At 38.1% G+C, this 72,089-nt stretch overlaps 1 protein-coding gene and 1 pseudogene across 2 annotated transcripts; one reads left to right on the top strand and one right to left on the bottom strand.

Annotated features, from left to right (window-relative positions):
* Nucleotides 1-30,826: 30,826 nt before the first annotated feature.
* Nucleotides 30,827-33,707, bottom strand: LOC107610135 (putative alkaline/neutral invertase B). Of its 2 annotated transcripts, XM_016312216.3 has the most exons (5): nucleotides 33,525-33,707; nucleotides 32,591-33,060; nucleotides 32,087-32,518; nucleotides 31,425-31,983; nucleotides 30,827-31,354 (listed from the first exon to the last, which is right to left on the bottom strand). In XM_016312216.3, the coding sequence occupies exons 2-5, from the start codon at nucleotides 33,017-33,019 to the stop codon at nucleotides 31,059-31,061; spliced, it is 1,716 nt and encodes a 571-aa protein (XP_016167702.2). In that variant the 5' UTR covers nucleotides 33,020-33,060; nucleotides 33,525-33,707; the 3' UTR covers nucleotides 30,827-31,058. The 2 variants fall into 2 exon arrangements, with proteins under 2 accessions (XP_016167702.2, XP_020961618.2); XM_021105959.2 differs by lacking the exon at nucleotides 33,525-33,707 and having other exon boundaries at nucleotides 32,591-33,152.
* An 11,434-nt stretch (nucleotides 33,708-45,141) lies between these two features.
* Nucleotides 45,142-53,116, top strand: LOC148553033 (uncharacterized; annotated as a pseudogene).
* The last annotated feature ends 18,973 nt before the right edge of the window (nucleotides 53,117-72,089 follow it).

The raw sequence follows: 72,089 nt of genomic DNA, 5'->3' as shown, positions 1-72,089 counted from the left end.
AATGACCCAAAGGGTTGATTTTGATGAGAAATGGAGTTTTGAAATGGTTTGGTATGGTTTTGATTGTGTTTTACAAGAAATTGTGGAAATTGTGAAATTGGATAAAAGTTGGTTTTTGGTGAACTTTGTTTGATCATAACTTTTGCCTTGATTTTCAAAACCTGATGAAACTTATCTAGAATTAAAGATCTTTGAAAATCCTTTTAATCGATATAAATTTTGTGAAATTTAAAATTTTGTAGAGGAAGTTATGATCATTCTAAGTTGGTGTTGAAAATCTGAAATTCTGTAGAGTTGCAGAATTTTGTGTTTTCTGGTATGTGCACACGCACAGCCGTGTGCGGACGCACACCTCTGCAAAAATTTCAATCTGTGCGCACGCACATGCAGAGGCAGGCAGTCTGCTTGCGGCGCTAGCACAGCTTGTGCGCGCACACACCAAGGAGAAAATGCAACCTGTGCGTACGCACAGACCTGCGCGCACACACACGTTAGGGAAGCCAGTGTATTGGGAGCGCTAGCACAGGTTGTGTGGGTGAACATGCATTGTAAATTTTGGTACCTGTGCGTACACACACTCCTATGCGTACGCACACGTTTTAAAACTCTCCAGGACGTGCGGACGCACACCCCTATGCAGACGCACACGCCCTGTTCCTCAAATTTTCCTTTGTTTTCAACTATTCTACCTTCCCAACAAGATTGTAAGCTTCTCTCACACCATTTTAGGATTCTTGGGCCTAGTTTTGGACATTTAGAACACTGGGAAAGAATTTAATGGCTTTAGATGATATTATTCGGAAAACTTAGAAAATGGAGGCCTAAGTTTCTGGTGTGCTGAGGATGGTGTGATGGTATGTGATGAATGTTGATGTATGAGATGGGCACTGAGGGATCGTTAAGTTCGTAATTGGAAATGTGAATTGGTGGTGGTTGAGATGAGTCGAGGACTCGAATGTGTGACGAGGAATCACTGATGTATTGAAACTGTTTTCTGAAAAACCACTGTACTATTCTTTTATATTGAGATTATGAGATGCTATGCGCCCGGCAGGGACGGTGGTTGGATCCCGCCTGTCGAGGTAGTGGCGGCGGCATAAGGGCGGTGGTTCGTCCCGCTTGCGTTGAGATGTGAGGTCCGTGGCAAGAGTATCCTGCTCACATCCCTTCAAATCTATAGGGCGTGCAGGCGCAAGTACCTGGACAGTGATCCGAGCACTATATCTCGGGGGTTCCCACATGAGGATTCTAAAGGGCGATGTCTCCATGGAGATGTGTCAGGTTGGCAGTTGAATCGATGATGCGTGAGCATCTTTTCCATCTTTTCCTAGTGGATTTGCATCTAATTTGTTGAGTTTAATAAAGAATTAATTATCTTTTAGCCAATAAGGATGCTACTTTGAGTCTTTTACAATTTTGTTTATTTTAGGTAGCATTCGGCTGGATTTGATGGAGTTTCTGCAGCACAATAATCAAAGGAGATGGTAGCGAGGAGCGACGCGTACGCGTGACTGATGCGTACGCGTGATTTGGAGCTTTCCATGGCGACGCGTGCGTGTGACTGACACGTACGCGTGATTTGAAGATTTGCTCAGCGACGCGTACGCGTGACTGACGCGTGTGCGTGACACGGGAAGAAGACCATCGACGCGTACGCGTGATTGACGCGTACGTGTGACATGCGCCACGTGCAGAAAACGCAGAAAAACACTGGGGGCAATTTTTGGGCTATTTTGACCTAGTTTCCAGCCCAGAAAACACAGATTAGAAGCTGCAGAATGGACAAAACAAGTGGTCCCCACCCATCAACAGAAGACTTGTTAATTAATTCTAATTTAAATTCAAATATTAATTTTAGGAAAGGATATTATTTTTATTTTTAGGAATTAGATTTTAAATTATTAGGATTAGATATAAAAGGAAGAAACTTTTCTTCAACAGGGGGATTCCAACACAACATTATTCCATTCCAATTTACAGAATCCTTATTTTCTCTTTGAACCATGAGCAACTAAACCTCCACTGTTAAGGTTAGGAGCTCTGTCTAATGTATGGATTGATTTTATTGTTTTTCTATTTTAATTCATGTCTTGATTTATATTTAAGAATTGTTTTCATTCTTTATTTTATGAATTTGGGTGGAACGGAAGTGTAACCCTCTTTCTAATTGCGTTCTTGTATAACTTGGAAAAGCTCTTTACTTGAACAACAGCTTGAAAACATATTCTCCTAAATTTCTAATTTATCTGGATTTAATAGGATACGTGACATATAATCCTTTTATATTTGGGTAATTAGGATTTCTGTGGCATATAACTAGAATTGAACTTCACCCCCTAATTGGAATTAATTGACCAAGGAATTGGCTGTTGATGAATTTTAGAGGAGACTAGAAAGGTCTAAGGAATTAGGGTCTAGTCACATATAGTTGCCTTAAATTAGATCTTACATTATTAAAATAAATTAATAAGAAAAGTCAATCAGGAAAATAGACAACTCTGAAGCCTTAACTGTTTTTCCATACTTTATTCCCAACCTATTTACTTGCCTTTCCTTAATATTCGTTATATTGTTTAATGTCTTTGAACTCTCAAACATTAGTTTCTGTTTGCCTAACTAAGTAAATCAAGTAACCATTGTTGCTTAGTCCATCAATCCTCGTGGGATCGACCCTCACTCACCTAAGGTATTACTTGGTACGATCCGGTGCACTTGCCGGTTAGTTTGTGGGTTATAAATTTCCGCACCAACCGACAATGTGATATCACAGCCAGTAGGACAGGCATTCATCATATGCATTTTCTACCTGTTTGTATGCTTTGACTACTTAAAATGGCTTGCCTATCTATATAACATGCCTATTTGCTATTTGAATTATTTGCTTTATATGCTTCTACTTATGATTTACTTGCATTGTAAGTAATTGTGTTTTCTACTGGGATTGAGGAGGTTCGGAAGGCAGTGGTGATGGGATCGCATGGAGGATAGGTTGGTGAAGGCTGTGGGATAGCGGTGTTTGGTTTGAATAGAAATCCCCTGAGATAGATTACCCAGTTTAATTATGTTAAGGTTTATATTATGCTTATTTGTTTTAGTATGTTTTAAGTTTGAATTCTTGTGATGGATATGAATTCTATGATTGCCTTTGGCGTCTCGGGGTCTTATATCCTACATCACTAAGCACTGTTACCATACTGAGAACCTCCAGTTCTCATACCATATTTCTGTTGTGTTTTTCAGATGCAGATCGCAACCCACTGAAAAGAACTGAAGATTGATGGTTTAGAGGTTATAGTAAACTCTCATTGCAAGTATAGTTACTAAACCAAACAATCAACCTTTCTTCCAAACGTTTTGGTTGTCACAAGTAACAAACCCCTAAATAAATTGATAACCGAAGTATTTAAATCTCGAGTCGTCTTCTCGGGGTTTTGAAAATGAGGAGCAAGTAATTTAAATTGCAATTGAAATAAGTAAAAGACTGTAAAGTAAATAAGTAACTGTAAAATAAACTTTTGGCAAGGTATGAGAAATTAGAAGTCCTATCCTAGTTATCCTTATCAATGATGATGAAGATTGAATCTTAATTCCACTCAGTTAGTCTTTACTTAAAGTAAAGAAAAGTCAAATGACTAATTAGTTAGATCCTCAAATCCTAGTTAATCCCTAAGGAAAGATTGGGATTATTGAAGTTCAATTCAATTAGCAAAGATAACAATTATCAATCATGTTTGAGTTTGATAACTCCTTAGTTACTGATTTCTTAACCAAGACCAAAAAGGAAAAAAGTAAATCTACCGGAATAAAAATGTCTTCAGATTGGAAGCAACAGTAATATAAATAAAGGAGAGCAATAATAAACTGAAATACCTCAATTAACATTAATTCAAAAGAGTAATCTGTAACATAGAAGAATTCATAAATTAGATTGAAAAGATAAATAAAAAGGAATGTTGAACCTAATAGAAAGAGATAATCCTGAAAGCGAATAAAATCCTAAATCTAAATCCTAATCCTAAAGAGGGAGGAGAGAACCTCCCTCAAAACTACATCTAAATCATGAATAGTAACTAATTGGAGACTTCCCTCTGAATGGATGCATTCCCCCACTTTATAACCTCTCATCTATGCCTTCTGGACTTGGAATTGGGCCAAAAAGGGCTTCAGAAATCGCTGGGAGCATTTTCTGTAATTTCTGGTGCGTGGCCTCTGTCACGCGGCCGGGTGGGTCATGCGGTCGCGTCAGTCATGCGTCCGCGTCAAGCACGCGGTCGTGTCACTGTTAATTTGTGCTGGCATGCGGCCGCGTCGTCCATGCGATCGCGGCACTGCCTGTTTCTTCAAAAACTCCGTTTTATGCTTTCCTTCCAATTTTGTATGTTTCCTTTCCATCCTTTAAGTCATTCCTGCCTTAGAAGATCTGAAATTACTCAACACACGAATCACGGCATCGAATGGTAATAAAGGGAAATTAAAATAATTACTTTTAAAGCATAGGAAACATGTTCTTCACATACATCATGTAATAAGGAAGGGAAAGTAAAACCATGCAATTAATATGAATAAGTTGGTGAAGGATTGAATAAATCACTCAAATTAGGCACATAATATATCATAAAATATGGGTTTATCAACCTCCCCACACTTAAACAATAGCATGTCCTCATGCTAAATCCAAGATAAAGAGTAAGGTAAGGTTGAAGTGGTGGAATCTCATGCAATGCAATCTATTCTAAATGCAACTACCTAAATGTATCATGCAATTCTAATTATTTTTATTCACTTGTATATAAAGCTCACATGTAGTTGAATTAATTCACATTTCTCAAGGAATCATATATATAGCCAGACCTTAGATAATGATAAAGCACTTTTACAATTGAGATGGGAAAATATTTTATAAACTTGCAAGACGATTAATAATTCAAGCAGAGATATATGTTAATGAGCTATTGAACCCTCACTGGATTTTGTGTTTACTCTCTAGTCACTCAGTGTTTATTGGGTTAATCACTCTATTCTTCTTTTTATCCTTACTTTCTATAACTTTGTTCTTCATCTAACCAATCAACAATTATAGAATATAGGCATACAAAAGTCATGAGGTCTTTAATTAAGGTTGTAATGGGGCCAAGGTAAAGGTAAGGGTATATGTATAAGGCTAAGTGAGCTAATTAAGCGAATCCTTGATTAGTCTAAGATCTCACCTAACATACATAACTTTGTAAAGTAAAGCTTCTTTACCTATTTTCCCATATTTTTCCACTTTTGATGTTACATGCTCATGCATTAGTTTTAATTTTGTCCCATGTGCATTGCTTTATTTTGCATTTGGGGAATTCTTTTGTATCCCCTTTATTCAAATACTGAAAAATAAATATATTTTTTTTAATGCATATGGTAATTCAATTATTTTGATTTCACATGAGCATGCTTCCCAAAAATTTTTATTTTGAATTATTTTATTATTTTCAACTTTCTACCCTTTATTTTTATCATCCATGTTCCCAATAGGTTTTTCACACTTAAACAATTACACAATTTCTATCCTAAGCTAACCAAGGATTCAACTTGGGATTTTTATTTTGTTTTTCTGTTTAAGGCTAGTAATGTGGTTTGTAGAATAAGAGGGGATTTAAAGGCTCATGGGGGCTAACAAGGGTGATGTAAAAGGTAGGCTAATTTGGGATAAGTGAGCTAAAATCAACAATGGCCTCAATCACTCTCTTGGTATGTATTTCTATTCTATAATCGGACATATAGATTAAAACAAAGTAAAGAACACCAGAATAAATAAGAAGGGTGGAACACACATGAATAAAAATTATGGTTTGAATGTAACCATACAATTAAGCTCAAAACTTATAGGCTGTATGTTCTCTAACTCAGAAATCATATATCAGTTATATATGTCATGCAAGTAAAAATCAAGAGTTCCCATTATTCTCAATGTAAAATTTATTTTGAGTGGCTTTAAAGTTTGTGTTTCTCCTTGATGAAATGTTGTTAACTAACTAACATGGAATGCTATATATACAAGGTGTGGGTTTTTCTATTATGTTCAGGTCTCTAGTTTACTTCCTTTTTATATTTTCAAATTAAACTAAGTTATCTTATGCTAAAAAAAAGGGTAAACTATACTAATCAATCCACAATTTCTATAACTAATAAGTTAGAATTGCAACTAAACTAAATAGCTAAAATATGAACTAAGGTGCAACATGCAGAAATAGAGTCAAAATACATGAAAATAGCAGTGTATAAGTGCTGAGAAAAATAAAAATAAAAATAAAAGAGAAAAATACAGAAAAATAGCAAAATAAAATGAAAGAGTCTGTAGTGGTTCACCAAAAAAAAAACGCCTGAGATGGCGACCTCCCCACACTTAAAATGAAGCATCGTCCCTGATGCTCACTCAAGCAGGGTGTGAAGGGGTGTCATCACTGGAAGGGTGGGTAGCTGGAGTCTCTGTGGTAGTGGTCTGAGGGTCCGCCTACTGCAGAGGAGGTGCTAACTGAATAGGGATCTCAAGGTCGGAAACCTGAATCTGATGTGGGGCCTCCTGCTGTGATGCAGCCTGCTCTGTGCCTGCCTGCTCAGCCTCTCTCTGGGGTGGGTATCTACCTTGTGATCATCCGCCTCCTCCTCAGATGGCTCTGATGGTGTGTCAGGCTCGGAGGGGATATCACCATATTGTATCATCAGCTTCAGGTGCTCATAGCGTCACTTGCTGCGATGCTCAGCTCTCTCATATCGGCGCCAGTTGCGGCACTCTATCTGGTCTAGCTGTCGAAACAGGCGGTGCACTAGGTGATAAACCGGCTTTGAGGCAGGTGGAGGTGCAGTAGTGGTAGCAGGGGTAGTTGTGGAGGAAGAAGGGCCGGCAGATGGTGTGGCTGTCTCATCAGTAGGAGTGAGGAATGGAGGTCTGTAGCCCAAAGCCAAAAAGTTCCTGCTGTGAGGGATAATTTTCTTGCATTCTGCAGCAGGTGGCCTCTCATTAGCATCCTCCCAGGGCATGTCAGCTCGACGGCCTAGCTGTGTAATCAGATAGGGGAAGGGGAGAATGCCTCGGACGTGGACCCTGGCCATGTAGTACCGAATGAAGCGTGGCAGGTACAGGTCCTTACCCTCCATCACACACCATAGGAGGGTGATCATAGCGGCAGGTAGCTCCGTCTCGTGAGTACTCGGCATAATAAAGTTGCTGAGGATCTGATGCCATAGCCGAGCCTCATCATTCAAGTATGCCCGCTTGATTCCCTTAGGCATGGTGGTGTTCTGACCCATGACCCATGGGACAGTCAGGTCAAGGGCTATCCTGGCCTTGACTGCATCCCAGTCAAATTTCATGAAGCGCATGTCCTCCTCAGCCTTTTGATATCCATCTGGCTGATCGAATTTAGGCAGAAGCTTCAGAACATCCTCTATAGCCTCTTTAGTAACCAGAATCTGCTTCCCTCTTAGGTTCACTGCATCTAGGAAAGTTTTGAAGTAATTGCAGTAGAATTCCCTTACCCAAGATGCATTAACCTCAGTCAGGTTTCTCTCCAGGAAGAACCAGCCTCTTTGTTTGATATGATCAGAGGTGTATTGCTGGAGTTCTTCTGGGATCTTCAGAGTCCTTTCCAGGTACAGGTTCCTGGAGTTTGCAAACACCGGATACTTCAGCTCGCAGTATCGGTTTGCAAATTTAATGGGATCAGTAGCAGGGAGTAGTTGGTCAGCCTTCTCCTGCGGGGTAAAGTGTTTCTCCCGCCAGGAGTCATCATGCATGAGGTCTAGTATGGACATGGAGACTTCTCCTCTTTTACGTTTGCCAGTGGTTGCCTTTCCTTTTCCTTTTCTTTGGGTGTCAAACATCCTGAAAAACAGAAAACCAGGATATATAAAAAAAACAGGAAAACAAATAGGCAAAAAATCAAAAGAAACACAAAGTGGTAAAGTAGCAATAGAAGAGGAAATTGAGTTAAGTAAATTTGCATTAAGGATTGCATAAGAGTTAGAATACTGAGAAGAAAAATGTCACAATCCAAAATGTACTTCAATTCAAGTCAATTAGAAAAGTATCATCATGCCTTGGTTAGAATGTTAAAAGAAAGTGAAAAACCAGAAGAGATGTTTTGAAAGGTTAGGTTTTGTTAGAATTGAAAAAGAGTTGAGGAAGTTAAAATTAGTGAGTTAGTAAAAAGTGGGTTAAGGTAAGTGGCATAATGATCATATTCCAAGTAACAAGCATTCACAAATTAAAGCAACAGATAACTCAAATTCAAACAAGGAAGTTAAGGATGAATTAAATGAATATAGCAAAGAGTGGAATTGAATCATCCAAGATACAATTTATAAACCAGGAAATGAAAAAGAATAAGGAAGCTTGCCCTGTCATTCAAGAATTGGTTTCGTAAAAGCTGAGTAAAGCAGAGTACAAGTTTGCCAAAACCAAAACAGGAATGAAAATCAAAGCAATTTACAGAAATTCAGGCAGCATCCCGGCTAAAATTGGATGTTCCCGGAAAATAAATAGCAATCAGAATAGCTCATACGAATTAAAATATAGCTGCAATTACATAAAGGGAATAAGAATATGGAAAAGCAGTGTAAAAAGCAGCATGAACAAGAAATTACAGCATATGAACAATATTAACAACACAGCAATAGCAGAATTGCGAAAATTAGAAAACAAGAAACATGAACAGCGCAAGTAAACAGGCCTAAATTCACTAACCACATCCTAAGCTACCTAACAACCTAGAATCCACTACAACATGCATATCTAACTAGCCTAATGATGAACAGAAACAGAAAAATAGGAAATTAACGATGAATAGAAAGAAGGGTGACGATCAGCGGAACCTGGAAGGCGAAGGAAAGAAAGTGGGGCAGAGAGGTGGCTGGTGGATGGCGGTGGTGGCGGCAGATGCGGCGGTTGAAGGTGGCACGGCGGCGGTGGCGGCTGTTCGGAGGTAGGGTTTCGGGTAGGGAATGGGGGGAAAGGGGAAGGAAGGGAAGGGGGCGTAGGTGGCGGATGGGTGGCGCGGCTGGGACGGAGTGGCGGCGGTGGATGGTGGTCACGGAGGGGGACAGTGGCGGTGGAGGGAGAAAGAGGAAGAAAGAAGAAGAAAGAGGGGGAGAATGTGGGAGGGGGTGGTGGTACGGTGAGGTCTGGGGGGTGGTTGGCGGTGCGGCGGCGGCGTAGGGTGGCTGGGTGGTGGTTGGAAGTTGTGGGTGGTGGTTGTGGAGAGAAGAGAGGAAGGAGAGGGGGCTGGGGAGGCACGAATGGGTAGGGTTTCGCGTGGTTGGGGGTTATTAAATTTGAATCCACGCGATCGCGTGGGGCACGCGGTCGTGTGACCGGGGTGAAATGGGGGTCGATGCGATCGCGTGGATGGCGCAATCGCACGGAATGGGTAAATTATGAATGACGCGGTCGCGTGAGGCATGCGACCGCGTCGCTGGAAATTGTGCTAAATGCACAATTCCAGCGTCATTTCAACGCAACTCTCTTTCTCCTCTGGGGTGGTGGTGCAATCCATGCGACGCGATCGCGTCGCTCACGCTGTCGCATAGGATTGGTGTTGTGCAAGTGACGCGAGCGCGTCAGGGATGCGACCGCGTGGGTCGTTTTGTGCGAAACGCACAATGGCCGCACGATTCCAGCCTAACTCTCTGGATGTTAGGGATTTACGCCGATCTCCAGATCACGCGGCCGCGTGAATGACGCGGACGCGTGGGTAGTGTTTTTCTCAAGTGACGCGATCGCATGAGTGATGCGGTCGCGTCGCGCACCCTTTTTTTTTATATGCAGGTATGCAAGTATGCAATATGCAATGCAAATGAATAATATTCAGGTTCAATTTGAAAAAGGAAAAAAATAAAAAAAATAACACGAAATAAAGTTGAAAAAGAAACGACCATACCATGGTGGGTTGTCTCCCACCTAGCACTTTTAGTTAAAGTCCTTAAGTTGGACATTGGATGAGCTTCCTGTTATGGTGGCTTGTGTTTAAATTCATCCAGAAATCTCCACCAATGTTTGGAATGCCAATAGCCTCCGGGGGTCCCAAACTAGGCATGTGAAGCTTCTGAGCAGCTTCAAACATATTCTCAGGCTCCCGGGGTGACGAATGTCAGAATAAATTCCAGGATCCCAAACCTTGCTTTTAAATCTGCCTTCGTCTTGATCTATATTTTTTCATCTGGGCGATTTAGAAAGTAGATTTTCACCAAGGTGACCAAACGTTTTCCGAGATCCATTCGATAGATCATGATGCCAATCCGCAAACTTCAAGTTGAAGCGTGGAACCTTATTGAACCTTGTGCACCAGCTCTGAGCACGAGCCATTTCCCTCTTACTCTTAAAGCCGCAGAGAGCTCTAAGCTGGCCATCTGTTTCAAGCAAACCATATTCAAGTGGAAAAGTAAAGATAAAGGTTAAGGATTGTACCCCCTTGAAGCTTATATTAGGTGGTAATGGCCTTGGGATAGGTGTTTCTAGTGGTTCTGTGAGTTCTACTCCCTTGTGCTCTTCTGTGAATTTCTTCACTTCCTTGCAGACTTCTTCAATTGCATCCATGTCCTGATCAAAGCCTTCTATGTCTTCCTCGTCACTTAAGTCATAAACGGGAGGTTGAGAGAAATCTACCTCCGCATCGTCTTCGTATTCACTTGGGGAAGATTCTTCGATCTCAGAGAATTCACTTGCTGGTGTAAGTTCACTACTGGGAGAACTTGACTTGAGATCATCATCATCAAGGAAACTTGCTTCTTGGATTATTCCGTCCAGTTCTTCATAAAAGACTTGCCTTGGGGGATGTGTACTATCCTCCTTAGCATTAATTGTAATGTCCTTGACAGAATTCTCCACAACTCTGGATTCCCATGGAGGCTCAATGTCTCCTAGGTCTTCAACCAAATCTTCTTCTTATGTAGTGACAGCTTCCTCTACTTGTTCCAGTACAAAGTCATGCTCTTTTTTGTCCACTGGAGTTTCTAGTATCTCCTTCATGTTACGCTCATCATTAGATTGTCCACACGGAGTTGTGGGAGGTCCTTGAATGTTCGAACGTTTAGAAGATAATTGACTTATTGCTTGCTCTAGTTGATAAAGGGTTGTTTGAAGTTGATCTACTGTTTCCTTGAGGCGAACCTCTGATTCTCGGGGTGCTGGATTTGGACGTGGTACATTGGGAAGTGGTGGTGTTTGGAATCGGGGTAAATAAGGATCGTATGGTGGTGAATGGTGAAAAGAAGCTTGTGAGTGTGGTGGTTTGAAGTTATGTTGAGAGGATGGCCTATAAGCACAGGGTGGGACTTGTTGGTAACTACACGGTTGTCCACCATGTCTATTTGCTTGGTATGCATTGTAGAATGGTCTTTGTCCATGATATCTTGAAGGGTGTTGTTGCCTAAAGGGTTGATCAGATCCTCTTGGCTCCATCCATCTTTGGTTGCTCTGACCTTGATGCATGTTCCTATTATAACTTTCACTCATTTCAACAATATTAGAACCAAACTCGAAGCGAGAGGGGTGAGAATTCATAGTAGCTAATGGAAATAAAAAGGGAAAATAAAGACAAATAAGTAAAAGAAAAATATTCACAATAACCAATAATAAGGCACACAATTGCAGTTCCCCGGCAACAGCGCCATTTTGAAAAGAACTGAAGATTGATGGTTTAGAGGTTATAGTAAACTCTCGTTGCAAGTATAGTTACTAAACCAAGCAATCAACCTTTCTTACAAACGTTTTGGTTGTCACAAGTAACAAACCCCTAAATAAATTGATAACCGAAGTATTTAAACCTTGGGTCGTATTCTCAAGGAACTGCAGGGAAGTATGTTCTTATTATCGGTTATGGAGATTGTAAATCGGGGTTTTGAAGATGATGAGCAAGTAATTTAAATTGCAATTGAAATAAGTAAAAGACTGTAAAGTAAATAAGTAACTGTAAAATAAACTTTTGGCAAGGTATGAGAAATTAGAAGTCCTATCCTAGTTATCCTTATCAATGATGATGAAGATTGAATCTTAATTCCACTAAGTTAGTCTTTACTTAAAGTAAAGAAAAGTCAAGTGACTAATTAGTTAGATCCTCAAATCCTAGTTAATCCCTAAGGAAAGATTGGGATTATTGAAGTTCAATTCAATTAGCAAAGATAACAATTATCAATCATGTTTGAGTTTGATAACTTCTGAGTTACTGATTTCTTAACCAAGACCAAAAAGGGAAAAAGTAAATCTACCGGAATAAAAATGTCTTCAGATTGGAAGCAACAGTAATATAAATAAAGGAGAGCAATAATAAACTGAAATACCTCAATTAACATTAATTCAAAAGAGTAATCTGTAACATAGAAGAATTCATAAATTAGATTGAAAAGATAAATAAAAAGGAATGTTGAACCTGATAGAAAGAGATAATCCTGAAAGCGAATAAAATCCTAAATCTAAATCCTAATCCTAAAGAGAGAGGAGAGAACCTCCCTCAAAACTACATCTAAATCATGAATAGTAACTAATTGGAGACTTCCCTCTGAATGGATGCATTCCCCCACTTCATAACCTCTCATCTGTGCCTTCTGGACTTGGAATTGGGCCAAAAAGGGCTTCAGAAATTGCTGGGAGTGTTTTCTGTAATTTCTGGTGCGTGGCCTCTGTCACGCGGCCGCGTGGGTCACGCGGTCGCGTCACTTGGAGTTTTCCTTGTCGCATGGTCGCGTCAGTCATCCGTCCGCGTCATATGCGTTTCACTTAAGGCGCGCGATCGCGTCAAGCACGCGGTCGCGTCGCTGTTAATTCGCGCTGGCATGCGGCCACGTCGTCCATGCGATCGCGTCGCTTCCTATTTCTTCAAAAACTCCGTTTTATGCTTTCCTTCCAATTTTGTATGTTTCCTTTCCATCCTTTAAGTTATTCCTGCCTTAGAAGATCTGAAATTACTCAACACACGAATCACGGCATCGAATGGTAATAAAAGGAAATTAAAATAATTACTATTAAAGCATAGGAAACATGTTCTTCACATACATCATGTAATAAGGAAGGGAAAGTAAAACCATGCAATTAATATGAATAAGTGGGTGAAGGATTGAATAAATCACTCAAATTAGGCACAGAATATATCATAAAATATGGGTTTATCACCCACCTAGGTGAGTTGTCTGGTTGGTGACAGGAGCGGAGGATTCGGACATCTTTTTTAGTCTTTTGGTTTATTTTATATATGTCTCTCACTCTTGTATTTTGGTTTTGCCTAGAGGCTTGTATTTGAGAGGACAAAATTGTATAAGCTGTTTTTACTGTCTGATTCTTTTTGGTCTGTATATGGCTAGCCGGCTTAAACTCCGCGAGCGGTGGCTAGTTTCTTATGATATTATATACTTATCTTTTGTTGTATCCCATCTGTTTTTTGTGCTTTAAGTTAGTAGCTTCGTTAGTACGCTTGCGCTTTTCAAATCCTGTTTTGAGCTATATTCTTCATCGGGCTTCTAGATTATATTAATCCTTTCTATATATTATATGTATGAGCTTAGAACTGTCGTAATCTCTGATTAACCTTTGCTTTATGACGCGAGGTAAAGGTTAGGCTAATTAGGGTGTTACATTTTTCATCTAACAATCAACAATTATTCAATACATGCATACATTCATCATGAGAACTTATTCATAGATTGTAATGGGGCTAGGGTAAAGGTAGGGATGCATATGGTCAAGTGAGCTTAAAATTTGAATCTTTGATTAACCTAAGCTCTCACCAAACATATATAATAACCTATACAATTCTAATACATACCTAGCTACCCATGATTCCCACTTTTTCACATACTCATGCATTCTCTTTAATTCACATTCCATATGCATCGTTATTGTTACTTTAATTTGGGACATTTTTGTGCCCTTTTTATTGCATTTCTTTTTTCTATATATATTTTTTGTTTCTTTTATTTTTCTATTTCTTTTTCTACATTTTTTTCACATTTTTTTCAATAAGGTACATACAAACATATCAATGCATATGGTTTTATATATTTAATGCATAAGCACGTACCCAATCCCATAATTTTCAACAAAAATACAAAATACACTTTTACCCCAACCAATGTTCCAAGTTTCTCCACACTTGAATGATACACACTCACTAGCCTAAGCTAATCAAAGATCCAAATTAAGGGACATTTATTGTTTTTCACTTAAGGGTAGTGATGTGCTAAAATTAAGAACAAAAGGGATTAAATAGGCTCCAAATTGGCTAACAATGATTGATGAAAGCTAGGCTATTTGGGTAAGTGAGCTAAATGAAATGATGGCCTCAATCATATAAGTGCATGTATACATGGAATAATGGACATAAAGAATCAAACAAATCAAGGATTACAGTCATAGAAAGGGAACAATGCACACAAGAATGGAAATAAGTGGTTATAAGATGTAACCACACAATTAGGCTCAAAACTCACATGCTTGTGTTCTTAGCTCAAAAGCCATGTTCCAAAATAAATTCCTTCAAGCAAGTTCAACACAAAATTTTTTTTCAAATTGGTAGGGTGACCTAAAAATGGTTTCTTGGAAAATCAATTATCACCCTAACTAAGTAGTCCTAATAAGAAAGAAGTGGTGAAATATGTACAGATTCTAACTATCATGCAACCTATCATGCAATGCAACAACTAATCTAACATTGGTGTTGAAAAAGAAAGTGGTTACCCACAGAGGTTGGTCATCGACCAAACCTCCCCATACTTGAAGATTGCACCATTCTCGGTGCATGCAAAGAAGAGCAAGGTGGACAGGTTGCTACAACTGATGAGCTTCCTCAAAGGATTGTGCGGGTGGACTTGTTTGTTGCCCCATTTAGAAGCTTTTCCTTTTCCTCTTTTGGTGGCCAACCTAAAAGGAAAGAAAAAGAAAGAAAATTAGGCCTACAACAAAGATATCAAAGCAATAGAACATAGGCGGGGGCTAATGCCAAATATGAGTAAGGTTCTCACTACATGGTAGCTACGCACGTAAGTGAGAGAGCAATATAGGCAAAGGGCATATCAACTAATACTTGATGCAAGAGGAAAGTCAAAGTATAAGTGAATATCATGAAGAGCGTGTTAAGCATCAAGTTCAAACAAGAAAGAGTGGATCATGAAAGACAATAAAAGTTTATATCAATGCACAAAGGATACAAGAGTCATCAAAGATTAAGCATTGACTTAGAAATTTCATCACCCAACAATATCAAACAAGTCAAGAAGCACCAAGATTAACCAAGAAATTCTCAACAATTGAGTAAGAAAATTCAACATCATTATTAAAATAAGAAACTTAGAAAAGAAAATAAGAACAAGCTATAAAAACAAAATTACAATGCAATGAATAAAAGTATGTAAATGCAATAAACAAAAGAAAATGAAAGATGAGAAAAAATAAAAAAGTGAATTTTTTTCTTTTTTTATCTATTTATTATTATTATTATTATTATTATTATTATTATTATTATTATTATTATTATTATTATTATTATTATTATTATTATTATTATTATTATTATTATTGAAGAGAGGAAAAAGAAGAAAGTAAGAAAGAAAGAAGAGAGAAGAAGAAAGGTAGAGAGAGAAGAAGAAAAGAAAAAGGAAGAAGAAAGAAAAAGAATGGAGAAGAACAGGGCGCGAGGCGACGCATAAGTGTCGCCCATGCTTATGCGGTGCAGCAGGGACAAGCGACGCGTAAGCGTTGCCCATGCTTTCGCGTGGAATGCAGAAAGTGCGACCGACGCGTAAGCGTCACCCACGCTTACGCGTGGGTCTTCGCATAAAACCAGCTCAATTCTAGCACAACTCTCTGGTTTTTGTACCATGAGGCTCAAAATGCCAAACGACGCATAAGCGTTGCCCATGCTTAAGCGTAGGGTGACCCCTTATTTTTTAAAGAAGCCTAAAATAGAATTTAACACTCTCCTAACCTATAAACATTCTAAATCACCCAAAATTTAAATTTAACAACAGATTTTTTGGTTTTTGAAAAATGTTCAAATACAAAACAAACAAAATTTACACTTCAAGTAAAACACTACTCAACAACAACTATTCTAATCAAAACATGAATTTAACAAAAAACCTATCAATAAAAGCAAAATGTGTAAGAGTATAGAAAATATGAAAAACTACCTACAATGGCAACTCAATTCATTCATTGATTATATATACAAAAGAATGGAAAGAATTTACCATGGTGGGGTGTCTCCCACCTAGCACTTTTATTTTAAGTCCTTAAGTTGGACCATTGATGGGGTCCTTGCTAGGGTGGCTTATGTTTGAACTCTTCCTTGAATCCCCTTGACGAACGGATTTTCGCTAGTAAAGAATTTCACAAAAGTAATCACGTTGTAAGTATAGTTTCTAAACCAACAATAATCCTTTCATACAAAAATTTGGTTGTCACTTAAACAAACCCAATAAAAATAAACCGAAGTATTTAAACCTCGAGTTGTCTCTTAAAGACAGGAAAGTGTTCTTGTTATTGGTTATGAGTTTTCTGAGAAATTTTTGAATGAGGAATGCAAAAATAAATGATTATAAATTAAACCAATGAAAATTAACAAGAGGTTTTATGTAATTAAAATAAAAAGCCTTGGCTAGGAGAAGATTAGTCAGAAGTTCTACCCTTGTTGGATTTTCCAAGATTAATAGTAATAGATTGTTGTTTCTACTTAGTTAACCCTTACCAAATAAAGAAAAGTCAAGTAGTTGAGCCAATTTCTATTCACAAGTCCTAATCCTCTCCCTTGGGAAGGATTAGCGTTAGTGACTAGAGAGCCAGCCAATAACTTGCAATTACAATTTAATTCTTGAGTCTTCCAACTCAAGGGTCTCCTATTAAATATTAATCAACTCTAAAGCCAAGTTGGAAGCCCACTCCATTGACATGGATGCCAATCTCACATACATGTAAAGGGGTAGAAGGAAGACATGATAATTGGAATTGAGTCGAGATAATCAAGCAAATAAAGAAATTAATTAGAAAAATACTCTTTGCATTAATAAATTAACAAGAGAAGAAGATAAATTAAAGTAATAGAATAAATAAAAGTATAAGAGCACTAAATTAAAGGAACATTGCACCTAGAAACCTAAGAACCTAGAGAGAGGAGAGAGCCTCTCTCTCTAGAAAACTACATCTAAAATATAACAATTTTTGAATGATAGGAAGCGTCCCCCGATTCTGCTCCACTCCCAGCCACTAATCTGTGTTTTTCGGGCTTGAAACTGGGCCAAAAACAACCCAGAAATCGCCCCCAGCAATTTCTGATCGCTGAACTTTCGCACATGCACGCGTACGCGTGATGTACGCGTGCACGTCACCTATCTTCAAGGCAACTATGGAAAATTATATATCATTTCGAATCCACGGATGTTAGCTTTCCAACACAACTAGAACCGCCTCATTTGGACTTCTGTAGCTCAAGTTATGGTCAATTGAGTACGAAGAGGTCAGGCTTGACAGCTTTGCAATTCCTTCAATTTCTTATATTCTTTCCACTTTTGCATGCTTCCTTTCCATCCTTTAAGCCATTCTTGCCCTGCAAAACCTAAAAATACTTAACACACATATCATGGCATCGAATGGTAGTAAGAGGGAATTAAAAATTAGTAATTTAAGGCCAAAGACGCATGTTTTTAATCATAGCACAAAGTTAGGAAGGAAATGTAAAACATGGGAATTATATGAATAAGTGTGAGTTTAGTGGATAAAATCCACTCAATTAAATACAAAATGTACCACGAAATAGTGGTGCATCAAATCTCTCCATACTTAAATATTAGCATGTCCTCATGCTAAGCTCAAGAGAAGCTCTAAAGGAATGAATGGGGGAAGTAAGACTCATGAGATGCAACCTATGTATGTGAATGCAACTATATGTTTAGATATTTCTATCTACTTGGTTAAAGGTAAACAAGTTCTCCAAGACAAAAATAAATTAGATTCTACTAATTCAAATCACACAATAAAAGGCAAGTAAGCTTGTAAGAAGATGGGTCATGAAAGCAGGGAACATAGAATCAAGCATTGAACCCTCACTGGTTGTGTATATGCGCTTTAATCGCTCAAGTATAGGGTTAATTCACTCTACTCTTCTCTAGTCATGCTTTCTAAAACTTTGTTCTTCATCTAACCAATCAACAAAAATTTAGTACACTAATGCAAACATCATGAGGTCTTTTCAAGGTTGTAATGGGGCTAAAGTAAGGGTGAGGATATATGTATGGCCAAGTGAGCTATAATATGAATCTTTGACTAACCTAAGCTCTCACCTAACACACACACACACACTCTATGTACTTCTAAGATCATGCCTAGCTACCTATAATTTCTACTTTTGCATCACATACTCATGTACCAAATTTTCCTTAATTTTACCACATATGCATTGATCTTTTATTAAACTTAGCATTGGGGTAATTTTGTCCCCTTATTTAATTATTTATTTATATTGTAATATTTTATTCTTATTTTATTATTTTTTTTTAATCATAAAAGCAAACATAACATATCAATGCACATGAGTTTTTTTAATTTTTTTGATCTCACATGAGTATGCACCCAAATTCCTAATACTTTTGTCAATAAAACACAGTACACTTTCATTAACCCAAGTTCCCACAGTTCCCCACACTTAATTAATACACAATCTCTATCTTAAGCTAACCAAAGATTCACTTGGGGTAATTAATTATTTTTCCGCTTAAGACTAGTGATGTGGTAAAATATAGAACAAAAGGGGATTAAAAGGCTCAAAGTGGCAAACAACGGTAATTGAAAGGGTATGCTATTTGGGATAAGTGAGCTGATAACAATTGATGGCCTCAATCATATGTATGCATGTAAATACACTAAACAATGGACATATAGAATGGAACAAAATATAGATTACAATCATAGAGAAGAAAATACACAAGAATAAAAATCATGGTTAAATAATGTAACCATATAATTAAGCTCAAAATCTCACAGGTTGTGTGTTCTTAGCTATAAACCATGTTCCAAATTACAATCTTTAAACAAGTTTTATTAAAAAAGTTTTAATTTAAATTAGTGAAATGCTATAAAATAATTTCTTGGAAAAGAATTCATCACTTCAACCAAGCAGTGGTAGAATATGCACAAAATCAAACAAACATGCAAATGCAACAACTAATTTAACAAGAAAAATTAAACATTGGTGTTGAAATAGGAAATAACTAACCCACGGAAGTCGGTATCGACCTCCCCACACTTAAAGATTGGACCGTTCTCGATGCATGGTAAGATGTGTAAGTGGATGGGTTGCTCCAACTGATGCTTTTCTCCAAAGGCTATGTAGAGGACTTGTCTGTTGCCCTATGTAAAAGTCTTTCGTTTTCTTTCTTGATGGCCATCCTGAAAGAAGAGAAAAGGGAAGAAATATAACCCAGAAATAAAGATAAGAAAACAAATAAGGTATAGGTGGGTTAATGCCAAATAATGAGGGTCTCAATTACATGGTAGCTACAATATGCAAGTGAGAAAACAATAGAAGCAAATGGCATATCAATAGTGCAAAAATTGCAACAATGGGGGAGAGAGTGTAGATAATGCAAGATAGTATAAGTGCATATCAATGCAAATGGAATGCAAGTATCATAAAAGATTGGCATTGACTTATGAATAATAATACCCAATCAAAATAAAACAAGTCACTAAGCACCAAAATAATATCAAGAAAGATACAACAGTTGAATAAGAACATTTAACACCAATGGTAAAATAGGAAATTAGAAAAGGAGATAAAAATATGAATAAAATTAAAATGAAATGAAGGAAAGTATACAAATGTAGTATGTAAGAGAGAATGAAAGAGAATAAGGATGAGAAGAAAGTGAGAAAAGAAGATGAAGGAGCAAGAGAGGAGAGAAGAAAGAAGAAGGCAATGAGAAACAGAACGCGACGCGCGCGCGCAAATCACGCATGCGCGTGAAAACTGCATTAGCCATGCGACGCGTACGCGTCCCCTACGCGTACGCGTGGGATGTTGAAAATGAACACTGACGCGTACGCGTGAGAACTCGCGCAGCTCCAGCACCATGGCATCACAACTCTCTGTTCAAGCACTCTTTCACGCCGATTGGCAATCCCACGCGTACGCGTCAAGGACGCTTACGCGGGAATTGGCGAAAACACAGGCGACGCATACGCGTGGGTTGGCTTGTGCGCCAGGCACCCCTCCCGCGTCGTTCCAGCACAACTCTCTGTTCGTTTTCTCTTTATTGTGCGACATGCGACGCGTGCGCGTCATAGACGCTTGCGCGTCGATCTCTTTATATATATATATATGCAGAATGCATAATGCAGATGATTATGCAGAAATTATGAATGAATACTATGAAAAACAAAATAAAAATAAAATAAAACTAAGAATGAAAAGGAACGATCATACCATGGTGGGTTGTCTCCCACCTAGCACTTTTAGTTAAAGTCCTTAAGTTGGACATTTTGTGAGCTCCTTATCATGGTGGCTTGTGCTTGAACTCATCTCTGAACATCCACCAATGCTTGGACTTCCAATAAGCTCTAACATGTCCAAGTGAATTCACCAAGCCTTGATGAAGTTCTTCACAAGCTTTGAGCCCCCAAAGTTGATCCTCTTATATGTTGGGATCCCAAATCTTGTTGCCACACCAGTCTTCAAGTTGATCATCATGATTCCATCCGGGTGGTACAACCTTGGAATTCTCATTTAAGTGCCTAAACATCCTCCTAGACCTAATCAATTGATGATTATACCAACCCTTGCAATTAGGCCTTGAGCTTCCAACCATAACGAACCTAGGATGCTGTTGCCAACCACTGACCACTCCTTTTTACTCTTAAAACCACAGATAGCTCTAAGTTGTCCATCCGTTTCAAGCAGACCATATTCAAGTGGGAAGGTACAGTTGAAGGATAAGAATTTTACCTACTTGAATGTTGTGTTGGATGGTAATGGCTTGGGGGGAAGTATCTCCAGTGGCAGCCTTACCAATGTATGCTTCACTCTTTTGGGCTCCTCTTTGATGACTTTCACCTCTTGACAGGCTTCTGCAACAGTAACCTCTTCCTCTTCAACCATGATATGCCTTGGAGGTTGTACACCCTCCTCAACATCAAATTCAAACGTCTTGGAAGGAAGCTCTATGACTTGAGGTTCCCATGGAGGTTTCGCATCTCCTAAGTCTTCAACCACTTCCTCTTCTTCAATAATTTCGGCTTCCTCCACTTGCTCTAGTACAAAATCCAGCTCCTCCTTGATGACTTCCACCTCTTGACAACTTTCTTCAAGGGTCTCTCCAACCTCTACCTTTTGGGCCTCCTCTTGCTTCTCTTGAAGTATGTATGCGTGAACCCGATCCATTACATCCCTAAGACGATCCTTTCTCTCTTGTTTCGTGTCAATAGCATACTCGGGATCCTGTTACTCTTGGATTGATGGATATGAGTGAAACGTAGTGCACCAGAGCTTGAAGGTTGAGTATTGGGGGTAAAAGATGGATCCATACGAGATATAAGAACTTGGAGAGCAGAGGTGAGACCGGTGACAGTAGAGGTAAGTGCGGTTTGAAGCTCTCTTTGCCCTTGGTAAATAGCACTAAGGGTTTCATCTATGGGAGTTTAGGGTGGATAGGAGGGTTCATTTGTTGGGAGAAAAGGCTCATAATATGGAGGTGGTTCTTCTTGATAAGGGTATGGAGATGGTGTATATTGAGGTGGTGGTTCTGGTTATGGTTTATATGGTGGTTGGTGTGGTGGAAAAAGGTTAGGGTCATATGGTGGTGTTTGGTAGTAGGGAGCTTGTGAGTATAGTGGTTCAAAGCTATGTTGAGGAGGGGGTTCAGGGGTATTTTGTAGTGGGTGTTGATTGTCACGAAGAGGTCCACCACAACCATTGTCTTGGTAAGCATCATAGAATGGTTGTAGATAGTGCCTTGGAGGTGGTTGTTGTCAATAGGGTTGATCAAATCCTTGTGGCTCCTCCCATCTTTGATTGTCCCATCCTTGATCCAAGCTTTCATTGTAATCTCCTCTTCCTATAGATTATTGTAACCAAACTCATAGCCAAATGGATGAGAATTCATAGTAGTAAGAGAAATAAAAATTAACGAAAATAAACTCCTAAAACTAGAAACACTAACAAAGAAATGAAAAAGCAAAATTATTCACAATAACCAATAATAAGGCACACGTTTGCAATTCCCCGGCAATGGCGCCATTTTCACGAACGGATTTTTTCTAGTAAAGAATTTCACAAAAGTAATCATGTTGTAAGTATAGTTTCTAAACCAACAATAATCCTTTCATACAAAAATTTGGTTGTCACTTAAACAAACCCAATAAAAATAAACCGAAGTATTTAAACCCCGGGTCGTCTCTCAAGGAATTGCAGGGAAGTGTTCTTGTTATTGGTTATGAGTTTTCTGAGGAATTTTTGAATGAGAAATGGAAAAATAAATGATTATAAATTAAAGCAACGAAAATTAACAAGAGGTTTTATGTAATTAAAATAAAAAGCCTTGGCTAGGAGAAGATTAGTCGGAAGTTCTATCCTTGTTGGATTTCCCAAGATTAATAGTAATAGGTTGTTGTTTCTACTTAGTTAACCCTTACCGAATAAAGGAAAGTCAAGTAGTTGAGCCAACTTCTATTCACAAGTCCTAATCCTCTCTCTTGGGAAGGATTAGTGTTAGTGACTAGAGAGCCATCCAACAACTTCCAATTACAATTTAACTCTTGAGTATTCCAACTCAAAGGTCTCCTATTAAATATTAATCAACTCCAAAGCCAAGTTGGAAGCCTACTCCATTGACATGGATGCCAATCTCTCATACATGTAAAGGGGGTAGAAGGAAGACATGATAATTGGAATTGAGTCGAGATAATCAAGTAAATAAAGAAATTAATTAGAAAAATACTCTTTGCATTAATAAATTAACAAGAGAAGAAGATAAACTAAAGTAATAGAATAAATAAAAGAATAAGAGCACTAAATTAAAGGAACTTTAAACCTGGTTTTGGGAAGAAATAAACCTAGAAACCTAAGAACCTAGAGAGAGGAGAGATCATCTTTTTCTAGAAAACTACATCTAAAACCTAACAACTTTTGAATGATAGGAAGCGTCTCCCAATTTTGCTCCACTCCCAGCCTCTAATCTCTGTTTTTTAGGCTTGAAACTGGGCCAAAAACAGCCCAGAAATTGCCCCCAGCGATTTCTGATCGCTGAACTTTCGCACATGCACGCATACGCGTGATGCACGCGTGCACATCACCTATCTTTAGGGCAACTATGAAAAATTATATATCATTCAAAGCCCCGGATGTTAGCTTTCCAATGCAACTAGAACCGCCTCATTTGGACTTCTGTAGCTCAAGTTATGGTCAATTGGGTACAAAGATGTCAGGCTTGACAGCTTTGCAATTCCTTCAATTTCTTGTATTCCTTCCACTTTTGCATGCTTTCTTTCCATCCTCTAAGCCATTCTTGCCCTTGAAAACCCGAAAACACTTAACACACATATCATGGCATCGAATGGTAGTAAGAGAGAATTAAAATTTAGTAATTTAAGGCCAAAGAAGCATGTTTTCAATCATAGCACAAAGTTAGGAAGGAAAATATAAAACATGCGAATTATATGAATAAATGTGAGTTTAGTGGATAAAATCCACTCAATTAAGTACAAAATGTACCACGAAATAGTGGTGCATCACCCCACCAATGCTTGCATTTTCAGTGTCCTCCGGGATCCCAAACTAAGCGCGTCAAGCTACTAAGAGATCTCAAGTGAGTACCAAGGCCCCAAAGTTGATGATTATCTATGTATATTCCGGGGTCCCATACTTTGTTTGTCAACCCTCTTTCTTCTTGAATTTCATGCTTCCACTATGCACCTTGATTCTTGTTGCCAACCAACACCCAACTCTTTTCTATTTTCTAACCCACACATAGCTCTAAGTTGACCATCCGTTTCTAACAATGCATATTGATACGGGCCAAGGAAATTAAAAGATGAGATGGTTACCCACTCAACTTGTAATTTGAATGGTGACTTAGCAAGAAAGATATCTAATGGTTTTGACATTGTAGGCTCCACTTCCTTTGGTTCCTCCTTAATGAATTCCATCTTTTGACAACTTTCTTCAATTTCCTCTTTTGTTTGCTAACTCCTTCCAACTCTTTCTCATTAATCAAAATGTGTGTTGGAGGGTGTATACATTCCTCCTCAACATCGGTCTCACATTCAATGGAAGAAGCTTCAAAAAGATCACCATTGTCACTTAGTGTAGAGTTGTCTTCAATGATGGAGCTTCTCCTTTGTTCAACCTCCCCTAGATCTTCTTCAACTTCTTCTACTTCAACAATCTCCATCCCTTCCACTTTTTGCAAAACACACTCCATTTCCTTGTTCTCAAGTTGAGAATCCAAATCTCCTTCATTCTCCTCTCCTCGGTTGATTTCTCACATTCATCATGTGGTTGAAGAGGAGATGCACTAAAGCTTAGAGGTTGTAAGGTGCTTTGGTTGTTGGTAGAAGGTAGAGGTATAAGGGACATAAGCTCTAGGAGGGAAGAAGCAAAACTGGTGAGGGTGGTGTTAAGTGTGGTTTGAAGCTCCTTTTGCTCTTGAAGAATAATATCAAGTGTATCATCCATGGGAACTTGGTTGGAAGGGTAAAGATGTTGGAGTGGTGGTGGTTCAATGGGTGCTTGGTCATAATTATCACAAGGGTATGTATAGGGAGAGTATGGATTAGGATTGTGTGGAGGTAATTGGTGGAAATAGGATGTGGATTGAGAATATAGTGGTTGGAATGGTAGTGTTTAGGGACTATGTTGAGAGTATGGTGCATGGAATGATGGTGGTTGAGTGGCATAATCATGATAAGAACCATCATATCCATTGGAATGATATGCATCATAGGAGAGGTTACAATCATAGTAGCTCAGTTGAGGAGGTTTCCATGGTGATTGCTCATATGGATATGGCTCCCTTTTCAAGAATTCATCTCTACCATAATGTGAGCCATCATTCAAGTTTCCATTACTTACAACATAATCACAACTATATCCAAAACCACAAGGATGAGAATTCATATGGACAAGAGAAAATCAAAACAAGGAATATCAAAAGGTAAAGAAAAAGTAAACTCCTAAGTACTTGCAAAACCAAGAAATAACCAAAAAGCGAGATATTCACAATATTAACATATTCACAATAGCCAATAACATAACACCATTGTAATTCCCCGGCAACGGCGCCATTTTGATGTGAGAAATTTTTGTCGGTATAGAATTTCACAATAAAATCTCGTTGCAAGTATAGTTTTAAACCAACAATGAATCCTCACATCAAATTTAATATGGTTGTCACTAGTTCAACCCCAATAAAAATAACCGAGAGTATTAATCCTGGGTCATTCTCCCTAGGAATTACAATGAAGTGCTTTATTATTGGCTATGAAGGAATGTTTTGGGGTTTTTGTAGTAAGAGACAAGAAATGTAAATAACAAAAGAAATAAGCTAACAACTAAGAAAGCTCTTGGAATGAATGAGAACTAGAAGTCCTATCCTCATTATCATAATCGATTGTGACAAGAATTGTCCATTGCTCCCACTTAGTTAACCTCTAACTATGAAGGAAAGTCAAGTGGATGGAATTGGCTCTTGTCCACAAGTCCTAGTCAAATCATAGTGACAGACTAGCTTTAGTGGCATTCAAGTCAACTAGCAACTTTCAATTATCAATCAACAAAAGAGTTTGATAACTCAAGAGTCTCTAATTACTCAACCAAAGCCAAGAGGAGAAAAATCTACACTAAAAATCCAACCAAACATTTTATCAAACACTTGGAAAGCATAAAAGGAAAGCAAGATAAAATTGCAAGAAATGTAAATCTACAACTACCCAAGCAAGGAAATAACAACAAATCAATTAAACAAGAAGAAACATGAAACATAAATTGCATTAAATAAAAATTAAAGGAAACAAAAGTGCATGAACATAAAATTGACTAGAATAAGAAATTAACAAAAGGAACTACAAGAGTAAAGATGTAGCAACAAGAAATTAAAAGGAAAAGTAGATAAAAACAAGAATTAAAATCTAGATCTAAGAAGAGATTTGAATCTAATCTAACCTAATTCTAGAGAGAAGAGAGAGCTTCTCTCTCTAGAATTCTAACCTAAAACATCATAAAAATTAAACTATGACTACTTGGTTCATCCCCCTTCAATCCTTGGGTTCAATAGCATCAAAAATGAGTTGGATTGGGCTCAAAATGCCTCAGAAATTGCTGGCCAGGAGTTGCTCAAAATGGCCCACGCTGATCCTGCGACATGCACGCATGGGCGATGCGTGCGCGTCGCCTAATTTCAAGGCAACTATGGCAAAATGCATATCATTTTGAAGCCCCAGATGTTAGCCTTCCAACGCAACTGAAACCGCCTCATTTGGACCTCTGTAGCTCAAGTTATGATTGTTTTAGTACAAAGAGGTCAGGGTTGACAACTTAGCAATTCCTTCATTTCTTTATGAGTTCTCCCACTTTGCATGCTTTTCCTTCATTCCTTCAATCCAATCTTTGCCTTCTAATCCTGAAATCACTTAACAAATATATCAAGGCATCGAATGGAATTAAAGTGAATTAAATTTATCAATTTTTGGGTCTAAAAAGTATGTTTTCACTCTTAAGCACAATTTAAGGAGAATTTACAAAAGCATGCTACTTTAGTGAATAAATGTGAGAAAAGTTGATAAAATTCCCTAAATTAAGCACAAGATAAACCACAAAATTAGGGTTTATCATTCTAATAAAATTCATTGACAACAGCTATGAGGATGACACTATGGCCACTGACCTTGAAGACCCTGCTGATTCTGAGGAGGATGTTTCGGATGCTTGAGGATGTCTCTTCCATTGCTGTTTTCTGTTTTTTTGGATAATTGTCTCATGGAACAATTGTAGTGTGTTTTTAGACTTTATTTTGTTTTGAATGACTGTAACCAATTAACTACTGTTTTACTTGCTTTAAGTGTTATCTAGTTTATAATTGAACTTGAACCTTAATAAACTCTATTGCAGGTTTGTGGTTAACTGCATTGTCTCCTTTGATGAAAAAAGGGAGAGTAGTAGTGAGATGATGATAGTAGTTTTTAATGATCTTATTTTGATGACTGTTTTTGATAAGTTTTGATGATTTTTTGATTGAAAATCCCTACTCTGAATGCATGTAAAATGATTAGGCATGCTCGGTTTTTGAGCTCAAAATAATTTTGTTAACATGCTCTACTTCAAGTACATATTCTGTTTTGGAACTATTGAAGGAATGCTTAATTCCAATCTATATTTTGTGTATACACATTGAAGATACTTGGTTTCACTAGTTAAAAATTGTTATACAAGATTGTGTTTGCTATGAATAGTTGTGCTATTTTTTGTGAATACATGAACAGAAAGCCAAAGAAGGGCACAAACTTAGGGGAGCAACCCTTGAAAAAGAAAGGGGGAGCAAGTCAAAAGCAAGTGATATCATCTAAAGGGAAGTACGTTAACTTTATCTAACTCAATCCCTTTGATCATCTCTCTTAAAACTATGTTTGTCATCAAGGGAGAGACTGTTGAGTTAAAAACATAACTAATGATGACAAATATTGATTTATTGGTTTAAACACCCAATTAGTTTTGATTTCTTTAGTTAGTGTTATAGGCCAAAATTAAAGAAGCAACAGGCCAAACCAATGGAACCAAAGAACAAAGGTTGTTGGTAAGTTCTTTGATCCATAAACAAAGCCCAAAGAAATGAAACAAAGAAATCATTTGGGCTGAATGGAAAGTCAATCCAATCTAAGCCCAAGTTTATTCATCCAAGTTGAAGCCAACCAAAGCCAACGTTCACAAAGTTTTCTTTAGTTAGATTCAAGAAGAAAGAGAGAGAAAGCTTCTTCATTTTGATTCATTCACCAGAGAAGAAAGAAAGAGAAAAGTAAATCAAGAAAGCAAATGTCTAATTGCCCTAATCAAAGCAAGTTAAGCTAAGTCAAAGGATAAAGGTGATTTATTTTTATTTACATGTAAGTTAAATTCTTTACCTCTTCTTTACATTTCTGCAAAGCCAATTTGGGATAAATGGAGAAAGTGGTTTCTGATTTTCACTACTGTGAATCAATGGCTTACAAAGTTACTTGGAGCCAAAGCACATTTTCGATGGTTTGGATTTGGGATTATCACTGAATAAGCTCACATCTGCTGTTATGTTGTCTTCGGTCAAACAAATATTTCAAAAATTGAAATCCCTAATTTAGGGTTGATTGAAGAAAGAGAAGGTATGAACCAGGCAAGCTCAAGGTCCAAGAAGTTGACTTGAGAGAAACCCTAACTGTGACTCAGCACAAGGTACAAAAGGGAAAATATTCCTGATTGGGACTCAAGGAGAGAAAATCCAAGAGAAAGAGAGTTGTACGTGAAACTTCACTACTGTGTTTCAAGTTTTGGAAGTATTGCACCTACACTAAAGGAAGCACTCCGCCAAGATGAAGACCAAGGTTATGAGTTCAAAAGCTGGGTTCAGTTCATAGAGTCAAAGCTGCATATTCATCATCTACTTCATGTTTTACTATTTTGTATTTCAGTTTCAATGTATATCTTTCTGTATTTTCTTTGAGAAGAAAAAGGTTGAAAGAGAGAAATTGAGAACAAGCCTAAGAGTAAAAAAATGTTGAGTGAAACACTTGAGAGAAAAGCCAAGAGTGATTTTAGAATTTTTTTTGTTGTATTTTCTGTCTTGTGTCAAGTACCTGTGTGGTGCCCCCTTACTAAGTTGGGTAAGCACTTAGTGTAAAGAGTTTAGGTATTAGCATAACCAAGTCAAGTTTAGGTAGAAACTTGTGTGTCCAGATAGGATTGTGTAAATCTTAGGAAATTGGTGTATGTAATACTTTGACTATAGTTAAAATTCCACCATAGTTGTGGTGGAGACTGGATGTAGGTTGTATTGCACAAGGCAACTGAACCAGGATACATGAATGTGTCAACTTCTTCCTTTCTTTTGCTGTTCTATTTTCTGAAATTTAGGAGTCAAAACGAAATTATCTCTTAAAATTTTTCGCTGCACAGTTTAAACAGAAATCAAGTTTGAAGTTTGGTATTAAAGGCTTAAGTTATTGAAGTAAAAGAAGGCCATAGATTCAACCCCCCTTCTCGAAGCCTCTGTAACCTTCAACATATACATCGAAAATTCTTAAACAATACACTCGAATATCTTCGTGTTACACCCAAATATCTTTGTGTTACACTCTAATGCTGCATTTTTTTTCTTCTTTTTTCCCCTTATTTCTTTCTTTCTTTTAGTTGAATGAATATAAGTTCATCCTCTTCCAAGTAATTTTGCAGTATTATGTGTTTCTTCTTCTTTATTTAATTTTTTTGTTTTTATTCTTGTTAAAAGAGTAAAACAAGAAGAAGTTTGAAAAGGTAAAATATAAAGAAAAAGATGAATAAGAAAAAAAGAAGAAGAAGATGGTGATGATGATGAAAAAAAGAAGAAGAAGTAGCAGAAGATGAGGAGGAGGAAGAGGAAGAGTTTTATATTATGCAACTTATTAGCACACATACACCGAAAATTCTTAAACAATACACTCGAATATTTTCGTGTTACACCCAAATTTGCTACAAATATAGAAAAATATTTCCTCTAATGCTGCATTTTTTCTTCTTCTTTTTTTCCTTATTTCTTTCTTTCTTTTAGTTGAATGAATGTAAGTTCATCCTTTTCCAAGTAATTTTGCAGCATTATGTGCTTCTTCTTCTTCTTTGTTTGATTTTTTTTTCTTGTTAGAAGAGTAAAACAAGAAAAAACTTGAGAAGATAAAACACAAAAAAGATGAATTAAAAAAAAGAAGATGATGGTGATGATGATGATGAAAAAGAAGAAGAAGAAGCAGCAGAAAATGAGGAGGAGGGAGAAGAAGAGTTTTGAATTATGCAGAACTTATCAGCAGACATACACCGAAAATTCTTGAACAATACATTCAAATATCTTCGAGTTACACCCAAATATCTTCGTGTTACCCCCAAATTTGCTGTAAATACAGAAAAATATTTTCTTTAATACAGAACTTTTACATTATATTTAATACAAACCATTAACGATGAAACATTATTCACCTACAGAATCATAAATTACTAACCAAAAAATTAACTAGAATCGAACCACACCTCAGCCACTTGATTGGATTCAAAACAATAATCAATTTCGTTCTAGTTCAATTGACAATCTGAACTTGAAATATTTATTATCTTCAACAACGAGATAACTAATGATGGAGAAAAATGAGGAAAAGGAAGGAGGAGAAGAAATTCCAATGAAAAAAGGAGGAATAACGAAAGGGAAAAATAACGAAGAAGAAGAAGAAGAAGAAGAAGAAGAAGAAGAAGAAGAAGAAGAAGAAGAAGAAGACCACGCATCAAGAAGAAGAAGAAGAAGAAGAAGACCGTGCAATAACGGCACGAAGAAGAATGTGCGCGCGTGAATATAAATGACTTGTATAGACTTGTATAAAAAAATGACTTGTTCATGGAAAATAATTGTATTAGTAAATAATCATTTTATTTAAAAAAATCCCTACAGTATTCCAATCATAATATATGAATATACTATAGAAGTACATAACACATTCTGACCTATTCAAAATATTAATGTTTTCAGTATTGACAAAATCACAACGTATTTAATACTTCCCCCTCATCTCGAAAGTGCTAAGATTATTAGGAGGCAGAGATTCGTAGATCATAGATTGAGGAATGAATGAATGAATATCTACGTAAGTTTATCACATATTAAATGGGATAATGGTAAATATGAAGAAGTTACATTCCATGTTCATCAGCTACTCTCAATTTAACTTGTAACTAACTGACTATTGCGTCTAACTACATATACGGTAAACAAGGATTACTGAGCATCATGTCGGTCTTAGTCTCTATCATAAGGTGGACAAAAATGATCAATCAAAGACAAGAAAGAGTTCACAAGTTCCAAGAGTTTGATCTCTTGAGCAAAGGCTTTAGATGTTTGTCTTCTTCCAATGCAACGATACCCAAATGGGATGGGTCATCCAGCATCATCCTAGCCACCAAGTAGCCAGCAATGGACCATGTTTGAAATTTGCGAGCTTGCTTCCCAATGTATCTACCTTGTGTCCCATCATAATATTCCGGCCAATTGTCCTTCAGCAATCTGGTCTCAGCAATCTCAAGCGCGTGTCTTGCGATTTGAGGTCGCCCTGTTTTGATGGAGGCTGCGGCGAGAAGCCACAAAAGAACTGCAAAATGTGGATCACATATCTTAGAATTTAATATAGTTTGATAAGCATCTTGAAAGTATATATGTACCTGGCCAAGATCCACCATTGTGGTAACTCCATCTAGTATTCTTTGGGTCGCATCCTGTTATGATCCTCCATTCATGGCTTTCAATGGCTGGATAACAAACTTTGACAGGCATCTCCCCAACCAATTCCTGCCACCGTGATTCAATGAGTTCCATGATCGCAACGGATTGCTCCGGAGTTGCCAAGCAGGACAATATGGCAATGCAGTTTCCAAGGCAGAACCATCGGAAATCCATCCTAGCTGGACTCACATTGCCAATGAAGTATCCACCATGATGAGGCATGAAGTCAAAAACCCAATCTGGTAGAGAATCAGGAATCACATTGAACTTATTCACTGCGGTATGCGAGTACTCTTCTGTTTTGAAGCGATAGACATCATTAAGTTGCTTCAAATCCAACCAAAAGTAGCTTCTAAGATGATAGCTTAAGGCATGCAAGCGTTTCACAATGCGTTCCATGAACTCTTTCCCTTCAGGATCTTGCTTAAGTAATTGCAATGCACATCTTAAAGCCATGAAGAATAGTGCTTGAATTTCAATGGGATAACCATAAACACCCTGAAACCATAAGTCCAAAACTCGAAAGTAAGAAACGTTTCCATTCATCACTAGTCATAACAGTTGCAGGCTCCCAAATCATAAACAAATACATAAACCTCACCATTCTACGATCAATCATACAGCATCCATCAGCACATAGCAGAGTTGGAAATGTGTCAAACCCCTCCGAAAGACATAAACTGAGAATCAAGCGCATACCCTTTTGACATTCAGGACGTTCAGCCAAGGAAGAGTCTCCTGTAGCCTTTGTGTATGCACGAAGTAATATAATCCACCAAAATCCAGAATCAACAGGAGCAACCCTGCCTATTGCACTCTCTCCGAAATCCGCTATGAGAGTCTCATGGTTCCTGACAGGGTCATGGAATACTTTAAAACTAGCTGGCATCACCCCTTCTGCTAGCTGGAACCTATCAATCTTCTTCTCCCATGACTGAAGACGAAGTGTCTTCAAGATGAAATTCTTAACAATGTCTGGTTCCCCGTGCATCAGAAAAGCCAGAGCACTCGGGACAAAGTCCCTAACAAAGACCTATGCACAAGTATAACAACAATGAATAAAATACATAAAAAGAAATATGTACCGAGTCTGATATCAGTGTACCTGATCATAATTTAGTTTCTCATCAGAATTGTCCAAGGCAGCAATTGTACCAACCGGCTGGCCACGAAAATAGACCAAGGAACGCCTCAGAGCTTCCCATCCTTCATTTATTATTGGATGTGGATCCAATATGAGTGATCTTGGGATGCCTGATTTTTGTAGAGGAGAAAAAGCAGAATCAAAAGTGTCTCCTGCGCGAGAAGAGTTATCATTTTTAGTTGAGGACGGACGTGGAGAAAACCCTACAGATAGTTCACTCATTGATCTTTCATCTGCTGATCTCTGCCTCTCTATGTTCAAAGACCTTGGCCTCTCTACTAATGCTTTTGAGAAATCAAATTCGTCAATTTCTGCCACACTACACAGTGCCTCTGGACTTCTTACACTCAGATTCCGAGATTGAGACCACTCCATCTGATAGGAAGCCATCTTCTAAATCCTAGTGACTAGTAGCACTACTGCCAAATTTCCTGCAGATATGTTATCGTTAAGTTTATGATATCAGATTCGACTAACTGCTAAATTCCATGTTTTGTAGTATTAGAAGCCCAAAAGAAGACATTTTCTGATAATCAAGATTATTGGCTTCATCAAATAATGATTGTTCGAATTTCAAAAGCTATAATATTATTTTAAGTAGTGGAGATGCAGAGACACAAAACAAATAATCATCTATCCCGCACCCAAAGAAATAAAGAAAAAAAAAGACTAATCATCTCGTTGTCAAGATTATCCCACATGGCAAGATGGGCAAACAAGAAAACCGCAAGAGAGGAAGATGATGATAAAAAGGAAAGACGGTAACGGATGATGAAAGCACAGAATCCAGAATTTGCCCCAAATATAATTGATGATGACAGAAAATAAAGAAATGTAGAAGAATGATCAACATTGTAAATAAGTGTGCATGTGTTGTTGATACTTGAAAGATTACAGTGAGTGATGCGAAAAAAGGCATTTTGACGTGGCTTTCAAGAGGATCGAAAAGCTTTCAAGATTTGGGAATCATGTTGGTCAGAGAAAAGGTAGTGAGAGATTCATGCAAAGAAAGTACGATGAGTTGCCGTGGGGAATCGGGAAGCAGAAAGAGACAAACGGGTCGAATCATAGTCATGATAAAACAATTTCACAGTGCAATGAATGATAGATAAAGATCAGTGAAAACTAACCAGCAGTACCACAAGCTAGAGAGAGAGAGAGATTTTTCTTTGCGTGAGAACTGAGAAGGGAGGGGAATAGTGTTGATGAGTCACAGATAGAGCAACGAAAGAGAAAGAAGAAGAAGCACGTGAAGCGAAGAAAAATGGAGGCGTCTTTTTTCTTTTATTCGATATACTGGGGTGCGTTTATGTTATGACTTATGAACATGTTAGAATCACAATTGTCATAACCGGACCGACTCGCTCGGTTGAACGGAAAAACCGGCGCAATCGGCCGCAAAGTCGATTGGGATGAAGTATTTGACTGAAGAAAGAACTCAAAGAAGAGAATTGATACGATCCAATTCATTGTTCTATATTATTGCTGTTGTATATTGTTGTATATTGTTGCTGTTGTTTTTTCAATGAGCTTTAGATGATTTAGGTATGATTTTACATTATTATTGATTATGATTTGTGAAATATTATTCAAATACTAAATCAATTGAATTTAAAAGATGATTAAAATGATGATGGAGTTAATAATAATTTAAAAAAAATACAAACCAAAATACAAACCAAAATAAAATCAATCAGAATGTAGTTTCACATTTAAAAATTATTTTTTAGATATAATTCATGAATTGTTATAATTATTGTGTCTTAAGATATTATTATAGTAGTATTCGCAACTTTTATATTTATTTTCGTATTAATTATTTTTAGAATTTGAAACTTAATTTTTGTTTAAATGTTAATAAATATATGTATTTTAAATTTTAATTTTAAATTTTTGACTATTTTATTTCTTTTTATTTACGTGGGATCGAGTCAACCAGTTCTATCAGTGACCTACTAGTGACCTTATAATTTAGTCAGTTTAATTATCGGTTTAGTTCTAACAAATAATTTTTTTAAGCGATATTTTCAAATATAATTTGTTATTACATAATATGTTTTAATATTAAATTTTTTAGAATAATGCTACTCATCTAATTTTTTTATGATCCAAACTTGGTTAACAAAAAATTTTGGATATGTAGTATTATTTAATTTTTAGTTTCCTTTAAAATAAATATATTAAATATTTATTTTTTGTTTGAGTTAAGTTAACATTAACTAAGTTTTTATTTTTTTCCTGATATTATTTGTTAAATTTACAAATAAATTAACTATTTTTTTCCAAATGAAAGTGCATGACTCTGTTAGTTTGTTTGTGGCGCTCTGAGCTGTTAGTTTGTTTGTGACGCTCTGAGCGGCTTTATATATGGGTCACATCTCTATTTCACTGGCATTGATATTTTGTCTTTTTAAGTTTCTTTTTAATTTTTTAATATTTTTTTAACTAAAAATAGGGAGATTCAAATCCGTAATCTCTTAAATAAATATGGAAAGATTATGTCATTTGAACTATAACTCATTGGCTTAATTTTTTTAACTCTTGCATTGTATGTAACTTACTAGCGTTACTGTTAGGGTAAAACGTCTACTTTCTTTTAAAGAAGAATTAATTAACATTACATTACATTTACATATATAAGTAGGTGCATAACTAGATAATCAAGATTTAGAATTACATCTTCTATAAGCAAATCTTTAACCAAATGTGTTCAGTCTGATAGCTATATCATTACTGTGTGAATGGTTGTGAGCTAAAAACTCACAATTTCACAAATAAATGATGCTCTGGTTGGATTTTTTATTTAAATAAATTAAATAAATATATTAATTACTGAAATAAATAATTTTAAGAATTATTATCAAAATCCGTTCTTTAGTTTTATCTCGTTTACAGTAATGCGCGTGACACGTGTATATCTCGTTTACAGTGTAAACGAGATACGTACAAATTCGTTTACACTGTAAACGAGATACGTATTAAGTTAACGCGTTTACAGTGTAAACGAGATACATTAAGAAAATTTTTCAATAACTATAAAAGAATGTGCAACCCTTGTCATTCTCCACATACATTTCATATACACGTGTCACGCGCACATGCCTTATCTCGTTTACAGTGTAAACGAGATACGTACAAGCTGTAAATTTCTTATAATTAACAAATAATTAGTCAATAAATTAATTATTAATCCAAGAAATTAAAAAATAAAATTTTATAATTTAATGAGGTAGAATTAATTAAAATATTAATTTTGACACTAATTTTAAAGATTTTGGCTCAAGATTGGGCCGAACGTGCCGGACCGGATAAATCGGGCCCAAAACGGGCCAATGGCCCAACCCAACCCACTTATACAATAAGCTTCAGCTCATTTTCTTTCCTATGCAAGAACGTTGAAGCTCATAGAAGGGAGAAGAAGAAGAACTTCAAACCCTAACCCTCCACTAAATCTCATATAACCTTCAATCCGGAGCTCCGATCGCTGCACCGTTTACGACCGTGTGACCACCGCGTCGAGCTCTACGAATCCATCGGAACAATTTCATAGGTAAGGCTCATTCTCTTTCCCAACTTCTCATCCCCTAAATTTTGAAATTCAAAGAACAATTATGTTGAATTTTTTGTAATTTCGGTGTTCAGACTCGAATTAGTTTGTGGGTATTGTCGGGTCTAGCTCACTGGAGCTATGGGTCAGGTAAAAACCCTCACACCCTTTGTGTAATGTTGAATTAATGAACTCTATATTGATTATAGTGATAATTGTGATATTCGATTGAAAATTGATTGTTGGTGGGGTCAAAGTGAGAATTTGGAAGCTAGAGATCAAACTTTGGTGGCTAAAGGGCTGTTTAGTGAGGTTTTGGAGTCTTGGAAGTTTGGAAAACACTGAATTGTGAGGTGTTCTAGGCATTAAGAGGAATCGGCCAATGTATAATTTTGGTTTCTCGTAATTAAAATATAATGTGTCATGAAAATTTAGGTTAGATGACTTAGGATAGGTTGAATAATGTATTAGTGCGTATATTGTGTCAAATTGTTGGGGAATAATTGGGTTCATTACTGGCATGAGAAAGTTGATGGTGGTAGAATAATGCATTTTTGTGGTGTTTGATGATATATATATTATCTTAGCTCTGAATTATTGTGTGAAGTGATTATAATTATGAATTAGTGTGTTATGGAGTAAATGAGGGGTGTTGAGTAATGGTTGAACTTGGTTGATGCAGATTTGGTAAGTATTAAAGGGGTTTGAGATTGAAATGTTTTAAAAATTTAGATTTGGTAATTTTGAGAAGTACTTGATTTTTTGATCAAATTTGGCGGGGCATAACTTGGCTTCCGGACCTTTGATTTTTATCAAACTTATCAAAAATAAAAATTTGGTCTGAGAGGTTTACACCGTTCAAAGAACGGATAAAAAATGTTTTAAAACAAAAAAGTTATGCGCGTCTGAACTTTGGTGTACAAAATAGGAATTCTGGACATAGAAGCTTTTTGCACCATCTGCTATGCACGCGTAAGTGAGGGCACACACGATGGGGCCATTGGGTACTGCCCAGAGGCTCCGCGTACGTGGCAGTGTGGCACATACGCTAAAGTGGGGATTTTTCACGGTTGCATACGTGGCCAAATGGCACATGACATGGGAAAACTCTTGGTTTGAGAGGCTCGCATACACAGACCAGTGATGCGTACGCGAGAGTATCCAGAATAGCTTCCTACATACGCGAGCAGAGTGCCACGTACGCAGACCCCCTGTTTTTCTGAAACATGAATTTTTTATTTTTAAACCATTCCCTTAACTTTCAAAACCTTTGTAACTCTTATTTAAAGCCTGGTAGATGGATTTTGGGTAGTGGAGTATGATTAGGCCTGTGAGGAAGATAACTTATTGGTGAAGAAAGAGGTAAAGTGAATGATGATAATGGCAGAAGTGCGGTATATGTAATGAGCTTGATGGCTATGTTGAATAATGAATTATGGCTGATAATGATTATATGAATTTGATTGATTAGGTGATTTGTTGCACTTCCAAATATCTGAGATACGAGTTTTCCTGGAAAAAAGCAGTGGCTTGCTACCACGTGCTCTAAGTTGAGACTCGATACTCTGCTGACCCTATATTGTAAGTGTGGCCGGACACTTATACCTTTCCGGATGAGCTCTCCCCCAAGCATATACACATGTGTGTTTTATGATTATGAATGAGTATGATTTGAGATTTAGGGAAGCACGACAGAGGGACAGTCCAATGGATAGCTATCAGGACATGTTAGATTGGCTATATAACCGACAGATGAGACTCATTAGCCATAGGACAGGCATACATCATATGTAACTATGTGTTTGTTTGGTGTGCTTTGTTTGGAATGCCTAACTGATCACATAAACTACTTGCTACTGGTGCGTGAAATTAGAACTCGCACAACTTCACCGACAGGTACACCGGGTCGTCCAAGTAATACCTCAGGTGAGTGATGGTCGATCCCACAAGGATTGTTGGATTGAGCAAGTAATAGTTATCTTGATGGACTTAGTCAGGTGAAAAGGAAAGAGAGTTGTTGTTGTAGGCGCATAAAACAAGAAAGTAAAGAAAAGCAATTAAAGATTGGTAAAAAGATAATATATGGAAGCAGTTAAGGCCTCGGAGATGCTTATCTTTCTGGATTAATACTTCTTACTGACTACTTTAACAATGAATGATTCGTTCTATGGCAAACTGTAAGTGATTAAACTCCAATTCCTTGGCAATTTAATCTCCTCTGATTCTTATCAAAAGCCAGGGTCAGTAGTTATTCAACTCGAACGAGGGTGAAGCTCGGCAAGCAGTTAAGGCCTCGGAGATGCTTATCTTTCTGGATTAATACTTCTTACTGACTACTTTAACAATGAATGATTCGTTCTATGGCAAACTGTAAGTGATTAAACTCCAATTCCTTGGCAATTTAATCTCCTCTGATTCTTATCAAAAGCCAGGGTCAGTAGTTATTCAACTCAAACGAGGGTGAAGCTCGGCATTCTAGTTTAGCGCCACAAAAACCTCAATTACCCAAAGCTAATCGGATTTTAGGTCACATATCTAATTATCCCAGATAGATTGCAGTTTAGGAGATGTATTCTCAAGCTGTAGCTCAAGTGACCTTGGTCAGAGTATCACAAGAACCCATGTAGAAAACGGGGTCGTACTTCCGTTGCACCCCAGATTCATTTAAATGAAGAACGAAAATACATCATAGAATGGAATCAAACATATATTAAAATAGAAAAATAATAATATTAATCCATAGGAATAAGCAAAACTTCTAACCTTAACCAGGAGGTTTAGTTACTCATATTTTACAGAGAAAACAAAATAAAAATAAGAGGATTTGTCTGTGAATGTATGTGAATGCCCATAAACTTAAGTGATCTCCTCTTTAAATAGTAAATACTAACCCTAAAAGATGTTAATTTAAATTTAAAAGTTACAAAGATAAGACTAGATAAGCTAAGGAGTGGTAAAATCCACTTCGGAGCCCACTTTGGTCATGTGCTTCGGTCAAGCCTAGCGTTCAACTTGGATTTTGGGCATTGAACACCCATTGAGGAATGAGCTCGCTGGCCTTCTGCTCCTTGGCTGGAGTTGAATGCCAGTTTTGGGCATTCAACTTGGGAGGCCTGTCCTTCTTGGGCGTTAAACGCCAAATGTGGACGTTTAACGCCAATTTTGGCAGTGATTCTAGAAAAGAAGTATAGACTATTATATATTGCTAGAAATCTCTAGAAGTTAGCTTTCCAATGTCATTAAGATTGTACCAATTGGACCTCTTTCTTCTCGGTTAGAGGAAATAACTTCGTTGCAAGTATAGTTCCAAACCGACAAGTAATGCTCAATCAAAGTTTAATTTTTGGTTGTCACAAGTCCAACCTAATAAAGATAACCGGGATTATTAGTCCTAGGTCATTCTACCTAGGAGTTATAATCGAGTGCTCAATTATTTGTTATGAGGTCAAAAAGGAGGGTTGGGTTGATAAAACAAGAAATAAAAAAGGCAACAAAAGTAAAGCAAGCAACTAAAAGAAAGCAAGTAATAAAGAGAGACATTCATGGCATGGGTTGAGAACCTAGGCTTTCTATCCTAGTCACTAATCATATTAAGATAATCATCAAGAGCTAATCCTATTTAGTCATCTCAAACATTGGAAGAAAGTACAATGTTATCTTCACATGAGAGAAAGTCAAATAAGACTAGTCAATCTCAATCCATATGTCCTAATCAACTTACTAATTGGATTAGCAAGAGATTAGAGTCAATAGAAATAATATTAACTAACAACTCTAGATCACCAACATGAGTTGGGTATTGATGACTCAAGATTGCCTAATTTTTCTTACCAAGGCAAGAATGCTCAAAAGGCTACTCTAAACCCAACCAAGCATTTTGTCAAACACTTGGAAGGCATAAAAGGAAAGCATGGTAAAATTGCAAGCAAGAATAAAATCTACAACTACCAATTACAAGAAAACAATAATAACAACTCAATTAAACAATAAAGGAACATAAAACATAAATTGCATTAAATGAAAAGAGAAATTAACAAGAGTGCTCATAAACATCAAAGAGGCTCAAAGGGGAAATTAATAAGAAAACTAAGAGGAACAAAGATGTAAGAACAAGAAATTGTAAAGAAAATAAGAAATTAAACCTAGATCTAAGAGGAATTAACCTAATTCTACCCTAATTCTAGAGAGAAGAGGGAGCTTCTCTCTCTAGAAAACTACCTAAAGCATAGTCTTAAGCTAATCTAATTGCTCCCACTTTGACCCATCTTGAATTCTGTATCAAATAGCCTTAGAAATAAGTTGGATTTGGGACTGGAAAGTGATGAGCGGATAATTTATACCCTTTTTGGCATTGTTTTTACATAGTTTTTAGTATGTTTTAATTACTTTTTATTATATTTTTATTAGTTTTATTCAAAAATTATATTTCTGGACTTTACTATGAGTTTGTGTGTCTTTCTGTGATTTCAGGTATTTTCTGGCTGAAATTGAGGGACCTAAGCAAAAATGTGATTCAGAGGCTGAAAAAGGACTACAGATGCTGTTAGATTCTGACCTCCCTGCACTCGAAGTGGATTTTCTGGAGCTACAGAAGCCCAATTGGTGTGATCTTAATTACGTTGGAAAGTAGACATCCTGGACTTTCCAGCAATATATAATAATCTATACTTTGCCTGAGATTTGATGGCCCAAACTGGCGTTCAAAGTCAGCCTAAAAATTTTGGCGTAAAACGCCCAAACTGGCACCAGAATTGGAGTTAAACGCCCAAACTGGCACCAAAGCTGGCGTTTAACTCCAGGAACAGCCTATGCACGAAAAAGCTTTAATGATCAGCCTAAGCACACACCAAGTGGGCCCTGGAAGTGGATTTCTGCACTATCTGCACTTAGTTACTCATTTTCTGTAACCCTAGGCTACTAGTTTAGTATAAAAACTACTTTTAGAGATTTATTTTATGTCTCTTTTGACCGTCTTTTAGTTAATATTTTGACCATCTATTGAACACGTTTGGAGGCTGGCCTCACAGCCATGCCTAGACATTTCACTTATGTATTTTCTACGGTGGAGTTTCTACACCCCATAGATTAAGGTGTGGAGCTCTGCTGTTCTTCATGAATTAATGCAATTACTATTGTTTTCTATTCAATTCACGCCTACTTCTTCTCCAAGATATACTCTCGTACCTAATTCAGTTAAGTCAGAATGAAGGAGTGACCCATGACAATCACCCAATCTTCGTTACTCGCTTAGCCAAGGTCACGTACTTGACAACCACAAAGCGATCTACATGATGTTCAACGTAGTCATTGGATGACAGCTGGAGTATACTCTCTTGGGTTTCTAATCTAAGATTAGAACCTTCGTGGTATAGGCTAGAATTATTGGCAGCCATTCCTGGGATCCGGAAAGTCTAAACCTTGTCTGTGGTATTTCGAGTAGGATCCAGGATCCGGAAAGTCTAAACCTTGTCTGTGGTATTTCGAGTAGGATCTGGGAAGGAATGACTGTGACGAGCTTCAAACCTGTGAATGTGGGGCACAAGTGACAGTGTGCAAAAGGACAATGGTCCTATTCTGATGTTAACGGGAACCGACAGATGATTAACCCTGCGGTGACAGCGCAGATGGATTTGTTTTCATCCGAGAGGATCATACAGCTTGCCATGGAAGGAGGTAACACATGATTGGAAGAAGGCAATAGGAAAGCAGAAGTTCAAAAGCAACAAAGCATCTCCATACGCTTAGCTGAAATTCCCACCAATGAATTACATAAGTATTTCTATTTTATTTTATTTTATATTTATATTTTAATTATCAAAACCTCATAACCATTTGAATCTGCCTGACTGAGATCTACAAAGATGACCATAGCTTGCTTCAAGCCGACAATCTCCGTGGGATCGACCCTTACTCACGTAAGGTTTATTACTTGGACGACCCAGTGCACTTGCTGGTTAGTTGTGCGAAGTTGTGAAAAAGAGTTGAGATTACAATTGTGCGTACCAAGTTGTTGGCGCCATTGAGATCACAATTTCGTGCACCAAGTTTTTGGCGCCGTTGCCGGGGATTGTTCGAGTTTGGACAACTGACGGTTCATCTTGTTGCTCAGATTAGGTAATTTTATTTTATTTTAAGCTTTTTTATTTTTGAAAATATTCAAAAAAATATACAAAAAATTTTATTTTGTTCTTCAGAATTTTGAAGAATGAATTCTAGAGTTTCAGATGATGCTTTTATCATCATAGGAGCTAGTTGATTCCCATCAATTTGGCTGTTGTATGTAATGTCCTACTAAAGCTTTAGACTAACATTGCATGATTCCTAGAATTCGTATTAAAAATTTTGAATTTCTTTATTTTCTTTTTCAAAATAATTTTCGAAAAATACAAAAAAATTTTCATAAAATTATAAAAACCAAAAATTTTGTGTTTCTTGTTTGAGTCTAGTGTCAATTTTTAAGTTTGGTGTCAATTGCAGTTTTCTTTTTTTCGAAAATTCATGCATGGTGTTCTTTATGATCTTCAAGTTGTTCTTGATAATTTTTCTTATTTGATCTTTACATTTTCTTGTTTTGTGTCTTTTCTTGTTTTTCATATGCATTCTTGAATTATTAGTGTCTATAGAATAAAATTTTTTAAGTTTGGTGTCTTGCATGTTTTTCTTTTCTCAAAAAGTTTCAAAAACATGTTCTTGATGTTCATCATGATCTTCAAAGTGTTCTTGGTGTTCATCTTGATATTCAAAGTGTTCTTGCATGCTTTCCTTGTTTTGATTCATAATTTTTATGTTATGTGTCACTTAGATGTTTTTCTCTTTCCTCATTAAAATTCAAAAATAAAAAAATATCTTTTCCTTATTTCACTCATAAATTTCGAAAATTTGAATTGATTGAGTCATAAAATTTTAAAATTTAATTGTTTCTTATTAGTCAAGTCAAATTTTTAATTTAAAAATTTTATCTTTTTCAAATCTTTTTCAAAAATCAAATCTTTTTCATTTTTTCTTAATATTTTTGAAAACTTTAAAAATTTGATTTTCAAAATCTTTTTCTTATTTTTATTTCATATTTTCGAAATTAATGCTAACATTTAATGTTTTGATTCAAAAATTTTCAAGTTGTTACTTGCCTATTAAGAAAGGATCAATCTTTAAATTTTAAAATCATATCTTTTAGTTTCTTATTAGTCAAGTAATCAACTTTAATTTCAAAAATTAAATCTTTTTAATTTCCTTTTCAAATCTTTTTCAAAATAAATTTCAATCATATCTTTTTCAAAACCACCTAACTACTTTTCTCTCCCCAATTTTCAAAAATCACTAACCACTTTTTCAAAAATCTTTTTAATTAATTAATTTATTGAGTTTTCAAATTTTATTTTATTTCTTCCCTTAATTTTCGAATACTAACCAATAATTAAAATAAAAACAAAAATATTTTCTTTTTATTTTAATTATTTTCGAAAATTCTCTCTCTCTCTCTCTCTCTCTCTCTCTCTCTCTTATCTCTTTCTATTTATTTATTTATTTACTAACACTTCTCTTCTTCTTATAATTCGAACCCTCTCTCCCTCTCTGTGTTCAAATTCTTCATCTTCTCTCTTCTTCATTCTACTCTTCTATTCTTCTACTCACATAAAGGAATCTCTATAATGTGACATAGAGGATTCCTATTCTTTTCTGTTCTCTTATTTTTCATATGAGCAGGAGCAAGGATAAGAACATTCTTATTGAAGCTGATCCGGAACCAGAAAGGACTCTAAAGAGGAAGCTAAGAGAAGCTAAAGCACAACACTCTGGAGAGGACCTGACAGAATTTTTCGAAAAAGAAGAAGAGATGGCCGAACCCAACAACAATGGTGGAGATGCAAGGAAGATGCTTGGTGACTTTATTGCACCCTCTTCTGACTTCTGTGGAAGGAGCATCTCAATTCCTGCAATTGGAGCAAACAATTTTGAGCTTAAGCCTCAATTAGTTTCTCTAATGTAGCAGAATTGCAAGTTTCATGGACTTCCATTGGAAGATCCTCATCAGTTTTTAGCTGAATTCTTGCAAATCTATGACACTGTTAAGACCAATGGGATTAATCCTGAGGTCTACAGACTTATGCTTTTCCCCTTTGCTGTAAGAGACAAAGCTAGGACATGGTTGGACTCACAACCTAAAGATAGCTTGAACTCTTGGGAAAAGTTGGTCAATGCTTTCTTGGCCAAATTTTTTCCACCTCAAAAGTTGAGCAAGCTTAGAGTGGAAGTCCAAACTTTCAGACAGAAGGAAGGTGAATCCCTCTATGAAGCTTGGAAAAGATACAAGCAATTGATCAGAAGGTGTCCTTCTGACATGTTTTCAGAATGGAGCATCATATGTATATTCTATGATGGTCTGTCTGAATTGTCCAAGATGTCATTAGATCACTCTGCTGGAGGATCTCTTCATCTAAAGAAGACGCCTGCAAAAGCCCAGGAACTCATTGAAATGGTTGCAAATAACCAGTTCATGTACACTTCTGAAAGGAATCCTGTAAATAATGGGACAACTCAGAAGAAAGGAGTTCTTGAGATTGATACTCTGAATGCTATATTGGCTCAGAACAAAATATTGACTCAGTAAGTCAATATGATTTCTCAGAGTCTGTCTGGAATACAAGCTGCACCAGGCAGTACTAAGGAAGCTTCCTCTGAATAAGAAGCCTATGACCCTGAGAATCCTGCAATGGCAGAGTTGAATTACATGGGAGAATCCTATGGAAACACCTACAATCCTTCATGGAGGAATCATCTAAATTTCTCATGGAAGGATCAATAGAAGCCTAATCAAGGCTTCAATAATAATAATGGTGGGAGAACACGGTTTGGCAATAGCAAACCTTTTCCATCATGTTCTCAGCAACAGACAGAGAATTCTAAGCAGAGCCACTCTGACTTAGCAACTGTAGTCTCTGATCTATCTAAGACCACTCTCAGTTTCATGACTGAAGCAAGGTCCTGTATTAGAAATTTGGAGGCACAAGTGGGTCAGCTGAGTAAGAAAGTTACTGAACTCCCTCCCAGTACTCTCCCAAGCAATACAGAAGAGAATCCAAAAAGAGAGTGCAAAGCCATAACTATAACCAACCTGGGCAAACCTGGAGAGGAAGAAAAGGCAGTGATTTGCAATGAGGAAAACCTCAATGGACATTCACTGGCCTCCAAGGAGTTCCCTAATGAGGAACCAAAGGAATCTGAGGCTCATATAGAGACTATAGAGATTCCACTAAACTTATTGTTGCCATTCATGAGCTCTGATGAGTATTCTTCCTCTGAAGAGGATGAAGATATTGCTGAAGAGCAAGTTGCTCAGTATCTAGGAGTAATCATAAAGATAAATGCCAAGTTAATTGGTAATGAGACTTGGGAGGATGAACCCCCATTGCTCATCAATGAACTGAATGATCTGGTTTAACTGAAATTACCTCAGAAGAAACAGGATCCTGGAAAGTTCTAAATACCTTGTACCATAGGCACCATGACCTTTAAGAAGGCTCTGTGTGGCCTTGGGTCAAGTATAAACCTCATGCCTCTCTCTATAATGGAGAAACTAGGGATCTTTGAGGTGCAAGCTACAAGAATCTCACTTGAGATGGTAGACAATTCAAGGAAACAAGCTTATGGACTTGTAAAGGATGTCTTAGTGAAGGTTGAAGGCTATTACATCCCTGCTGACTTTATAATCCTAGAGACTGGGAAGGATGAAGATGAATCCATCATCCTTGGAAGACCCTTCCTAGCCACAGCAAGAGCTGTGATTGATGTGGACAGAGGAGAGTTAGTCCTTCAAGTGAATGAGGACTACCTTGTGTTTAAGGCTCAAGGATCTTCTTCTGTAACCATGGAGAGGAAGCATGAAAAGCTTCTCTCAATACAGAGTCAAATAGAGCCCCTACACTCAACTTCTAAGTTTGGTGTTGGGAGGCCAACATCAAGCTCTGAGTCTCTGTGAAGCCCTCTAAGATCTCACTGTCAAGCTATTGACATTAAAGAAGCACTTGTTGGGAGGCAACCCAATGTTATTTAATTATATTTATTTATTTTCCATTATTATTTTATGTTTTCTTTAGGTTGATGATCATGTGAAGTCACAAAAATAACTGAAAAATAAAAAAACAGAATGAAAAACAGCATTAAAAATAGCACACCCTGGAGGACAGGCTTACTGGCATTTAAACGCCAGTAAGGATAGCAGAATGGGCGTTTAATGCCCAGCCTGGCAGCATTCTGGGCATTAAATGCCAGAATGGGCAGCACTCTGGGTGTTTAACGCCAGAAAGGGTTGTCTGGCACATGCTGGTGTTAAACGCCAGAAATGGGCATCTGGCTGGCGTTTAACACCAGAAATGGGCAGCAGAGTGGCGTTTAATGCCAGGAAAGGTAGCAGAGCTGGCGTTAAACGCCAGAATTGGCACAGAATGGGCGTTTGAACGCCAGAATGATTCAGAGATTCGAATTCCTTGACACCTCAAGATCTGTGGACCCCACAGGATCCCTACCTACCCCACTTCTCCTTCTCTCCTCTTCACACCTTTCCATAACACTCTTCCCCATACACGCTTGACCAATCACCTCAATACCTCTTCCCCAAACACCATTCACCTATCAAATCTTACCCTCTTCTCCATACTCTCTTCACCACTCACATCCATCCATCATAAAACCCCACCTTGGCTGAACCTACACCAACCCTCCATCTCTTTCATTTCTTCTTCTTCTACTCTTTTCTTTCTTCTTTTGCTCGAGGACGAGCAAATCTTCTAAGTTTGGTGTGGAAAAAGCTAAAGCTTTTTGTTTTTCCATAACCATTAATGGCACCTAAGGCTGGAGAAACCTCTAGAAAGAGGAAAGGAAAGGCAATTGCTTCCAACTCCGACTCATGGGAGATGGAGAGACTCATCTCATTTGTCACCTATGCAATTCAGCTGGAATTGACATAGAAGGAGACATCTTCATTGATGAGGACAAGCCCATTACTAAGAAAATGATGGAGCAAACAAGGGAGCCCACTCATGAACCTCAACAAGAGCATGAGGAAATTCCTCATCATGAAATCCCTGAGATGCCTCAAGGGATGCACTTTCCTCCACAGAACTATTGGGAGCAAATCAACACCTTCCTAGGAGAATTAAGTTCCAACATGAGACAACTAAGGGTGGAGCACCAAGAGCATTCCATCCTCCTCCATGAAATTAGAAAAGACCAAAGAGCCATGAGGGAGGAGCAACAAAGGCAAGGAAGAGACATTGAGGAGCTCAAGCACTCCATAAGATCTTCAAGAGGAAGAACTAGCCGCCATCACTAAGGTGGACCCGTTTTTTAATTTCCTTGTTCTTTATTTTCTATTTTTCATTCCCTATGCTTTATGTTTTATCTATGTTTGTGTCTTTACTACATGATCATTAGTGTCTAGTGTCTATGCCTTAAAGCTATGAATGTCCTATGAATCCATCACCTTTCTTAAATGAAAAATGTTTTTAATTGCAAAAGAACAAGAAGCACATGATTTTGAATTATATCTTGAAATTAGTTTAATTATTTTGATGTCGTGGCAATACTTTTTGTTTTCTGAATGAATGCTTGAACAATGCATATTTTTTAATTTGTTGTTTATGAATGTTAAAATTGTTGGCTCTTGAAAGAATAATAAAAAAGGAGAAATGTTATTGATAATCTGAAAAATCATAAAATTGATTCTTGAAGCAAGAAAAAGCAGTGAATAAGAAAAAGCTTGCGAAAAAAAATATGAAAAAAATGCGAAAAAATAAAGAAAAGAGAAAGAGAAAGAGAAAGCAAGCAGAAAAAGCCAGTAACCCTTTAAACCAAAAGGTAAGGGTAGAAAAAGGATACAAGGCTTTGAGCATTAATGGATAGGAGGGCCCACAGGAATAAAATTCTGGCCTAAGTGGCTAAACCAAGCTGTCCCTAACCATGTGCTTGTGGCGTGAAGGTGTCAAGTTAAAAGCTTGAGACTGAGTGGTTAAAGTCGTGGTCCAAAGCAAAAAGAGTGTGCTTAAGAGCTCTAGACACCTCTAACTGGGGACTCTAGCAAAGCTGAGTCACAATTTGAAAAGGTTTACCCAGTGATGTGTTTGTGGCATTTATGTATCCGGTGGTAATATTGGAAAACAAAATGCTTAGGGTCACGGCGAAGACTCATAAAGTAGCTGTGTTCAAGAATCAACATACTGAACTAGGAGAATCAATAACACTATATGAATTCTAAGTTCCTATAGATGCCAATCATTCTGAACTACAAAGGATAAAGTGAGATGCCAAAATTGTTCAGAAGCAAAAAGGCTACAAGTTCCGCTCATCTAATTGAAGCTAATCTTCATTGATAAGTTTGGAATTTATTGTATATTCTCTTCTTTTTATCCTATTTTGTTTTTAGTTGCTTGGGGACAAGCAACAATTTAAGTTTGGTGTTGTGATGAGCAGATAATTTATACACTTTTTGGCATTGTTTTTACATAGTTGTGACATGCAACAATTTTATTACTTTTTATTATATTTTTATTAATTTTTATTCAAAAATCACATTTCTGGACTTTACTATGAGTTTGTGTATTTTTCTGTGATTTTAGGTATTTTCTGACTTAAATTGAGGGACCTGAGCAAAAATGTGATTCAGAGGCTGAAAAAGGACTGCAGATGCTGTTGGATTCTGACCTCCCTGCACTCGAAGTGGGTTTTCTGGAGCTACAGAAGCCTAATTGGCACGCTCTCAATTGCGTTGGAAATTAGACATCCTGGGCTTTTCATCAATATATAGAAGTCCATACTTTCTCTGAGATTTGATGGCCCAAACTGGCGTTCAAAGTCAGCCTAAAAATTCTGGCGTAAAACACCCAAACTGGCACCAGAATTGGGGTTAAACGCCCAAACTGGGACCAAAGCTGGCGTTTAACTCCAGGAACAGCCTATGCACGAAAAAGCTTCAATGATCAGCCCAAGCACAAACTAAGTGGGTCCCGGAAGTGGATTTCTGCACTATCTGCACTTAGTTACTCATTTTCTGTAACCCTAGGCTACTAGTTTAGTATAAAAACTACTTTTAGAGACTTATTTTGCGTCTCTTTTGATCATCTTTTAGTTAATATTTTGACCATCTATTGTACACGTTTGGAGGCTGGCCTCACAGCCATGCCTAGACATTTCACTTATGTATTTTCTACGGTGGAGTTTCTACACCCCATAGATTAAGGTATGGAGCTCTGCTGTTCTTCATGAATTAATGCAATTACTACTGTTTTCTATTCAATTCACGCCTACTTCTTCTCCAAGATATACTCTCGTACCTAATTTGGTTAAGTTAGAATGAAGGGGTGACCCGTGACAATCACCCAATCTTTGTTACTCGCTTAGCCAAGGTCGCGTGCCTGACAACTACAAAGCGATCTACATGATGTTCAACGTAGTCATTGGATGACAGCTGGAGTATACTCTCTTGGGTTTCTAATATAAGATTAGAACCTTCGTGGTATAGGCTAGAATTATTGGCAGCCATTCCTGGGATCCGAAAAGTCTAAACCTTGTTTGTGGTATTCTGATTAGGATCTAAGATCCGGAAAGTCTAAACCATGTATGTGGTATTCCGAGTAGGATCTGGGAAGGAATGACTGTGACGAGCTTCAAACCTGTAAATGTGGGGCACAAGTGACAGTGTGCAAAAGGACAATGGTCTTATTCTGACGCTAGCAGGAATCGACAGATGATTAGCCCTGCAGTGACAGCACAGATGGATTTGTTTTCATTCGAGAGGATCATACAGCTTGCCATGGAAGGAGGTAACGCATGATTGGAAGAAGGCAGTAGGAAAGCAGAAGGTCAAAAGCAACAAAGCATCTCCATACCCTTAGCTGAAATTTCCACCAATGAATTACATAAGTATTTCTATTTTATTTTATTTTATATTTATATTTTAATTATCAAAACCTCATAACCATTTGAATCTGCCAGACTGAGATCTACAAGGATGACCATAGCTTGCTTCAAGCCGACAATCTCCGTGGGATCGACCCTTACTCACGTAAGGTTTATTACTTGGACGACCCAGTGCACTTGCTGGTTAGTTGTGCGAAGTTGTGAAAAAAGAGTTGAGATTACAATTGTGCGTACCAAGTTGTTGGCGCCATTGAGATCACAATTTCGTGCACCAGAAAGCTTTTTCACTTTAATGAGGTCACGTGATCAGCGTCACGCGCGCGCGTAGACGATGCGTGCGCGTCACTGGCAAATTTGCTCCTCACGCATACGCGTGGGTGACGCGTGCGCGTGGCCATGAATGTCCTTCTCACGCATATGCGTGGATGACGCATGCGCGTGACAATGAATTCTCCAAATTCTCATTTCTTCATGAATTCTCCACTTTGCATGCTTTTCTCTTCACCTCTTCAATCCAATAGTTGCCTTATGAATCTGAAATCACTCAACAAACATATCAAGGCATCGAAAGGAATTAAAGTGAATTAAATTTAGCTATTTAAAGGTCTAAAAAGCATATTTTCACTCTTACGCACAAAATTAGGGAGAATTATAAAAGCATGCTATTTCATTGTATAAATGTGGGATAAGTTGATAAAATCCTCTAAATTAAGCATAAGATAAACAACCCTATTGGGGTTTATCATATATTGAGTTATCCTCAAGTAAAAACTCACAAGAGTGAAGTCGAATCCTACAGGAATTGATTGATTGAGCAATTTTAGTCAAGTGTACAATCTAGTTGAACAAAGCATTAATGAAGTTTGATTTCAAGAATATAAATGGTGGGAAATGTAAATGACTTAAAGTAAATGACTGAAATTAAATTGCAGAAATATAAATTGCTTGAAAGGTAAATTGCATAAAGTAAAGGAAAATTAGATGACTGGAAATTTAAAAGGGAAGGGCATGATGAGCATAAAAGCAAACAAATAAAATAAAAGAAAGGGATAGATGAGAATAGGGAGGATCATTGGGTTTAGGAGATATTGAATTCTCCGGATCAATGTAATCTCATCCCTTCTTCAATCATGCAACATCATTGATCTCTTGGCAATCATGAGTGATTGAACCCCAATTTCTTGGCAATTCAATCTCTCTAAACTTAAACAATTGCCAATTCCTTGATCTAATTGCTCATGAGAGGAGATGAAGCTAGGTCACTGATTATACTACACACCTTTCTAGATCAAAGCATCGGGAGGATTATATGTCACTATATCCGACCAACCCCCAATCTAGTCCCGCATGAGAAAGAATTTCTAGCATGATTCCATTATTCCTCTTCCAAGGTTCCAATGGAATCCATGTATATCCAACCTCTTTTCCAAGACAATTGAATAATTGGATGAAGCACAAAATCTTTCAAGAAAATCAAAAAAAGATGAAGAGAAGAAGAGAATAAGAATTCTATTGATCCATCAAATTACAATAGAGCTCCCTCCCCTAATGAAGTGGGGTTTAGTTGGTCATAGCTCTAGAAAACCCAAAAGAAAAGTAAAACTGCATGAAAGTAAACTAAGTACAAAAGGAGGAAGAGAAAGTAGAGTTTAGATCTGAGTTCTATTCTGTGCAGTATAGTCTAGTGTACTTTGAAGTTCAAAACTTCACTTTATTTATACTACTTCTCTAACTTCAAGTGAGTCTTCAAGTCTTTGGATGTGGGCCCTTGGCCTTTAGTGAAGCAAGTTAGGAAAATGCCTAGGCCCTTTTCAGCTCTGCCAACCTTGCTGACCTTGGCATTATTAACGTTGCCAATGCTCTCAATCACATTGCTCTGGCATTGTCACTAGCATTATCAGCGTTATTAACGCTTCTCCATCGTGCGTACGCACACTGGCTCGTGCGTACGTACACTGGCCAAATTTCCTCTTGTGCATTGTTGAAGACGTTAGTGAGGTAACGTAGGCGTTGATAACACTGAAGCATGCCTAGCCTGGCATTATCCCTGGTGTTACCAGCGTTGGTAATGCTATTTAAGGTGCATGTCTTGACCTTGGCGTTGGTGGCATTGATAACGCCCTTTCATGCATGGATGGCTGGCGTTGTTGTTGGCGTTACCAGTGTTGGCAACACCCTTGATTCTCCTTGAGCTGGCGTTACCAGCGTTGGTAACGTTGATGCTAGCGTTATTGCCAGCATTACCGACGTTGGCAACGCCCTTGGTTCCCTCTTAAGCTGGTGTTATCGCTGGCGTTACCAGCATTGCCAACATTGGCAACACCCTTGTTTCCTTTTGGAGCTGGCGTTAGTGAGGCCATTTGTAGCGTTGCCAACGCCCTTAGTCTGTATGATCTTGGCGTTGGTGAGCCTAAGTTGGCCGTTGGTAACGCCTTTGGTCTTTGCTTTCCCTCTACTTCTTCTTTCCTTGCCTACCATCAGTCAAACAAGTGTATCAAAGCTTGCTATTTCATGAATAATCACAAGATAATTCATCATTCATTACACCACTTAGTTCTTCTGTTAATCTCATGAAAATGATTATAATTCACTAATGTTTGATGAATCAAAACATGTAAAGATAATTCATCCAAATGCTTGCCTACTGATGAAGATACTGCATGAAACTAAGTAAAAACTTAATAAAAATGGCTTGTGAAACTAGCCAAGATGCCCAGGCATGACAATACCAAACTTAAATCTTGCTTGTCCCTAAGCAAGTGATAGAACATAAGAAAAGAAATGAAGACACAGAGAAGTATAGGTCCTTATTTGAGAAACTTTCAATCCTGGTTCATGGGGTTTGTATGGATGACCTCTGAAGGTTCATAGTCCTATTGGCTTCTAGGCTATAACATTCTCTTGGGTATTAACCTTGTTGCCTTCTATGAGACCTTTTTATTCTTTGATCATTGGCTTAAACTTTTTTTGTTTTCGTTTCTTCTTGATAGAGGCTTATTACTTTATTGAGGCTAAGTGCTTTGTGTTAAGGCAACTCTTTATGATAAGTTTTCAGTCAACACTCCCAAACCAGTTGGTTTAAGGTTCTAGGTGTTGAAGCACCCCTGAGGACTTACTTCCTCAAGCCTCTCCTTAACACAAATACACCACATGCACATGGCTTGTAATTCACCTTAAGACATTGGTGCCCAGCACCTTTTTGGGTTGCTTAATGCTTTGTAACAAGGTTGCTCTTGATAGTAGACTTTTGGTTGATAATTCTGAGTTAGTTAACCCAAGTTACCAGGTGATAAGGCACCCCTTAGAACCTAGTCATCCAAGCATATCCTTGTACAAAAGCATCACATGCATATATCTAAGGAATCAAGCAATTGGTGCCTAGCCTTTATTCATTGCTTCCTTCTTCTACTTCATTCTTCTTTTTCATTTTTTTTCTTTTTGCAAGGATCTTTTTATTCTCATGGGTTTCATAGAATGCATACCAAGGAGATATTCTAACCTTCAACCTTATTTGTGAACCAACTAGTTAGCATATACCACCACACATCCTAGGACTTTATTCATTTTTCAAAATAGACTTTATTCTTCTCTGTTCATAGCATTTTCTTTTTTTTATTGAACGTTAGGAATCAAACATACAATTAAGACAAGGTGCAGTGATGTAAATGCAATAACCAGTAATCAAACAAGCCTACACAAAAAAAAAATGCAAAGTACCTAAATGCAGAATGATTCAAAGACTAAACATGGAGCATGTTATACATGCATATTCCTTATTGGAAACTAAAGAGCAAGGAACTCCACCACCTTTTATTTCTTGCTTGCTTTGGTGGTCTCCACTTGCTTCCCCTTCTTCTTTCCTTTTTCTCCTACTTGTTGCTCATCTTCTCCTTGATTGCTTGCATCCCCCTTCTCCCTCTGTGTTTCCACTAGCCTCTTCCAAAATCCACCATCATCCATCTTCTTTCTCAGTTTCTCTTTATTGTGCCTTGCCTTTTCCACTTCTCGTGCTTCTAGCTCTCCATAAACTTCATCATATTTTTGGATTCCCGGATTCAAAAGGGGCAAATAACCAACTAAGTAATTGAGCTTAGCTTGAGTATTCATGTCATACTCAACTCTATTCATGTGCCTCCCTTCATTTAGAACCTTGTATTCATTGAATGCTTTCATGTGAGCAATTTAGCGTTGGTTGAGCTCTTGCACGCGCTTCTCTTGATGGATTTGCCTTTGAGCCACTTGGTTGATGGATTTATAGAGTTGGGAGTATTGCTTTTTTTGTTGCTCCATTAGTTGCATGTGCAACTCCCTCTGTTGATCCATTATTTGGGATTGAAAACCCCTCTGCTGATCTATCATTTGTAGTTGACAAGTTCTCTGCTGCTCGAGCTTCTAGATGCTGCCTTGACACATTGTCAATGGCCTATTGAAATTGAGTCATGTCAAAGGAGGCCGAGGCTTGTTCTTCTTCTTCTTGTAGTGCCTTCTTTCTTCTTTAGGTTCTTCTTTGGCTTTGGACATTTGTAACATATGCCATTCTTTGTGTCGTGATTGGTTATCCTATTTACACCCATTCAATTTTTTTTTCCTAAAAAATTACCCCGGACTTCTTACATAAGCACAGAATGGTGCTAGGATGACCAAGCCAAGCTCTGGGATCATTCTTCTTTGCTATGTCTTGATGTTGTTTGCAATGATCTCCGGAACTTTTATCTTCCCTCCTTTCATTATGCAGTGAACAATAATTGCTCTGTTTATATTGACTTCTGAATTATTCGAGGTAGAGAGAATGGATCTTCTCACTATCGCAAACCATCCTTTAGCTTCAGGTATGAGATCTTCTCTTCTAATGTATCTTGGCATTCTTTTAGAGTCTCTTACCCAATCGGTTTCCACAGCACATATGTCATTTACTATCTCTTCACAATCAAGGTCACCATTATTTCTCGCCTCAGAGCTGGCTTCCTCAAATGATATTACCCTTATCTTGAGGACCCTCATTATTGACTTCGGGTTGAAGTCAATCCATATTCCCCTTACATAACTCTTATAAGGGAGATCATTTTTCTTGTCTTCTCTTACTGCGTTCGCATAAAATTCTCGAACAAGAGTTGTACTCACACCTACGAGTGGCTCATAGAGAAGTTCCCACCTCCGCTTCCTAATTTTCTCTTCTATTTCAGGGCATTCACCTTAGTGGAGCTGGAATGCTAATTCGGGCACAATCTCTTTTTTGGCCATCCATCCTTGAAACTGCATTTCATGGAATGGAGATCTAAATCTCTTCTCATCAAAAGGAGGTTAGTTCATAGGTTGCTTCCCCTTTCTCCTCTTGGCGTTTGATGATGATGCCATTGACTCTTTCAAAGGTGGGCGAATAAGGAAAGAGGGGTATAGAAGAGGTGAAGAAAATAAGTGAATGAGGAAGTTGAGAAGGTGTTAAGGAGATAGAGAAGGAAAATGAATGATCGGGAATGTTTGATATAAGGGGAAGGTGTGAAGGTTACGGGTATGAGTGAGGAGTAGCCAAAGAAGTGTGGAAATAAGGCTTAAAGTATGGAAGCAAGAGGTATAGTGTGAGAGCAAAGAAGTGATTCTTTGGAGGTGTTAACTCGGAAAGGATGAGGGTTATTTATAGTTGGAAGACGGGGAAGAAATGAATGGTAGAAATTAATATCATATGATGAGAATGAAGGGTGTGTTTGTGAAGTAGAGTGGATACATGGATTACCAATTTATGAGGTTGGTTGGGGTTCGGTCATCAAAATGGAGCTATGACATAACTAACTAGCCAATGGATGCATGGTAGTGCTTCTTAAGGAGCAAGATTCAAGGACATGTGACTAGTTCCTTTAAGTGTTCAAGGCTTCTAGCTCTTTGTCATGAAGTGACCGAACTCCTTGCTAGCATAGTCACTTCCATCAATCTCCTCTTCTAGATTCCTTTTTCAAAATTAAAACCAAAAAATGAATTCAAATTAGTGGCAAAAAACAAAAATTTTCTAACTAACTTTTGAAAATTCATAAAATAACTCAATTGACACAATTATTTTCATGGAATTTAAAACGTAAACAAGTTTACTCTAACAATTATGCTTGAAACATATGTGGAACACGAAACTTAGTGTTTGGTTATGTGATACAAAAATTTATCAAGTAGACTCCTAAGATACATATATGTTCATTATGCATGAAGCTATCTTAGGGTGCCTCTAGGCACACCAAACTTTAGGGTTTGTCATATGCTTCATGCACTTTCCCAATGCACATGTCAATTTGTTTTTAAATTTTGAATCCACACTGAAAACAATTTATTATTACTACTAAAGCATGAAATCAAGGATACTAAACATGGGTTGCCTCCCATGAAGCGCTTGATAAACCATTATTTTATGGTTTATCTTGTGCTAAATTGAGTAGTTTTTATCAATTCTTTGCACACTTATTCATACAATTTGTATGATTTTATAAATCCTTCCCAATTTTGTTTTATGATTAAAAACTTGCCTTCTAAGCTTTTAAATTGTCAAATTTTAATGTCCTTTTATACCATTCGATGCCATGATCTGTGTGTTAAGTGTTTTCAGGCTATATAGGGCAGGAATGGATTAGAGGATGGAGAGGAAGCTTGCAAAAATGGAAGAAACACAAGAAACAAAGGAGATGACTAGCGAAGATCGACGCGTACGCATGGCTCACGCGTGCGCGTGACTTGAAGCTTTTCACAACGATGCGTACGCGTGCCTGACGCGTACGCGTGAGAAGCAAACTGCACAGCGACGCGTACGCGTGACGTGCGCCACATGCAAAAATTGTAGAAGACACTAGGGGAGATTTTGGGCTGGTTTTGGACCCAGTTTTCGGCCCAGAAACACAGACTAGAGCCAGGGGACAAGCAGAGACTCAACACACATTCACTTTTACACAATTTTTAGTTTTTAGCTTTGAATCGGAGAGAGAAAACTACTGCTTCCTCTAGGGTTCTTCACATTCATAGTTTTCTAGTTTTATGCTTTTGATTGGGATATTGAGAAGAGTTACTACCTCCGTTTGAAGTCTTTGCCATTATAGTTTGCTTTCTTATTTCTTTGCTCTTTTACTTTTCATTCACTTTGTTCAGAGTTACATATGGATATCTTCGATTTTGGAAAGGATTAATGCAAAGAATTATTTTTACCTTTAATTAATTTTCTGTTATTACTTTATTTGAATTTCCATGTCTTCTTTTCATTCCCTTTATATGTTTATGAAAATGACATCCATGTCAATTAAGTAGACTCCCAACTTGACTTGGGAGTTGATTAATAGGAGACCCTTAAGTTGGAATACTCAAGTGTTAATTGGTAATTGGAAGTTGTTGGCTGGCTCTCTAGTCACTAATGCTAATCCTTCCATAGGAGAGGATTAGGACTAATGAATCGGAGTTGGTTCAGTTACTTGACTTTCCTTTATTCGGTAAGGGATAACTAAGTAGAAACAACAACCTCTTACCATTACACTTGGGAAAATTCAACAAGGATAGAACTTCTAATTAATCTTCTCCCAGTCAAGACTTTTTATTTTAAATATATAAAACCTCTTGTTAATTTTCATTGCTTTAATTAATAACCATTTTATTCTTCCGTTCTCCAACTCTAAAATTTCTCAGAAAATTCTTGACCAATAACTTGCACTCTTTTGTCAACTCGTTGGGAGACGACCTGGGAATTCTACTCCCAATATTTTATTCTTAAATTGTGACAACTCTTTTTAAATTGATAAGCAAAATTTTTGTCGGTTAAGAACTGTACTTGCAACGCTATTTTCACTATAAATTCTTAATCGGCAATTCTCAGCCCGTCAATTTTTGGCGCCATTGCCGGGGAGTTTTAAAAGTGTGCTAAATTATTGGTTGGTGTAAATATTTTTATATTTGCATCTTTGCATTTTTATTCTATTTTTAGTTTAATTTCTCTTAATATATTTTATTTTATTACCATGACCTGTATGTTTCTTTCATTGAATGATGAATTCACTACCTGATCCGAGCTTAGCCGCATTTGATCCTGAAATTGAAAGAACTATTTCATGTATTAGGCGAGCTCGGCATCGGTTAGCCTCTGAGGTTGGTGAAGTGGTTACTACCAATTCACCAGTCTTATCTGAGGGTGAATCTGAAGTGCCATTTGAGGAAGAAACAAGCTCCTCTTCTACTGAGTTTGTTGATTTACTTGCAGGTAATATGGCGGAGCCCAAAAGGATTACTCTCCAAGTAGCAGGGGCTCTGGACTTTACACTGCAACCGTATTAAGCGCGTCACCCAAATTTGGCTGCAGATTTTGAACTGAAGACTGCACTAATCAATCTACTGCCTAAGTTTCATGGCTTACCTGCTCAAGAGCCTATAAAGCACCTCAGAGATTTTCAGAGCCTGCTCAACTACTAGGCGTCATGGTGCAGATGAGACTACTATTTGGCTATATGCCTTCCCGTTTTCTCTTGAGGGAAAGGCAAGGGAGTAGTTCTACACTCAACCTGAAGAAGTTGTTACTAATTGGGATCTGCTCAGAAGGGAATTCCTGGACAAGTACTTTTCGGCTAAAGCTATAGATAGACTGAGGAAAGAAACTTCCTACATTATCCAAGGCGAGTCAGAGACTCTCTACGAGTATTGGGAACACTTCAGGAGTCTCCTAGACTCATATCCCCACCACAAGATTGACCAGTTGGTGTTGATTAGCTATTTCACACAAGGCATGAAGCCTCAAGACAAGACTATATTAGATGCTGCGAGTAATGGCTCTCTGATTAGGTACAAGAAGCCGACAGAAGCGTGGTAACTGATCGCCGATCTAGCTGAGTCTACCCAAAATGCCAGGCACAGGAACAACCATCCCAAGGCTATTGCGGAGGTTTCCTCTAGTAGTGAGACTACTGCTCTCACACAGACTCTGGGAGAGATGACCAACATACTGAAGCAGCTCCAGCTGAATCAACAACAACCTCAGCCTCCTCCACAACAACAGTGTCAATAGTTGGTTCCTCAGAGAGTGTGCAAAATATGTGCCTTCTATTCTCATTAAACTGATGAATGTCCGCAACTCCAACAAGAAGACAACACCTTAGCAGCTACTAACAATTACTATAACCGCCCGAATAAAAGGAATTATCAACAAGGCGATAATTATAACCAAGGTGAGAACTACAATCAAGGTTGGCAAGACAACTCCAACTAGTGATGGAGAGACAATTCCAACCAAGGATGGAGGGACAACTACAATCAAGGAGGCAGAGACAACGGTGGAAATCAGAGGTAGAACAACAACAATAATCAGCAGAACTGGTATCAGCAGAACCAAGGCCAGCCTTACCGAGCACCTCACCAAAGGCAATCCCAGGCACCTCAAAACAACTAACAGCAAGCCCCTCAAATTACTTACCCCCCTTCCTCTTCCAATGATGAGATGTTGTGCTCTATTGCGCAAGGACAAAAAGACATTCAAAATACACTTAACTCTACCATAAATGGTCTTAACTCCACTCTACAAGCTCTCATTTCCCGATTGGAACCACCTTCTACCCCCAACAATCAACCCTCAAGCTCATGTGCACTTCCCTCTCAACCTTACCTAACCCAAAGGGTGGAATCAATGCCATTACTTTGAGGTCCAGAACCACACTGCAAGAGAGGAGTCGTGAAGAGCCAAGCTCAAAAGAAGATATTCATGTTGAAGACATTGTTAAGGTAGAGGATGCTGAAGAAGAGGATGAAGTACAAGACATGGTTGAAGAAGAAGCGGCTCAGCCAAGGAATGGAACACCAAAGGAAGATGAGGTTACAAGAGAAGCCATTCCCATTCTTTTTCCACACCTTGGTAGGAAATCCAGAAAGCAGATGGAGCTAGACCCCAAGATGGTGGAGATCTTCAAAAAAGTTGAGGTAACTATTCCCCTTTTTGATGCCATTTGCCAGGTACCTAAGTATGCTAAGTTTTTAAAAGATTTATGCATGAATAAAGATAAAATACATGATTTAGAAACTATTCCTCTAGGTAGCTCTATTTCTACTTTAATGTGTGCTATACCGGAAAAATGTGGTGATCCGGGTCCTTGCATGGTTACTATTACTATAGAGGGTGTACAATTTGTTGACTACATGTGTGATTTAGGTGCATGTGTGAGTATTATGCCATTATCTGTATATGATGCCTTGAGGCTCTATCCCTTAAAAAGGTCGGCAGCACGTTTTGTTTTGACAAATAAGAGCATAATCTCAGTGGCTAGAATTGCTGAAGATGTGCTGGTGAGCATTAAGGGGTTAACATTCCCTATTGACTTCTACATTTTGGAGATGCCCCCTAATAACTCAGGAAGACCATCATCCATCCTGCTTGGACAGCCATTTCTGAAGACTTCAAGGTTCAAATTGGATGCCTTCTCAGGAATTTACTCTTTTGAGATAGATGGCAGAGCAGTGAGCTTGAACCTGGATGAAGCTATGAAGCACCCTCCAGAAGATCACTCCATTTTCTAGTTTGACATCATTAATGAGACAGTAGCTGCAATTCACCAAGAAAAAGTAGAAGAGATGCACATGGAGCAAGGTACAAGTGTGGGGAAGCCCTCTGAACAAAATGAAGACACCTTGCCACCACCAATGGCTCCAGATGATCAAGTGCCAAGCCATGAGCAGAAAATGGAGTTGAAGCCCCTTCCACCCCACCTCAAGTATGCTTACCTTGAGGATCATCAGAAGCTCCCAGTTATCATTGCAAGGAAACTCACTTCCCAACAAGAGGAGCAGTTGCTTAGTGTGCTGAGAAGACACAAGAGAGCTATTGGGTGGAGCTTGGCGGATATAGTAGGCATCAGCCCTCACGTCTATAAGCACCGTATATTTTTAGAAGAGGGAGCAAGGCCTGTCCGTCAACCTCAAAGGCGGTTGAATCCCACCATCTTAGAAGTTGTCAAGAAGGAAGTAACTAGACTGCTTGAAGCTGATATCATCTATCCAATCTCGGATAGTGATAAACCCTAATTTTGTGGTTTATATTGTGCAGAATTTGGGGGGTTTTGTCAACATTTCTCACACTTATTCACAAGAAATGCATGGTTTTGTGTTCACTTCCTAATATTGCTCCATGATGAAAAACATGCTTATTTTGCCTTAAAATTGATATATTTTGATCCTCTTTTATTGCCATTCGATGCCGTGATGTATTTGTTGAGTGATTTCAGTATTAATAGGGTAAGAATGGCCTAGAAGAGAGAAAGAAAGCATGCACAAAAGGAAGGAACATGAAGATTTGGATTTTGGGAAATTCAGCAATGGCGCGCACGCGCACTCCACATGCACGTGTGGATGAGGATAGCTAGAAGTGGCGCGCGAGGATGGACGCATCCGCGCGGATAAGAGAATTCCCACCGAAGCGCACGTGCACCTGGCACGCACGCGTGAATCACAAAAGCAATCGGTGCGCACGCACACATGGCGCGTACGTGCAGGACGCTGCACGTGACGTCACTAAAGGAAATCGTGCCTGGCGATTTCTGAGGCTGATCAGGCCCAAATTCAAGCTGTTTTTGCATGGAAAAGACCCAAGGATGCTAGGGGGAAAGGGAGGATCATTCATTTTACACTAGACACAATTTTTAGCTAGTTTTTAGTTCTTTGTTCTTCTAGAGAGAAACTCTTGTTCCTCTCTAGATCTAGCTTTAATTTGATCTTCCCTTTTGAATTCTGAATTAGATCTTGTTAATTACTAGTTTTAATTGTTCAATTTGAATTCCTTAGTATAATTTTGCTTAGATCTTGTGATAGTTTTATGAATTCTTGTCAATTGTCATTTTATACCCATTTCATGAATGTTGTGAATCTTGACTTGTTGATGTTACATTGATGATTTCTATGACTTCCATGGGAAGCTTATGTTGGGTTTCACCGTTGTCAATGGCTACCTCCCGTCCTCTCAGTGAAAATGGTCCAAATGCGCTGTCACCGCACGGCTAATCAGCTGTTGGTTCTCGATCATGTTGGAATAGGATCTATTGATCCTTTTTTGTTTGTCACTACGCCCAACACTCACGAGTTTGAAGCTCGTCACAATCATTCCTTCCCAGATCCTACTCGGAATACCACAGACAACGTTTAGACTTTTCGGATCTCAAGAATGCTGCCAATTGATTCTAGCCTATACCACAAAGACTCTGATCTCACGAAATGGAAGGCTCGGTTGTCAGGCGAGGCAACCATGCGTCATGAATCAGGAGGCTAAGAGATACGCACACAAGCTATTGCAAGTAGAACGGAAGTGGTTGTCAGGCACGCGTTCATAGGTGAGAATGATGATGAGTGTCACGGATCATCACCTTCTTCAGGTTGAAGAATGAGTGTATATCTTAGAGAAGAAAAAGGCTTGAGTTGAATAGAAAAATAATAGTACTTTGCATTAATTCATGAAGAATAGCAGAGCTCCACACCTTAATCTATGGTGTGTAGAAACTCCACCGTTGAAAATACAAAAGTGATAATGGTCTAGGCATGGCCGAATGGCCAGCCTCCCAAAGATGAAAAGTATTCTAAGATCAAAAGTATATGAAAATACAATAGCAAAAGGTCCTATTTATAGAGAACTAGTGACCTAGGGTTTACAGAAATAAGTAATTAATGCAGAAATCTTCTTCCGGGCCCACTTGGTGTGTGCTTCGGCTGAGCATTGAAGCTTTCACGTGCAGAGACATTTTTTGGAGTTAAACGCCAGCTTTTGTGCCAGTTTGGGCGTTTAACTCCAGCTTTTATGCCAGTTCTGGCGTTTTGACGCCAGAATTTTTATGCTAAATTGGAACGCCGGTTTGGGCCATCAAATCTCGAGAAAATTATGGACTATTATATATTGCTGGAAAGCCCAGGATGTCTACTTTCCAACGCAATTAAAAGCGCGCCAATTGGGTTTTTGTAGCTCCAGAAAATTCACTTCGAGTGCAGGGAGGTCAGAATCCAACAGCATCTGCAGTCCTTTTTCAGCCTCTGAATCAGATTTTTGCTCAGGTCCCTCAATTTCAGCCAGAAAATACCTAAAATTACAGAAAAATACACAAACTCATAGTAAAGTCCAGAAATGTAATTTTTATTTAAAAACTAATAAAAACATAATAAAAACTAACTAAAATATACTAAAAACATACTAAAAACAATGCCAAAAAGCGTACGTGCGGGAAGCTGCACGTGAGCTCACTAAAGGAAATTGTGCCTGGTGATTTCTGAGGCTGATCAGGCCCAAATTCAAGCTGTTTTTGCATGGAAAAGATCCAAGGATGCTAGTGGGAAAGGGGGGATCATTCATTTTACACTAGACACAATTTTTAGCTAGTTTTTGGTTCTTTGTTCTTCTAGAGAGAGAAACCCTTGTTCCTCTCTAGATCTGGCTTTAATTTGATCTTCCCTTGTGAATTCTGAATTTGATCTTGTTAATTACTAGTTTTAATTGTTCAATTTGAATTCCTTAGTATAATTTTGCATAGATCTTGTGATAGTTTTATGAATTCTTGTCAATTGTCATTTTATACTCATTTCATGAATGTTGTGAATCTTGACTTGTTGATGTTACATTGATGATTTCTATGATTAATTGTGTTGTTTGAGTGCTTGTATGTTGATACTTGTTAGTGGGTACTTGTTAATTTCAATTTAATTGCAATTTGAACATGTCTTTTATTAATGCTTACCATGTGTTCGATGAATTGTTTACCTTAATTATGGAGTAGTCTTCTTTACGCTTGGCCTAGGCTAAGAGAATTAGGTAAACTTGAGTCATTGGGTCTAATGAAATTGATGATTTGAGAGCCCTTAGTGGTCAATTTGATAACCATTGACGCTAACCTTCTATTAAGCCAATTAGTAGTGAGGTTAGAACTTATGGGTTGATGTTGACCAAACCATTTGACGTACTTCAAGTATAGAAGTAGACTTAATGAGTTTGGTTCCTCATAATTGTCAAGATATGGTTATTAGACAAGGATGGTGACTCCAATTCCCATGCCTAGCCAAGAGTTGCTTTTATCATTCATATTTGAAAACCCAATTTCTTGATTACTTGTCTTAGTTATAGTTACTTGTTTAGTCTATAATAGAATTATATTGGATGTTACTTTGTTAATTTGGAATTGATCATATCTTGCTTAGTTATTTGAATTAGTTTCTTGCAATTTAAGATTACTTGCTTGTTAAGATTCCTAGCTTAAATTCTTGGTCATGACTCACAACCCCGGATTTCTAAACAATGTTGAAGCACATGTTTGCCTATTCCTTGTGAGACGATCCGAGGTTTGAATACTTCGGTTATTTCTATTGGGGTTGAACTTGTGACAACCAAATCCCTTTCTAAATTTGATACTTGAGGATTGTTGTTGGTAGAGCTATACTTGCAACGCGACTTTATTGAGAAAATTCTTTAGCGAGCATCCTCTTGCACATCAAATTTTTGGCGCCGATGCCAGGGGATGGTTGCAACATATGCCTTGATATTGGTTATGTGAATATGTGAATATTGTAGATAGTTTAATTGCTTTCAATGCTTAGCTATAGTTTAGATTTCTTTTATATTTGTGCTATGACTCTCAAGTTTGATGACTCAGTTTTAACCAAATTCTAGCTTAGCCGATTTTGATCCCGAGATTGAAAGAACTTTGTTACATACTCGGCAAGCTAGACGGCGGTTGGATTATACAGCTAGTACTTCGGCCTCTCTTGAGGAACATACCAAATCACTAGGCGGTACCGAGAGTGACTTGGAGTCCGCTACTTTCTATTCTTCTGTTGGCATTAATAATACATCTTTGCATCCTACAGGTGAGCCACACATGGCGGAGCCACGTCGGATCACTTTGCATGAGCAAGGAGCTCCGTATATCATACTTCAACCGTTGCAAGTAAGGTACCCTAATCTTGATCCAAACTTTGAGTTGAAGAGTAGCTTGATACATCTACTTCCTAAATATCATGGGTTGCCAGGTCAAGACCCCATCCGACATCTAAGAGATTTTCAAGTTGCTTGTTCTACGGTTCGAAGGCATGGAGCCGATGAGGTGGCTATCATGGTTTTTGCTTTCCCTTTCTCTCTTGAAGGGCAAGCAAAGACATGGTTTTATTCGCTACCGGATGAGATTGTGACTAATTGAGATTTCTTGAGAAGAGAGTTTCTAGATAAATTCTTCCCACTGGAGAAGACTGACTACATCTAGAAGGAGATTTAAGGCATAATACAAAAAGACCAAGAGAGTTTGTATGAGTATTAGTCTCGGTTTAAGAGGCTATTGGAATCTTTTCCACATCATGGAATGAACACTCACTTGCTCATTAGCTACTTCACCGGAGGTCTTTGTGTGGAAGATAGAAGATTGCTCACCGCTTCTAGTAGTGGTTCCCTTTCGAAAAACAAAATGGAGGGAGAAGCTTGGAATTAGATAAAGGATGTTGCCGAAGCTACACAACATACAAGGGTGAGAAGTAATCCTCTCAAGGGTGTGCTGGAACCGTCGCCTTCCGAATCAAGCCTGACCAAAGCACTTGGGGATATGACCACTATCCTTACACAAATACAAAAGGATCAAAAGGAATACTACTCCATCCAAGCCATCCAAGCCCCACCTCTAGTTGCTCAACTTGAAGGCCCTCCTAGGATTTGTGGTTTGTGCACTAGCACCACACATTACACCGATCAATGCCATCAAATTCAAGAGGAACATGCTCTTGTAGTAGCCAATGTGAATTACAACAACCGTCCACCCTATCCTTCTCAAGGCCAAAACAATTACCCTCAAGGTGGTAATCAACATCAAGGGTGGAGGGATAATGCACAAGGGAGCAATCAAAACCAAAGATGGAACAACTCTTCTTCTCACCACAACAACAGCCAATCTTCATCCCAATACCACCATAACAACACCAACTACCAAGCCAACCAAGGCCACTCCAACCAAAACCAAAACAACTACACCAAATACCAAGCACCACATCATAGACAACAATCCAACCAAACTCCTCCATCTTCCAACAATAAAGTTGATGAGCTTAGAGCCGCCATGGAGAAACGGGATGAGAGCAACAAGGCTCAATTTGATGCCTTGGGCGCTCAATTGGCTAACCTCACCAACATACTTTCAAAGATGGCCATGTCAAACCAACCATCAACTCCCAACAACACCAACCAACCCTCAAGCTCTTCTAACCTTCCATCCCAACCCCTACTAAACCCAAAGGGCGGTCTCAACGCCATCACTCTACGGTCGGGGACTACATTGGAGGAGATACCTCCAAGGGTCATGGGAGACATTCATGAGGAAGAAGTGGTTGTTGAAGCTACACATGAAGAAGAGGTGGTAGACAAAGGCCATGAGGAAGAAGGAGTAAGCCTCAAGGAACCCTAGAGGAAATCAATAGTGGATGAGTCTATTCCTATTCCATTCCCATCCATGGTGAAAAATGCAAAGAAAACACCGGAATTTGATTTGAACATGCTTCAAGTGTTCAAGAAGGTTGAGGTAACCATACCCCTTCTTGATGCTATTCAACAAATTCCAAAGTATGCAAAATTTTTGAAAGACTTGTGTACACACAAGGATAGGATAGGAAAATTGGAGACATTATCCTTGGGTAGTTCAATTTCTTCCTTGATGGAACCTATTCCAAAGAAATGTGGTGATCCTGGACCTTGTTTAGTGTCTTATTGTATTGGTGGGCGCACTTTTCATGATTGTATGTGTGACCTGGGAGCTTGTGTAAGCATCATGCCACTTTCTATCTATGTGCGGTTGAATTTAGCTCCACTAAAGAAGTCAGCGGCGAGGTTTGCCTTAGCCGATAAAAGTGTGATCACAGTGATGGGAATAGCGGAAGATGTACTTGTGGCGATCAAGGATTTGGTTTTTCTAGTTGACTCTTACATCCTTGAAATGCCTCTAACAGAAAATAGAAGCTCATCCCCCATTCTACTTGGTAGGCCCTTCCTCAAGACCTCTAAATTCAAGTTAGATGCCTTCACCGGCACATATTCCTTTGAGGTTGGAGACAAGACTATCAAGTTCAATTTAGAAGAAGCCATGAAGCATCCTCCCGAAGAGCATTCCGTGCTCCGATATGATGTAATTAATGAAGTGGTAACGGAAGTGCAAGAAGAAGACCATAACAAGTTGTGCTACCCTATTGTTGAGGAGACGGATGACCAAGAGGATGAACATGAGGAAGTTGTTAAGAATGAACTCCATGAGCTTGATGAAAAGGAACCTCAGCTTGAGGCAAAGAGTGAACTGAAGCCCCTTCCATCTCATTTGAAGTATGCTTGATGTCGGGATTTTTGCCAGTAAAGAAGTTCATAAAAACAGTCGCGTTGTAGATATAGTCTCTAAACCGACAGAAATCCCTTCGTACAAACGTTTTGGTTGTCACAAGTAACAAACCCCTTAAAATTGATAACCGAGTATTTAAACCTCGGGTCGTCTTCTCAAGGAATTGCAGGGAGGTATGTTCTTATTATTGGTTATGAAGATTGTAAATTGGGGGTTTTGGAATTTGGGCAATGGGCACAGGTATATTTTCAAAGCAATAAAAATAAATAAATAACTGTAAAGCAAACTTTTGGCAAGGTATGAGAAATTGGAAGTCCAGACTTAGTTATTCTTATCAACAACAATGAAAGTTGAATCTTAATTCTACTTAGTCAACCTTTACTAAAGTAAAGGAAAGTCAAGGGACTAATTAGTTTGATCTTCGAATCCTATTTATTTCCTAAGAAAAGGTTGGGATTATTTGAAGTTCAGTTCAATTAGCAAAGGTAACAGTTATCAATTATGTTGAGATAAGGTAACTCCTGAGTTACTGCTTTCTTAACCAAGACCAAAAGGGGAAAAGTAAATCTACTAGAATAAGAATGTCTTCAGATGGGAAGCAATAATCATGTAAATAAAAGAAAGCAATAATAACTGAAATACCTCAAATAATATTAATTCAAGTAATCTGGAATAGTTCATAAACTAAATTGGGAAAATAAATAAAAATAAAGAACCTAGGATTGAGAGTTACTCCTAAAACTAAGAGAAGTCCTAAATCCTAATCCTAAGAAAGAGGAGAGAACCTATCTCTCTAAAAACTACATCTACTCCTAAAATTGTGAATATGAGATCCTCCTTATGAATGGATGCATTCCTCCACTTTATAGCCTCTAATCTGTGTTTTCTGGACCGAGAATTGGGTCAGAAACAGCCCAGAATTCGCTGGTCTCGAATTTAACCACGCTGGATTTCCGTCACTGCGATGTGGCCGCATGAAGCACGCGATCGCGTCGCCTAGCATCAAAGAAACTATAGCATGTTATATATCAAATTGAAGCCCCAGACATTAGCTTTCTAACGCAACTGGAACTGCGTCATTTGGACCTCTGTAGCTAAAGTTATAGCCATTTGAGTGCGAAGAGGTCAGGCTGGACAGCTTAGCAATTTCTCCAACTTCTTGTATTCCTTCCACTTTTGCATGCTTCCTTTCCATCCTCCAAGTCATTCCTTCCCTATAATCTCTGAAAACACTTAACACACATATCAAGGCATCTAATGGTAATAAGAGGGGATTAATAATAAGCAAATATAAGATCAAAGAAGCATGTTTTCAATCATAGCACAAAATCAGGATGGAAAACGTAAAACATGCAAATAGTATGAATAAGTGGGTAAAGAGTTGATAAAATCCACTCAATTGAGCACAAGATAAACCATAAAATAGTGGTTTATCAATGCTTTCTTAGAGGACAACCAAAGGTTTCCGGTCATTATTGCTAGTGAGCTTTCATGTGAAGAAGACGAAAAGCTCCTAGATGTTCTAAGAAAGTACAAGAAGGCAATTGGATGGAACCTAGCGGATATTGTGGGAATTGACCCCGGCAAGTGCATGCATCAGATATTTCTCCAAGAAGGAGCTAGGCCGGTTAGACCACCGCAAAGAAGATTCAACCCAACTATCCTTGATGGTGGTAAATAAGGAGGTCACTAGGCTACTTGATGCGGATATCATATATCCAATTTCTGACAGTGAATGGGTGAGCCCGGTCCAGGTCGTTTCCAAGAAATCGGGCATCACTGCAGTTAAAAAGGATGATGGTGGTGTGGTCACAAAGAGAGTACAAAATACGTGGCGCGTGTGCATCGATTATAGGAGATTGAACGCCACTACAAGAAAGGACTACTACCCTTTGCCCTTTATCGATCAAATATTGTACCGTTTGGTGGGTAAATCCCATTATTGCTTTCTTGATGGATTCACTGCAGATTCACATTGCCCCTGAAGATCAGGAAAAGACCACATTCACTTGTCCTTTTGGCACCTTTGCCTATAAAAGGATGCCATTTGGACTATGTAACGCACCTGCTACTTTTCAGCGGTGTATGATAAGTGTCTTTTCCGATCTAATGGAGAATTATCTGGAAGTCTTTATGGATGACTTCAGTGTTTATGGAACTTCATTTGATTGTTGCTTAGAGAACTTAGCCAAGGTTCTAGCTAGATGTGTTAACACTAACCTTGTCTTGAATTTTGAAAAATGTCACTTTATGGTAAGGCAAGGTATAGTGGTGGGACATGTGGTGTCTAGTGAAGGCATTTCTGTAGACCCGGCCAAGGTCGATGTTATCACCACTTTACCTTACCCCTCATCTGTGAGGGAGGTTCGCTCGTTCTTGGGACATGCAGGATTTTACAGGCGCTTTATCAAAGATTTTAGCAAGATTGCTTTGCCATTGTCGCGCCTACTCCAAAAAGATATGAATTTTGAGTTTGACAGTGAATGTGTGAAAGCTTTTGAAGAGCTAAGGAGAGTTCTTACCACGGCACCGATTGTGCGAGGCCCCAACTGGACGTTGCCATTCGAGATAATGTGCGATGCGTCAAACCATGCTGTAGGTGCCGCGCTTGCTCAGCGTGATGGTAAACTCCCTTATGTCATTGCTTACTCATCTAAAATACTGGATGTGGCACAATCCAACTATACCACTACTGAAAAGGAACTCCTAGCTATTGTTCATACTTTAGACAAATTTAGATCTTATTTGCTAAGGTCAAAGATAGTGGTATACACGGATCATGCAGCTTTAAAGTACTTATTGACAAAGAATGAGTCAAAGCCTAGACTCATACGTTGGATCTTGCTTTTACAAGAATTCGACATTGAGATTAGGGACCGGAGTGGATCTCAAAACCTGGTTGCAGATCATTTAAGCCACATTGAGAATTTAAAATTTGATCCACTTCCGATCAATGACTCATTCCCATTGGATAGTTTGCATGCTGTGTCGGAAAGTTTTCCTTAGTTTACCCCAATGGCGAACTACTTGGTTGCAAAACTCTTCCCTCCCAAGTTTTCTAAACATCAAAGGGATAAGTTGAGGAGTGATTCCAAATACTATATTTCGGATGACCCTCACTTGTGGAAGAGGGGAGTGGACCAAGTAATTCGAAGATGTGTCCCGGAGTCTGAAATCTAACCCATTCTTGAAGCTTGCCATTCGTTCGAATGTGGTGGCCACTTTGGCCCACAAAGGACCGCTAAAAAGGTGTTGGATTGTGGATTCTGGTGGCCGACCTTATTCAAGGATGCTAACTGGTTCTGTGTGTCTTGCCATCAGTGTCAGAAGTCGGGAAACACATCCCAAAGGGATGAAATGCCTCAGCAATCTATCTTGTTCTGTGAGATATTTGACGTATGGGACATTGACTTTATGGGACCGTTTTCCAACTCGAATGGGTATCTGTTTATTCTGTTAGCGGTTGACTATGTGTCAAAGTGGGTAGAGGCCATACCTACCCGCCTTGACGACGCCAATACCGTCATTTCTTTCATTAGGAATAACGTTGTATGCCGTTATGGGTCGCCACGAGTAATCGTGAGCGACCAAGGATCCCACTTTTATAACAGGAAAGTAGAAGCATTGCTAAAGCGCTATGGAATGTCACATAAGGTTGCTACTACTTATCATCCGCAAACCAATGGACAAGCGAAAGTGTCCAACCGGGAAATTAAGAGAATCTTGGAGAAAGTGGTCAACCCACAAAGGAAGGATTGGAGCCTCCGGTTAGGAGATGCACTATGGGCGTATAGAACAGCCTACAAGGCTCCGTTAGGGATGAGTACCTTTCGGATCGTCTATGGTAAGGCATGCCACCTTCCGGTGGAAATTGAGCATAGAGCCTATTGGGCGGTAAAGTAGTGCAACATGGATTTGACCAAGGTGGGTGAAGCCAGAAAATTACAGCTAGAAGAGCTTGAGTGTTTGAGGAACGAGTCATATGAAAATTCCTGGATCTATAAAGAAAAGACTAAAGTATTTCATGACCATCACATCCGGAAGAAGGACTTTCAAGAAGGTGATGAGGTTCTTCTCTACAACTCGAGACTTTGATTCATGCCTGGCAAGCTCCGCTCTAGATGGGAAGGACCTTTCAAGGTGAAGGAAATAAAGCCCTATGGAGTGGTGGAGTTATTTGATCCAAAAATTGAAGCAACTTTCAAGGTGAATGGACATAGAGTGAAGAAATATCATGGCTACAAGCTCCCAAAAGAGCTAGAGGTGTTCCTATTGGAGAATGCACCAAGGAGAGAGGAAGCTTAAGCAAAGGACCGTCCAACTTAAGGACGTTAAAGAAAAGTGCTTAGTGGGAGGCACCTCACCGTGATAAGATCTTCCTTGTGTATACCATCTTATTTGTAACCTTAAATTCTTGTGAATTTTGTGATTTCTTAATGATTGACTGATTGCATAGGAATGCTAGTTTTATTATTCTTGTTGGATAGATAGGATGTTCATATAGTTTTCATCATTTTGGTATCGATGAATTGTTGAAGTAGGGAGAATGCTATGTTTTGAGTAATGCATGAATTTGTGAAGTGTTCTCTTGCCTACTAGCTTAAGCACCTACCAAGAATGTGCTAGAATAGATCTTGTTATGTTAAAAAAAAAAGAAAAAGGAAAAATGGGCACCGACGCG

This window comes from Arachis ipaensis, chromosome B7 (assembly GCF_059453495.1).
Source record: "Arachis ipaensis isolate K30076 ecotype BB chromosome B7, ASM5945349v1, whole genome shotgun sequence".
In the NCBI taxonomy this organism is placed as follows: Eukaryota; Viridiplantae; Streptophyta; class Magnoliopsida; order Fabales; family Fabaceae; genus Arachis; species Arachis ipaensis.
Note: the sequence above shows the minus strand (reverse complement) of the source record. Positions and strands in the feature narration are given on the sequence as shown.

What these genes read in the sequence shown, in the direction of transcription:
- LOC107610135 (XM_016312216.3), bottom strand. Translation starts at nt 33,019, where the DNA reads ATGGCTTCCTATCAGATGGAGTGGTCTCAATCTCGGAATCTGAGTGTA. An exon ending in AGAAACTAAATTATGATCAG is followed by an intron (nt 32,519 to 32,590) that starts GTACACTGATAT and finishes ACTTGTGCATAG; the next exon opens with GTCTTTGTTAGGGACTTTGT. An exon ending in GTATGATTGATCGTAGAATG is followed by an intron (nt 31,984 to 32,086) that starts GTGAGGTTTATG and finishes TTATGGTTTCAG; the next exon opens with GGTGTTTATGGTTATCCCAT.